At 46.3% G+C, this 72,089-nt stretch overlaps 1 protein-coding gene across 1 annotated transcript; it reads right to left on the bottom strand.

Annotated features, from left to right (window-relative positions):
* Positions 1-46,678: 46,678 nt before the first annotated feature.
* LOC140724175 (zinc-binding protein A33-like) lies at positions 46,679-68,891 on the bottom strand. Its single transcript, XM_073038659.1, has 7 exons — positions 68,864-68,891; positions 66,669-67,203; positions 65,917-66,012; positions 65,284-65,517; positions 64,279-64,301; positions 64,073-64,191; positions 46,679-47,331 (listed from the first exon to the last, which is right to left on the bottom strand). Exons 2-7 carry the CDS (start codon positions 67,077-67,079, stop codon positions 46,778-46,780), a joined length of 1,437 nt encoding a protein of 478 aa, XP_072894760.1. The 5' UTR covers positions 67,080-67,203; positions 68,864-68,891; the 3' UTR covers positions 46,679-46,777.
* Positions 68,892-72,089: the final 3,198 nt, after the last annotated feature.

Here is a 72,089-nt window from a genome sequence, read left to right as displayed (position 1 = left end):
GAACGGCCTCTGCCCAGCATGAACACGCTGGTGTGTCTGTAGTGTGGATGACCGAGTGAATCTTCTCACATTCAGATCAGGTGAACGGCCTCTGCCCAGCATGAACACGCTGGTGTGTCTGTAGTGTGGATGACTGAGTGAATCTTCTCAAAATCAGATCAGGTGAACGGCCTCTGCCCAGCATGAACACGCTGGAGTGTCTGCAGTGTGGAGTACTGAGTGAATCTTCTCACAGTCAGATCAGGTGAACGGCCTCTGCCCAGCATGAACACGCTGGTGTGTCCGTAGTGTGGATGACCGAGTGAATCTTCTCACATTCAGATCAGGTGAACGGCCTCTGCCCAGCATGAACACGCTGGTGTGTCCGTAGTGTGGATGACTGAGTGAATCTTCGCACATTCAGATCAGGTGAACGGCCTCTGCCCAGCATGAACACGCTGGTGTGTCTGTAGTGTGGATGACTGAGTGAATCTTCTCACATTCAGATCAGGTGAACGGCCTCTGCCCTGCATGAACACGCTGGTGTGTCTGTAGTGTGGATGACTGAGTGAATCTTCTCACATTCAGATCAGGTGAACGGCCTCTGCCCAGCATGAACACGCTGGTGTGTCTGTAGTGTGGATGACTGAGTGAATCTTCTCACATTCAGATCAGGTGAACGGCCTCTGCTCAGCATGAACACGCTGGTGTGTCTGTACTGAGGATGACGGAGTGAATCTTCTCACATTCAGATCAGGTGAGCGGCCTCTGCCCAGCATGAACACGCTGGTGTGTCTGTAGTGTGGATTACCGAGTGAATCTTCTCACCCTCAGATCAGGTGAATCGCCTCTTCCCAGCATGAACACGCTTGTGTGTCTGTACTGTGGATGACGGAGTGAATCTTCTCACATTCAGATCAGGTGAACGGCCTCTGCCCAGCATGAACACGCCGGTGTGTCTGTAGTGTGGATGACCGAGTGGTTCTTCACACATTCAGAACAGGTGAACGGCCTCTGCCCAGCATGAACACGCTGGTGTGTCTGTAGTGTGGATGACCGAGTGAATCTTCTCACATTCAGATCAGGTGAACGGCCTCTGCCCAGCATGAACACGCTTGTGTGTCTGTAGTGTGGATGACCGAGTGAATCTTCTCACATTCAGATCAGGTGAACGGCCTCTCCCCAGCATGAACACGCCGGTGTGTCTATAGTGTGGATGACCGAGTGAATCTTCTCACATTCAGATCAGGTGAACGGCCTCTGCCCAGCATGAACACGCTGGTGTGTCTGTAGTGTGGATGACTGAGTGAATCTTCTCACATTCAGATCAGGTGAACGGCCTCTGCCCAGCATGAACACGCTGGTGTGTCTGTAGTGTGGATGACCGAGTGAATCTTCTCAAAATCAGATCAGGTGAACGGCCTCTGCCCAGGATGAACACGCTGGTGTGTCTGCAGTGTGGATGACTGAGTGAATCTTCTCACAATCAGATCAGGTGAACGGCCTCTGCCCAGCATGAACACGCTGGTATGTCTGTAGTGTGGATGGCTGAGTGAATCTTCTCACATTCAGATCAGGTGAACGGCCTCTACCCAGCATAAACACACTGGTGTGTCTGTAGTGTGGATGACCGAGTGAATCTTCTCACATTCAGATCAAGTGAACGGCGTCTTCCCAGCATGAACACGCTGGTGTGTCTGTAGTGTGGATGACCGAGTGAATCTTCTCACATTCAGATCAGGTGAACGGCCTCTGCCCAGCATGAACACGCAGGTGTGTCTGTAGTGTGGATGACCGAGTGAATCTTCTCACATTCAGATCAGGTGAACGGCCTCTACCCAGCATAAACACACTGGTGTGTCTGTAGTGTGGATGACCGAGTGAATCTTCTCACATTCAGATCAAGTGAACGGCCTCTTCCCAGCATGAACACGCTGGTGTGTCTGTAGTGTGGATGACTGAGTGAATCTTCTCACATTCAGATCAGGTGTACGGCCGCTTCCCAGCATGAACACGCTGGTGTGTCTGTAGTGTGGATGACCGAGTGAATCTTCTCACATTCAGATAAGGTGAACGGCCTCTGCCCAGCATGAACACGCTGGTGTGTCTGTAGTGTGGATGACTGAGTGAATCTTCTCACATTCAGATCAGTTGAACGGCCTCTGTCCAAAATGAACACGCTGGTGTGACTGTAGTGTGGATGACTGAGTGAATCTTCTCACATTCAGATAAGGTGAACGGCCTCTGCCCAGCATGAACACGCTGGTGTGTCTGTAGTGTGGATGACTGAGTGAATCTTCTCACATTCAGATCAGTTTAACGGCCTCTGCCCAGCATGAACACGCTGGTGTGTCTGTAGTGTGGATGACCGAGTGAATATTCTCACATTCACATCAGGTGAACCGCCTCTGTCCAGCATGAACACGATGGTGTGTCTGTAGTGTGGATGACCGAGTGAATCTTCTCACATTCAGATAAGGTGAACGGCCTCTGCCCAGCATGAACACGCTGGTGTGTCTGTAGTGTGGATGACTGAGTGAATCTTCTCACATTCAGATCAGGTGAACGGCCTCTGCCCAGCATGAACACGCTGGTGTGTCTGTAGTGTGGATGACTGAGTGAATCTTCTCACATTCAGATCAGGTGTACGGCCGCTTCCCAGCATGAACACGCTGGTGTGTCTGTAGTGTGGATGACCGAGTGAATCTTCTCACATTCAGATAAGGTGAACGGCCTCTGCCCAGCATGAACACGCTGGTGTGTCTGTAGTGTGGATGACTGAGTGAATCTTCTCACATTCAGATCAGTTGAACGGCCTCTGTCCAAAATGAACACGCTGGTGTGACTGTAGTGTGGATGACTGAGTGAATCTTCTCACATTCAGATAAGGTGAACGGCCTCTGCCCAGCATGAACACGCTGGTGTGTCTGTAGTGTGGATGACTGAGTGAATCTTCTCACATTCAGATCAGTTTAACGGCCTCTGCCCAGCATGAACACGCTGGTGTGTCTGTAGTGTGGATGACCGAGTGAATATTCTCACATTCACATCAGGTGAACCGCCTCTGTCCAGCATGAACACGATGGTGTGTCTGTAGTGTGGATGACCGAGTGAATCTTCTCACATTCAGATAAGGTGAACGGCCTCTGCCCAGCATGAACACGCTGGTGTGTCTGTAGTGTGGATGACTGAGTGAATCTTCTCACATTCAGATCAGGTGAACGGCCTCTGCCCAGCATGAACACGCTGGTGTGTCTGTAGTGTGGATGACCGAGTGAATCTTCTCACAATCAGATCAGTTGAACGGCCTCTGCCCAGCATGAACACGCTGGTGTGTCTGTAGTGTGGATGACCGAGTGAATCTTCTCACATTCAGATCAGGTGAACGGCCTCTGCCCAGCATGAACACGCTGGTGTGTCTGTAGTGTGGATGACCGAGTGAATCTTCTCACATTCAGATCAGGTGAACGGCCTCTGCCCAGCATGAACACGCTGGTGTGTCTGTAGTGTGGATGACCGAGTGAATCTTCTCACATTCAGATCAGGTGAACGGCCTCTGCCCAGCATGAACACGCTGGTGTGACTGTAGTGTGGATGACCGAGTGAATCTTCTCACATTCAGATCAGGTGAACGGCCTCTGCCCAGCATGAGCACGCTGGTGTGTCTGTAGTGTGGATGACCGAGTGAATCTTCTCACATTCAGATCAGGTGAACGGCCTCTGCCCAGCATGAACACGCTGGTGTGTCTGTAGTGTGGATGACCGAGTGAATCTTCTCACATTCAGATCAGGTGAACGGCCTCTGCCCAGCATGAACACGCTGGTGTGTCTGTAGTGTGGATGACCGAGTGAATCTTCTCACATTCAGATCAGGTGAACGGCCTCTGCCCAGCATGAACACGCTGGTGTGTCTGTAGTGTGGATGACTGAGTGAATCTTCTCACATTCAGATCAGGTGAACGGCCTCTGCCCAGCATGAACACGCTGGTGTGTCTGTAGTGTGGATGACTGAGTGAATCTTCTCACATTCAGTTCAGGTGAACGGCCTCTGCCCAGCATGAACACGCTGGTGAGTCTGTAGTGTGGATGACCGAGTGAATCTTCTCACAGTCAGATCAGGTGAACGGCCTCTGCCCAGCATGAACACGCTGGTGTGTCTGTAGTGTGGATGACCGAGTGAATCTTCTCACATTCAGATCAGGTGAACGGCCTCTGCCCAGCATGAACACGCTGGTGTGTCTGTAGTGTGGATGACCGAGTGAATCTTCTCAAAATCAGATCAGGTGAACGGCCTCTGCCCAGCATGAACACGCTGGAGTGTCTGCAGTGTGGAGTACTGAGTGAATCTTCTCACAGTCAGATCAGGTGAACGGCCTCTGCCCAGCATGAACACGCTGGTGTGTCCGTAGTGTGGATGACCGAGTGAATCTTCTCACATTCAGATCAGGTGAACGGCCTCTGCCCAGCAAGAACACGCTGGTGTGTCCGTAGTGTGGATGACTGAGTGAATCTTCTCACATTCAGATCAGGTGAACGGCCTCTGCCCAGCATGAACACGCTGGTGTGTCTGTAGTGTGGATGACTGAGTGAATCTTCTCACATTCAGATCAGGTGAACGGCCTCTGCCCTGCATGAACACGCTGGTGTGTCTGTAGTGTGGATGACTGAGTGAATCTTCTCACATTCAGATCAGGTGAACGGCCTCTGCCCAGCATGAACACGCTGGTGTGTCTGTAGTGTGGATGACTGAGTGAATCTTCTCACATTCAGATCAGGTGAACGGCCTCTGCCCACCATGAACACGCTGGTGTGTCTGTAGTGTGGATGACCGAGTGAATTTTCTCACATTCAGTTCAGGTGAACGGCCTCTGCCCAGCATGAACACGCTGGTGTGTCTGTACTGAGGATGACGGAGTGAATCTTCTCACATTCAGATCAGGTGAGCGGCCTCTGCCCAGCATGAACACGCTGGTGTGTCTGTAGTATGGATTACCGAGTGAATCTTCTCACCCTCAGATCAGGTGAATCGCCTCTTCCCAGCATGAACACGCTTGTGTGTCTGTACTGTGGATGACGGAGTGAATCTTCTCACATTCAGATCAGGTGAACGGCCTCTGCCCAGCATGAACACGCCGGTGTGTCTGTAGTGTGGATGACCGAGTGGTTCTTCACACATTCAGAACAGGTGAACGGCCTCTGCCCAGCATGAACACGCTGGTGTGTCTGTAGTGTGGATGACCGAGTGGTTCTTCACACATTCAGAACAGGTGAACGGCCTCTGCCCAGCATGAACACGCTGGTGTGTCTGTAGTGTGGATGACTGAGTGAATCTTCTCACATTCAGATCAGGTGAACGGCCTCTCCCCAGCATGAACACGCTGGTGTGTCTGTAGTGTGGATGACTGAGTGAATCTTCTCACATTCAGTTCAGGTGAACGGCCTCTGCCCAGCATGAACACGCTGGTGTGTCTGTAGTGTGGATACCGAGTCAATCTTCTCACATTCAGATCAGGTGAACGGCCTCTGCTCAGCATGAACACACTGGTGTGTCTGTAGTGTGGATGACGGAGTGAATCTTCTCACATTCAGATCAGGTGAACGGCCTCTGCCCAGCATGAACACGCTTGTGTGTCTGTAGTGTGGATGACCGAGTGAATCTTCTCACATTCAGATCAGGTGAACGGCCTCTCCCCAGCATGAACACGCCGGTGAGTCTATAGTGTGGATGACCGAGTGAATCTTCTCACATTCAGATCAGGTGAACGGCCTCTGCCCAGCATGAACACGCTGGTGTGTCTGTAGTGTGGATGACTGAGTGAATCTTCTCACATTCAGATCAGGTGAACGGCCTCTGCCCAGCATGAACACGCTGGTGTGTCTGTAGTGTGGATGACCGAGTGAATCTTCTCAAAATCAGATCAGGTGAACGGCCTCTGCCCAGGATGAACACGCTGGTGTGTCTGCAGTGTGGATGACTGAGTGAATCTTCTCACAATCAGATCAGGTGAACGGCCTCTGCCCAGCATGAACACGCTGGTATGTCTGTAGTGTGGATGGCTGAGTGAATCTTCTCACATTCAGATCAGGTGAACGGCCTCTACCCAGCATAAACACACTGGTGTGTCTGTAGTGTGGATGACCGAGTGAATCTTCTCACATTCAGATCAAGTGAACGGCGTCTTCCCAGCATGAACACGCTGGTGTGTCTGTAGTGTGGATGACCGAGTGAATCTTCTCACATTCAGATCAGGTGAACGGCCTCTGCCCAGCATGAACACGCAGGTGTGTCTGTAGTGTGGATGACCGAGTGAATCTTCTCACATTCAGATCAGGTGAACGGCCTCTACCCAGCATAAACACACTGGTGTGTCTGTAGTGTGGATGACCGAGTGAATCTTCTCACATTCAGATCAAGTGAACGGCCTCTTCCCAGCATGAACACGCTGGTGTGTCTGTAGTGTGGATGACTGAGTGAATCTTCTCACATTCAGATCAGGTGTACGGCCGCTTCCCAGCATGAACACGCTGGTGTGTCTGTAGTGTGGATGACCGAGTGAATCTTCTCACATTCAGATAAGGTGAACGGCCTCTGCCCAGCATGAACACGCTGGTGTGTCTGTAGTGTGGATGACTGAGTGAATCTTCTCACATTCAGATCAGTTGAACGGCCTCTGTCCAAAATGAACACGCTGGTGTGACTGTAGTGTGGATGACTGAGTGAATCTTCTCACATTCAGATAAGGTGAACGGCCTCTGCCCAGCATGAACACGCTGGTGTGTCTGTAGTGTGGATGACTGAGTGAATCTTCTCACATTCAGATCAGTTTAACGGCCTCTGCCCAGCATGAACACGCTGGTGTGTCTGTAGTGTGGATGACCGAGTGAATATTCTCACATTCACATCAGGTGAACCGCCTCTGTCCAGCATGAACACGATGGTGTGTCTGTAGTGTGGATGACCGAGTGAATCTTCTCACATTCAGATAAGGTGAACGGCCTCTGCCCAGCATGAACACGCTGGTGTGTCTGTAGTGTGGATGACTGAGTGAATCTTCTCACATTCAGATCAGGTGAACGGCCTCTGCCCAGCATGAACACGCTGGTGTGTCTGTAGTGTGGATGACCGAGTGAATCTTCTCACATTCAGATCAGTTGAACGGCCTCTGCCCAGCATGAACACGCTGGTGTGTCTGTAGTGTGGATGACCGAGTGAATCTTCTCACATTCAGATCAGGTGAACGGCCTCTGCCCAGCATGAACACGCTGGTGTGTCTGTAGTGTGGATGACCGAGTGAATCTTCTCACATTCAGATCAGGTGAACGGCCTCTGCCCAGCATGAACACGCTGGTGTGTCAGTAGTGTGGATGACCGAGTGAATCTTCTCACATTCAGATCAGGTGAACGGCCTCTGCCCAGCATGAACACGCTGGTGTGACTGTAGTGTGGATGACCGAGTGAATCTTCTCACATTCAGATCAGGTGAACGGCCTCTGCCCAGCATGAACACGCTGGTGTGTCTGTAGTGTGGATGACTGAGTGAATCTTCTCACATTCAGATCAGGTGAACGGCCTCTGCCCAGCATGAACACGCTGGTGTGTCTGTAGTGTGGATGACTGAGTGAATCTTCTCACATTCAGATCAGGTGAACGGCCTCTGCCCAGCATGAACACGCTGGTGTTTCTGTATTGTGGATGACCGAGTGAATCTTCTCACATTCAAATGAGGTGAACGGCCTCTGCCCAGCATGAACACGCTGGTGTGTCTGTAGTGTGGATGACCGAGTGAATCTTCTCACATTCAGATCAGGTGAACGGCCTCTGCCCAGCATGAACACGCTGGTGTGTCTGTAGTGTGGATGACCGAGTGAATCTTCTCACATTCAGATCAGGTGAACGGCTTCTGCCCAGCATGAACACGCTGGTGTGTCTGTAGTGTGGATGACCGAGTGAATCTGCTCACATTCAGAACAAGTAAACGGCCTCTGCCCAGCATGAACACGCTGGTATGTCTGTAGTGTGGATGGCTGAGTGAATCTTCTCACATTCAGATCAGGTGAACGGCCTCTACCCAGCATAAACACACTGGTGTGTCTGTAGTGTGGATGACCGAGTGAATCTTCTCACATTCAGATCAAGTGAACGGCGTCTTCCCAGCATGAACACGCTGGTGTGTCTGTAGTGTGGATGACCGAGTGAATCTTCTCACATTCAGATCAGGTGAACGGCCTCTGCCCAGCATGAACACGCAGGTGTGTCTGTAGTGTGGATGACCGAGTGAATCTTCTCACATTCAGATCAGGTGAACGGCCTCTACCCAGCATAAACACACTGGTGTGTCTGTAGTGTGGATGACCGAGTGAATCTTCTCACATTCAGATCAAGTGAACGGCCTCTTCCCAGCATGAACACGCTGGTGTGTCTGTAGTGTGGATGACTGAGTGAATCTTCTCACATTCAGATCAGGTGTACGGCCGCTTCCCAGCATGAACACGCTGCTGTGTCTGTAGTGTGGATGACCGAGTGAATCTTCTCACATTCAGATAAGGTGAACGGCCTCTGCCCAGCATGAACACGCTGGTGTGTCTGTAGTGTGGATGACTGAGTGAATCTTCTGACATTCAGATCAGTTGAACGGCCTCTGTCCAAAATGAACACGCTGGTGTGACTGTAGTGTGGATGACTGAGTGAATCTTCTCACATTCAGATAAGGTGAACGGCCTCTGCCCAGCATGAACACGCTGGTGTGTCTGTAGTGTGGATGACTGAGTGAATCTTCTCACATTCAGATCAGTTTAACGGCCTCTGCCCAGCATGAACACGCTGGTGTGTCTGTAGTGTGGATGACCGAGTGAATATTCTCACATTCACATCAGGTGAACCGCCTCTGTCCAGCATGAACACGATGGTGTGTCTGTAGTGTGGATGACCGAGTGAATCTTCTCACATTCAGATAAGGTGAACGGCCTCTGCCCAGCATGAACACGCTGGTGTGTCTGTAGTGTGGATGACCGAGTGAATCTTCTCACAATCAGATCAGTTGAACGGCCTCTGCCCAGCATGAACACGCTGGTGTGTCTGTAGTGTGGATGACCGAGTGAATCTTCTCACATTCAGATCAGGTGAACGGCCTCTGCCCAGCATGAACACGCTGGTGTGTCTGTAGTGTGGATGACCGAGTGAATCTTCTCACATTCAGATCAGGTGAACGGCCTCTGCCCAGCATGAACACGCTGGTGTGTCTGTAGTGTGGATGACCGAGTGAATCTTCTCACATTCAGATCAGGTGAACGGCCTCTGCCCAGCATGAACACGCTGGTGTGACTGTAGTGTGGATGACCGAGTGAATCTTCTCACATTCAGATCAGGTGAACGGCCTCTGCCCAGCATGAACACGCTGGTGTGTCTGTAGTGTGGATGACCGAGTGAATCTTCTCACATTCAGATCAGGTGAACGGCCTCTGCTCAGCATGAACACACTGGTGTGTCTGTAGTGTGGATGACGGAGTGAATCTTCTCACATTCAGATCAGGTGAACGGCCTCTGCCCAGCATGAACACGCTTGTGTGTCTGTAGTGTGGATGACCGAGTGAATCTTCTCACATTCAGATCAGGTGAACGGCCTCTCCCCAGCATGAACACGCCGGTGTGTCTATAGTGTGGATGACCGAGTGAATCTTCTCACATTCAGATCAGGTGAACGGCCTCTGCCCAGCATGAACACGCTGGTGTGTCTGTAGTGTGGATGACTGAGTGAATCTTCTCACATTCAGATCAGGTGAACGGCCTCTGCCCAGCATGAACACGCTGGTGTGTCTGTAGTGTGGATGACCGAGTGAATCTTCTCAAAATCAGATCAGGTGAACGGCCTCTGCCCAGGATGAACACGCTGGTGTGTCTGCAGTGTGGATGACTGAGTGAATCTTCTCACAATCAGATCAGGTGAACGGCCTCTGCCCAGCATGAACACGCTGGTATGTCTGTAGTGTGGATGGCTGAGTGAATCTTCTCACATTCAGATCAGGTGAACGGCCTCTACCCAGCATAAACACACTGGTGTGTTTGTAGTGTGGATGACCGAGTGAATCTTCTCACATTCAGATCAAGTGAACGGCGTCTTCCCAGCATGAACACGCTGGTGTGTCTGTAGTGTGGATGACCGAGTGAATCTTCTCACATTCAGATCAGGTGAACGGCCTCTGCCCAGCATGAACACGCAGGTGTGTCTGTAGTGTGGATGACCGAGTGAATCTTCTCACATTCAGATCAGGTGAACGGCCTCTACCCAGCATAAACACACTGGTGTGTCTGTAGTGTGGATGACCGAGTGAATCTTCTCACATTCAGATCAAGTGAACGGCCTCTTCCCAGCATGAACACGCTGGTGTGTCTGTAGTGTGGATGACTGAGTGAATCTTCTCACATTCAGATCAGGTGTACGGCCGCTTCCCAGCATGAACACGCTGGTGTGTCTGTAGTGTGGATGACCGAGTGAATCTTCTCACATTCAGATAAGGTGAACGGCCTCTGCCCAGCATGAACACGCTGGTGTGTCTGTAGTGTGGATGACTGAGTGAATCTTCTCACATTCAGATCAGTTGAACGGCCTCTGTCCAAAATGAACACGCTGGTGTGACTGTAGTGTGGATGACTGAGTGAATCTTCTCACATTCAGATAAGGTGAACGGCCTCTGCCCAGCATGAACACGCTGGTGTGTCTGTAGTGTGGATGACTGAGTGAATCTTCTCACATTCAGATCAGTTTAACGGCCTCTGCCCAGCATGAACACGCTGGTGTGTCTGTAGTGTGGATGACCGAGTGAATATTCTCACATTCACATCAGGTGAACCGCCTCTGTCCAGCATGAACACGATGGTGTGTCTGTAGTGTGGATGACCGAGTGAATCTTCTCACATTCAGATAAGGTGAACGGCCTCTGCCCAGCATGAACACGCTGGTGTGTCTGTAGTGTGGATGACTGAGTGAATCTTCTCACATTCAGATCAGGTGAACGGCCTCTGCCCAGCATGAACACGCTGGTGTGTCTGTAGTGTGGATGACCGAGTGAATCTTCTCACAATCAGATCAGTTGAACGGCCTCTGCCCAGCATGAACACGCTGGTGTGTCTGTAGTGTGGATGACCGAGTGAATCTTCTCACATTCAGATCAGGTGAACGGCCTCTGCCCAGCATGAACACGCTGGTGTGTCTGTAGTGTGGATGACCGAGTGAATCTTCTCACATTCAGATCAGGTGAACGGCCTCTGCCCAGCATGAACACGCTGGTGTGTCTGTAGTGTGGATGACCGAGTGAATCTTCTCACATTCAGATCAGGTGAACGGCCTCTGCCCAGCATGAACACGCTGGTGTGACTGTAGTGTGGATGACCGAGTGAATCTTCTCACATTCAGATCAGGTGAACGGCCTCTGCCCAGCATGAACACGCTGGTGTGTCTGTAGTGTGGATGACTGAGTGAATCTTCTCACATTCAGATCAGGTGAACGGCCTCTGCCCAGCATGAACACGCTGGTGTGTCTGTAGTGTGGATGACTGAGTGAATCTTCTCACATTCAGATCAGGTGAACGGCCTCTGCCCAGCATGAACACGCTGGTGTTTCTGTATTGTGGATGACCGAGTGAATCTTCTCACATTCAAATGAGGTGAACGGCCTCTGCCCAGCATGAACACGCTGGTGTGACTGTAGTGTGGATGACCGAGTGAATCTTCTCACAATCAGATCAGTTGAACGGCCTCTGCCCAGCATGAACACGCTGGTGTGTCTGTAGTGTGGATGACCGAGTGAATCTTCTCACATTCAGATCAGGTGAACGGCCTCTGCCCAGCATGAACACGCTGGTGTGTCTGTAGTGTGGATGACCGAGTGAATCTTCTCACATTCAGATCAGGTGAACGGCCTCTGCCCAGCATGAACACGCTGGTGTGTCTGTAGTGTGGATGACCGAGTGAATCTTCTCACATTCAGATCAGGTGAACGGCCTCTGCCCAGCATGAACACGCTGGTGTGACTGTAGTGTGGATGACCGAGTGAATCTTCTCACATTCAGATCAGGTGAACGGCCTCTGCCCAGCATGAACACGCTGGTGTGTCTGTAGTGTGGATGACTGAGTGAATCTTCTCACATTCAGATCAGGTGAACGGCCTCTGCCCAGCATGAACACGCTGGTGTTTCTGTATTGTGGATGACTGAGTGAATCTTCTCACATTCAGATCAGGTGAACGGCCTCTGCCCAGCATGAACACGCTGGTGTGTCTGTAGTGTGGATGACCGAGTGAATCTTCTCACAATCAGATCAGTTGAACGGCCTCTGCCCAGCATGAACACGCTGGTGTGTCTGTAGTGTGGATGACTGAGTGAATCTTCTCACATTCAGATCAGTTGAACGGCCTCTGCCCAGCATGAACACGCTGGTGTGTCTGTAGTGTGGATGACCGAGTGAATCTTCTCACATTCAGATCAGGTGAACGGCCTCTGCCCAGCATGAACACGCTGGTGTGTCTGTAGTGTGGATGACCGAGTGAATCTTCTCACATTCAGATCAGGTGAACGGCCTCTGCCCAGCATGAACACGCTGGTGTGTCTGTAGTGTGGATGACCGAGTGAATCTTCTCACATTCAGATCAGGTGAACGGCCTCTGCCCAGCATGAACACGCTGGTGTGTCTGTAGTGTGGATGACTGAGTGAATCTTCTCACATTCAGATCAGGTGAACGGCCTCTGCCCAGCATGAACACGCTGGTATGTCTGTAGTGTGGATGGCTGAGTGAATCTTCTCACATTCAGATCAGGTGAACGGCCTCTACCCAGCATAAACACACTGGTGTGTCTGTAGTGTGGATGACCGAGTGAATCTTCTCACATTCAGATCAAGTGAACGGCGTCTTCCCAGCATGAACACGCTGGTGTGTCTGTAGTGTGGATGACCGAGTGAATCTTCTCACATTCAGATCAGGTGAACGGCCTCTGCCCAGCATGAACACGCAGGTGTGTCTGTAGTGTGGATGACCGAGTGAATCTTCTCACATTCAGATCAGGTGAAAGGCCTCTACCCAGCATAAACACACTGGTGTGTCTGTAGTGTGGATGACCGAGTGAATCTTCTCACATTCAGATCAAGTGAACGGCCTCTTCCCAGCATGAACACGCTGGTGTGTCTGTAGTGTGGATGACTGAGTGAATCTTCTCACATTCAGATCAGGTGTACGGCCGCTTCCCAGCATGAACACGCTGGTGTGTCTGTAGTGTGGATGACCGAGTGAATCTTCTCACATTCAGATAAGGTGAACGGCCTCTGCCCAGCATGAACACGCTGGTGTGTCTGTAGTGTGGATGACTGAGTGAATCTTCTCACATTCAGATCAGTTGAACGGCCTCTGTCCAAAATGAACACGCTGGTGTGACTGTAGTGTGGATGACTGAGTGAATCTTCTCACATTCAGATAAGGTGAACGGCCTCTGCCCAGCATGAACACGCTGGTGTGTCTGTAGTGTGGATGACTGAGTGAATCTTCTCACATTCAGATCAGTTTAACGGCCTCTGCCCAGCATGAACACGCTGGTGTGTCTGTAGTGTGGATGACCGAGTGAATATTCTCACATTCACATCAGGTGAACCGCCTCTGTCCAGCATGAACACGATGGTGTGTCTGTAGTGTGGATGACCGAGTGAATCTTCTCACATTCAGATCAGGTGAACGGCCTCTGCCCAGCATGAACACGATGGTGTGTCTGTAGTGTGGATGACCGAGTGAATCTTCTCACATTCAGATAAGGTGAACGGCCTCTGCCCAGCATGAACACGCTGGTGTGTCTGTAGTGTGGATGGCTGAGTGAATCTTCTCACATTCAGATCAGGTGAACGGCCTCTGCCCAGCATGATCACGCTGGTGTGTCTGTAGTGTGGATGACCGAGTGAATCTTCTCACAATCAGATCAGTTGAACGGCCTCTGCCCAGCATGAACACGCTGGTGTGTCTGTAGTGTGGATGACCGAGTGAATCTTCTCACATTCAGATCAGGTGAACGGCCTCTGCCCAGCATGAACACGCTGGTGTGTCTGTAGTGTGGATGACCGAGTGAATCTTCTCACATTCAGATCAGGTGAACGGCCTCTGCCCAGCATGAACACGCTGGTGTGTCTGTAGTGTGGATGACCGAGTGAATCTTCTTACATTCAGATCAGGTGAACGGCCTCTGCCCAGCATGAACACGCTGGTGTGACTGTAGTGTGGATGACCGAGTGAATCTTCTCACATTCAGATCAGGTGAACGGCCTCTGCCCAGCATGAACACGCTGGTGTGTCTGTAGTGTGGATGACCGAGTGAATCTTCTCACATTCAGATCAGGTGAACGGCCTCTGCCCAGCATGAACACGCTGGTGTGTCTGTAGTGTGGATGACCGAGTGAATCTTCTCACATTCAGATCAGGTGAACGGCCTCTGCCCAGCATGAACACGCTGGTGTGTCTGTAGTGTGGATGACCGAGTGAATCTTCTCACATTCAGATCAGGTGAACGGCCTCTGCCCAGCATGAACACGCTGGTGTGTCTGTAGTGTGGATGACTGAGTGAATCTTCTCACATTCAGATCAGGTGAACGGCCTCTGCCCAGCATGAACACGCTGGTGTGTCTGTAGTGTGGATGACTGAGTGAATCTTCTCACATTCAGTTCAGGTGAACGGCCTCTGCCCAGCATGAACACGCTGGTGTGTCTGTAGTGTGGATGACCGAGTGAATCTTCTCACAGTCAGATCAGGTGAACGGCCTCTGCCCAGCATGAACACGCTGGTGTGTCTGTAGTGTGGATGACCGAGTGAATCTTCTCACATTCAGATCAGGTGAACGGCCTCTGCCCAGCATGAACACGCTGGTGTGTCTGTAGTGTGGATGACCGAGTGAATCTTCTCAAAATCAGATCAGGTGAACGGCCTCTGCCCAGCATGAACACGCTGGAGTGTCTGCAGTGTGGAGTACTGAGTGAATCTTCTCACAGTCAGATCAGGTGAACGGCCTCTGCCCAGCATGAACACGCTGGTGTGTCCGTAGTGTGGATGACCGAGTGAATCTTCTCACATTCAGATCAGGTGAACGGCCTCTGCCCAGCATGAACACGCTGGTGTGTCCGTAGTGTGGATGACTGAGTGAATCTTCTCACATTCAGATCAGGTGAACGGCCTCTGCCCAGCATGAACACGCTGGTGTGTCTGTAGTGTGGATGACTGAGTGAATCTTCTCACATTCAGATCAGGTGAACGGCCGGTGCCCTGCATGAACACGCTGGTGTGTCTGTAGTGTGGATGACTGAGTGAATCTTCTCACATTCAGATCAGGTGAACGGCCTCTGCCCAGCATGAACACGCTGGTGTGTCTGTAGTGTGGATGACTGAGTGAATCTTCTCACATTCAGATCAGGTGAACGGCCTCTGCCCACCATGAACACGCTGGTGTGTCTGTAGTGTGGATGACCGAGTGAATTTTCTCACATTCAGTTCAGGTGAACGGCCTCTGCCCAGCATGAACACGCTGGTGTGTCTGTACTGAGGATGACGGAGTGAATCTTCTCACATTCAGATCAGGTGAGCGGCCTCTGCCCAGCATGAACACGCTGGTGTGTCTGTAGTGTGGATTACCGAGTGAATCTTCTCACCCTCAGATCAGGTGAATCGCCTCTTCCCAGCATGAACACGCTTGTGTGTCTGTACTGTGGATGACGGAGTGAATCTTCTCACATTCAGATCAGGTGAACGGCCTCTGCCCAGCATGAACAAGCCGGTGTGTCTGTAGTGTGGATGACCGAGTGGTTCTTCACACATTCAGAACAGGTGAACGGCCTCTGCACAGCATGAACACGCTGGTGTGTCTGTAGTGTGGATGACCGAGTGGTTCTTCACACATTCAGAACAGGTGAACGGCCTCTGCCCAGCATGAACACGCTGGTGTGTCTGTAGTGTGGATGACTGAGTGAATCTTCTCACATTCAGATCAGGTGAACGGCCTCTCCCCAGCATGAACACGCTGGTGTGTCTGTAGTGTGGATGACTGAGTGAATCTTCTCACATTCAGTTCAGGTGAACGGCCTCTGCCCAGCATGAACACGCTGGTGTGTCTGTAGTGTGGATACCGAGTCAATCTTCTCACATTCAGATCAGGTGAACGGCCTCTGCTCAGCATGAACACACTGGTGTGTCTGTAGTGTGGATGACGGAGTGAATCTTCTCACATTCAGATCAGGTGAACGGCCTCTGCCCAGCATGAACACGCTTGTGTGTCTGTAGTGTGGATGACCGAGTGAATCTTCTCACATTCAGATCAGGTGAACGGCCTCTCACCAGCATGAACACGCCGGTGTGTCTATAGTGTGGATGACCGAGTGAATCTTCTCACATTCAGATCAGGTGAACGGCCTCTGCCCAGCATGAACACGCTGGTGTGTCTGTAGTGTGGATGACTGAGTGAATCTTCTCACATTCAGATCAGGTGAACGGCCTCTGCCCAGCATGAACACGCTGGTGTGTCTGTAGTGTGGATGACCGATTGAATCTTCTCAAAATCAGATCAGGTGAACGGCCTCTGCCCAGGATGAACACGCTGGTGTGTCCGTAGTGTGGATGACTGAGTGAATCTTCTCACATTCAGATCAGGTGAACGGCCTCTGCCCAGCATGAACACGCTGGTGTGTCTGTAGTGTGGATGACTGAGTGAATCTTCTCACATTCAGATCAGGTGAACGGCCGGTGCCCTGCATGAACACGCTGGTGTGTCTGTAGTGTGGATGACTGAGTGAATCTTCTCACATTCAGATCAGGTGAACGGCCTCTGCCCAGCATGAACACGCTGGTGTGTCTGTAGTGTGGATGACTGAGTGAATCTTCTCACATTCAGATCAGGTGAACGGCCTCTGCCCACCATGAACACGCTGGTGTGTCTGTAGTGTGGATGACCGAGTGAATTTTCTCACATTCAGTTCAGGTGAACGGCCTCTGCCCAGCATGAACACGCTGGTGTGTCTGTACTGAGGATGACGGAGTGAATCTTCTCACATTCAGATCAGGTGAGCGGCCTCTGCCCAGCATGAACACGCTGGTGTGTCTGTAGTGTGGATTACCGAGTGAATCTTCTCACCCTCAGATCAGGTGAATCGCCTCTTCCCAGCATGAACACGCTTGTGTGTCTGTACTGTGGATGACGGAGTGAATCTTCTCACATTCAGATCAGGTGAACGGCCTCTGCCCAGCATGAACAAGCCGGTGTGTCTGTAGTGTGGATGACCGAGTGGTTCTTCACACATTCAGAACAGGTGAACGGCCTCTGCACAGCATGAACACGCTGGTGTGTCTGTAGTGTGGATGACCGAGTGGTTCTTCACACATTCAGAACAGGTGAACGGCCTCTGCCCAGCATGAACACGCTGGTGTGTCTGTAGTGTGGATGACTGAGTGAATCTTCTCACATTCAGATCAGGTGAACGGCCTCTCCCCAGCATGAACACGCTGGTGTGTCTGTAGTGTGGATGACTGAGTGAATCTTCTCACATTCAGTTCAGGTGAACGGCCTCTGCCCAGCATGAACACGCTGGTGTGTCTGTAGTGTGGATACCGAGTCAATCTTCTCACATTCAGATCAGGTGAACGGCCTCTGCTCAGCATGAACACACTGGTGTGTCTGTAGTGTGGATGACGGAGTGAATCTTCTCACATTCAGATCAGGTGAACGGCCTCTGCCCAGCATGAACACGCTTGTGTGTCTGTAGTGTGGATGACCGAGTGAATCTTCTCACATTCAGATCAGGTGAACGGCCTCTCACCAGCATGAACACGCCGGTGTGTCTATAGTGTGGATGACCGAGTGAATCTTCTCACATTCAGATCAGGTGAACGGCCTCTGCCCAGCATGAACACGCTGGTGTGTCTGTAGTGTGGATGACTGAGTGAATCTTCTCACATTCAGATCAGGTGAACGGCCTCTGCCCAGCATGAACACGCTGGTGTGTCTGTAGTGTGGATGACCGATTGAATCTTCTCAAAATCAGATCAGGTGAACGGCCTCTGCCCAGGATGAACACGCTGGTGTGTCTGCAGTGTGGATGACTGAGTGAATCTTCTCACAATCAGATCAGGTGAACGGCCTCTGCCCAGCATGAACACGCTGGTATGTCTGTAGTGTGGATGGCTGAGTGAATCTTCTCACATTCAGATCAGGTGAACGGCCTCTACCCAGCATAAACACACTGGTGTGTCTGTAGTGTGGATGACCGAGTGAATCTTCTCACATTCAGATCAAGTGAACGGCGTCTTCCCAGCATGAACACGCTGGTGTGTCTGTAGTGTGGATGACCGAGTGAATCTTCTCACATTCAGATCAGGTGAACGGCCTCTGCCCAGCATGAACACGCAGGTGTGTCTGTAGTGTGGATGACCGAGTGAATCTTCTCACATTCAGATCAGGTGAACGGCCTCTACCCAGCATAAACACACTGGTGTGTCTGTAGTGTGGATGACCGAGTGAATCTTCTCACATTCAGATCAAGTGAACGGCCTCTTCCCAGCATGAACACGCTGGTGTGTCTGTAGTGTGGATGACTGAGTGAATCTTCTCACATTCAGATCAGGTGTACGGCCGCTTCCCAGCATGAACACGCTGGTGTGTCTGTAGTGTGGATGACCGAGTGAATCTTCTCACATTCAGATAAGGTGAACGGCCTCTGCCCAGCATGAACACGCTGGTGTGTCTGTAGTGTGGATGACTGAGTGAATCTTCTCACATTCAGATCAGTTGAACGGCCTCTGTCCAAAATGAACACGCTGGTGTGACTGTAGTGTGGATGACTGAGTGAATCTTCTCACATTCAGATAAGGTGAACGGCCTCTGCCCAGCATGAACACGCTGGTGTGTCTGTAGTGTGGATGACTGAGTGAATCTTCTCACATTCAGATCAGTTTAACGGCCTCTGCCCAGCATGAACACGCTGGTGTGTCTGTAGTGTGGATGACTGAGTGAATCTTCTCACATTCAGATCAGGTGAACGGCCTCTGCCCAGCATGAACACGCTGGTGTGTCTGTTGTGTGGATGACCGAGTGAATCTTCTCACAATCAGATCAGTTGAACGGCCTCTGCCCAGCATGAACACGCTGGTGTGTCTGTAGTGTGGATGACCGAGTGAATCTTCTCACATTCAGATCAGGTGAACGGCCTCTGCCCAGCATGAACACGCTGGTGTGTCTGTAGTGTGGATGACCGAGTGAATCTTCTCACATTCAGATCAGGTGAACGGCCTCTGCCCAGCATGAACACGCTGGTGTGTCTGTAGTGTGGATGACTGAGTGAATCTTCTCACATTCAGATCAGGTGAACGGCCTCTGCCCAGCATGAACACGCTGGTGTGTCTGTACTGTGGATGACCGAGTGAATCTTCTCACAGTCAGATCAGGTGAACGGCCTCTGCCCAGCATGAACACGCTGGTGTGTCTGTAGTGTGGATGACCGAGTGAATCTTCTCACATTCAGATCAGGGAACGGCCTCTGCCCAGCATGAACACGCTGGTGTGTCTGTAGTGTGGATGACCGAGTGAATCTTCTCAAAATCAGATCAGGTGAACGGCCTCTGCCCAGCATGAACACGCTGGAGTGTCTGCAGTGTGGAGTACTGAGTGAATCTTCTCACAGTCAGATCAGGTGAACGGCCTCTGCCCAGCATGAACACGCTGGTGTGTCCGTAGTGTGGATGACCGAGTGAATCTTCTCACATTCAGATCAGGTGAACGGCCTCTGCCCAGCATGAACACGCTGGTGTGTCCGTAGTGTGGATGACTGAGTGAATCTTCTCACATTCAGATCAGGTGAACGGCCTCTGCCCAGCATGAACACGCTGGTGTGTCTGTAGTGTGGATGACTGAGTGAATCTTCTCACATTCAGATCAGGTGAACGGCCTCTGCCCAGCATGAACACGCTGGTGTGTCTGTAGTGTGGAAGACTGAGTGAATCTTCTCACAATCAGATCAGGTGAACGGCCTCTGCCCAGCATGAACACGCTGGTGTGTCTGTAGTGTGGATGACTGAGTGAATCTTCTCACATTCAGATCAGGTGAACGGCCTCTGCCCACCATGAACACGCTGGTGTGTCTGTAGTGTGGATGACCGAGTGAATTTTCTCACATTCAGTTCAGGTGAACGGCCTCTGCCCAGCATGAACACGCTGGTGTGTCTGTACTGTGGATGACGGAGTGAATCTTCTCACATTCAGATCAGGTGAGCGGCCTCTGCCCAGCATGAACACGCTGGTGTGTCTGTAGTGTGGATTACCGAGTGAATCTTCTCACCCTCAGATCAGGTGAATCGCCTCTTCCCAGCATGAACACGCTTGTGTGTCTGTACTGTGGATGACGGAGTGAATCTTCTCACATTCAGATCAGGTGAACGGCCTCTGCCCAGCATGAACACGCCGGTGTGTCTGTAGTGTGGATGACCGAGTGGTTCTTCACACATTCAGAACAGGTGAACGGCCTCTGCCCAGCATGAACACGCTGGTGTGTCTGTAGTGTGGATGACCGAGTGGTTCTTCACACATTCAGAACAGGTGAACGGCCTCTGCCCAGCATGAACACGCTGGTGTGTCTGTAGTGTGGATGACTGAGTGAATCTTCTCACATTCAGATCAGGTGAACGGCCTCTGCTCAGCATGAACACACTGGTGTGTCTGTATTGTGGATGACGGAGTGAATCTTCTCACATTCAGATCAGGTGAACGGCCTCTGCCCAGCATGAACACGCTGGTGTGTCTGTAGTGTGAATCACCGAGTGAATCTTCTCACATTCAAATGATGTGAACGGCCTCTGCCCAGCATGAACACGCTTGTGTGTCTGTACTGTGGATGACGGAGTGAATCTTCTCACATTCAGATCAGGTGAACGGCCTCTGCCCAGCATGAACACGCCGGTGTGTCTATAGTGTGGATGACCGAGTGAATCTTCTCACATTCAGATCAGTTGAACGGCCTCTGCCCAGCATGAACACGCTGGTGTGTCTGTAGTGTGGATGACTGAGTGAATCTTCTCACATTCAGATCAGGTGAACGGCCTCTCCCCAGCATGAACACGCCGGTGTGTCTATAGTGTGGATGACCGAGTGAATCTTCTCACATTCATATCAGGTGAACGGCCTCTGCCCAGCATGAACACGCTGGTGTGTCTGTAGTGTGGATGACTGAGTGAATCTTCTCACATTCAGATCAGGTGAACGGCCTCTGCCCAGCATGAACACGCTGGTGTGTCTGTAGTGTGGATGACCGAGTGAATCTTCTCAAAATCAGATCAGGTGAACGGCCTCTGCCCAGGATGAACACGCTGGTGTGTCTGCAGTGTGGAGTACTGAGTGAATCTTCTCACATTCAAAAGAGGTGAGCGGCCTCTGCCCAGCATGAACACGCTGGTGTGTCTGTAGTGTGGATGACGGAGTGAATCTTCTCACATTCAGATCAGGTGAACGGCCTCTGCCCAGCATGAACACGCTGGTGTGTCTGTAGTGTGGATGACCGAGTGAATCTTCTCACATTCAGATCAGGTGAACTGCCTCTGTCCAGCATGAACACGCTGGTGTGTCTGTAGTGTGGATGACCGAGTGAATCTTCTCACATTCAGATCAGGTGAACGGCCTCTGCCCAGCATGAACACGCTGGTGTGTCTGTAGTGTGGATGACGGAGTGAATCTTCTCACATTCAGATCAGGTGAACGGCCTCTGCCCAGCATGAACACGCTGCTGTGTCTGTAGTGTGGATGACGGAGTGAATCTTCTCACATTCAGATCAGGTGAACGGCCTCTGCCCAGCATGAACACGCTGGTGTGTCTGTAGTGTGGATGACTGAGTGAATCTTCTCACATTCAGATCAGGTGAACGGCCTGTGCCCAGCATGAACACGCTGGTGTGTCTGTAGTGTGGATGACCGAGTGGTTCTTCACACATTCAGAACAGGTGAACGACCTCTGCCCAGCATGAACAGGCTGGTGTGTCTGTATTGTGGATGAGTGAGTGAATCTTCTCACATTCAGATCAGGTGAACGGCCTGTGCCCAGCATGAACACGCTGGTGTGACTGTAGTGTGGATGACTGAGTGAATCTTCTCACATTCAGATCAGGTGAACTGCCTCTGCCCTGCATGAACACGCTGGTGTGTCTGTAGTGTGGATACCGAGTCAATCTTCTCACATTCAGATCAGGTGAACGGCCTCTGCTCAGCATGAACACGCTGGTGTGTCTGTAGTGTGGATGACAGATTGAATCTTCTCACATTCAGCTCAGGTGAACGGCCTCTGCCCAGCATGAACACGCTGGTGTGTCTGTAGTGTGGTTGAGTGCGTGAATCCTGAGAAGGAGAATAGCTTCTCCCCCGTGTGAACTTGCTTGTGCATCTGTAGGTTTGATGACCGAGTGAATCCGTCCCCGCACTCTGAGCAGGTGAATGGTTTCTTCCCAGTGTGAACAGACTGGTGTGCCAGGAGAGCAGTTGTCTGAGTGAATCCCTTCCTACAATCTGAGCAGGTGAAAGGCCTCTCGCCAGTGTGAATTTGCTTGTGTACCTTCTGTTGCGATGACTGTTTAAAACCTTTCCCACAGTCTGAGCAAGTAATTGGCCTCTCCCCAGTGTGAATTCGCTGGTGTATCAATAGGTCAGACGACCGAGTGAATCCCTTCCCACAAACGGAACAGGTGAATGGCATCGTCCCAGGGTAAATTCGCTGATGAACCTTCAGTTTGGATGACTGATGAATCCCTCCGTGTTACAGTGACGTTCAACCCAAGCCGGTGGAAGAAGTCATTTTCCTCCCATTCATGGCTTCGGAAACTGGACAGTGTTCCTGTCTGTGTAAGAATGGGACACTTTCGTGTGGCTCGGTTTGAGTCTCTGGGTTTGTATTATTCTCTATTCCCTCACAGCTCCGCAGGTGAGTTGCTGCCCACGAAAGGGAAATGCTCTGCACCGATTGCCTTTCTTGCCGTACAGATGGAAAGTCAATTTAAAGTGCTTTGCGGTTTTTCGTTTGTGCAGTAATTTCCTGTTCAGACCGATGGTCAGTCCACACACCTATTTAAAAAACATTAAAAACATTAGTAACATTTCAACTTCTGGTCCTTTCTCACAGCACTGTAAAAAGCCTGTGATATTACATGGGTAATGATGGATACTTTCCAATTACTCTGATGACCTGTTCCCCACAGGTGACTGATGGTGGTGAACTCATCGATGCACTTCTGTGATGTGAAAGCAGCAGGTCACCTGTTACTCAGGGAAAGGTATTTGCTATCGTTCTGTACCCAGAGAGAGAAACATGCTATCATGGGTAGAAAGGTCCGGAAAAAGAGGAGGCAGAGCAAAAGTGAATTTCTGAAGACCTAAAGCTGATGGAAGGACGTTGTTGTTTTTTTATTCAACATTAGTTGACATCTTCACGGACTTGAAGGCAAACACTTCATCTGTAACTAACTCAGTACTACTTTTGCTCCAAGTTCCTAATACAGTATTTGGATTTAAATATGTGGAGCTCAGCAGCGTTTGTGAGATCCATCCGCTCTCCTTCCCTTCCCTCTGTTCTTCCAAACACGCCATACTAACTGATGGGGAAATCGCTGATATCAGCCATGCCTGCCCCTTTACCCAGTAAACCCCACGAACCAGAAACCTGTCTCTCTGCTTCGGTCGCAGTGATGCTCATGCGTCACAAAAAGGCACCAGCGCTTTCGCTCATCAAGGTTACCCGCGGCCTGTTTACGGATCGTGCGACTGAGAGAGAGGGAAAGGACCGGGACTGTCCTGGGGTGCGGAGCCACAGTGTGTCCGGAGACCATAGTAACTGTATCTCAGTCACAGTTCGGTCGTGGGTACCGATAAAATTTTTGCCCGGAGTCCCGCTCCAACCTGCTGCCAATTCTCAGAAACCTTTGGCCATAATGCGCAGGCGCTGCTTTCCGGAACTGTCAGCCCGTTCTGCGCATGCGCACTTTTCGTCTGGTCACGCACAGGGAATTCTGGATCGAACAAGAGAAAGCCTGCAGATGCTGGAAATCCAAAGCAATTGACACGAAACGCTGCAGGAACTCACATCACAGTCAGCATCTAATTACAGAAGCAAAAACTCACCAGAGTGGGGATAGAGGGGGACGGGTCTCTGATTACCAGAAGGAGAAAACGATATTCATGCCACCAGGTTGGAGGGTACCCAGATGGAATATAAAGTGTTCATCCTTCACTCTGTCATCTTGACACAAGTGGAGGCCTTCGATCAACAAGAGGAGAATGGGAAGCGGATTTAAAACGTTCGGCCACCAGGAAATGCCCCTTGTGGTGGATAGTGACCGTAAGACACATAGCAGCAGAATTCCGTAGTTTTGAATTTAATCCTCACTAACGCCCTGTGCAACTTCAACATAAAATCTCAATTCCGGGTTTTAATAATGTGATTAAATGAGAAGCGAGAGTGTATATTGAACCTCTGGAAATTAATGCTGGAGAGGTAGCAATTGTGAAGAAGGAAATGGCAGACGAACTGAACAGGTGTTTGGGACCGAGCTTCACTGTGGGAGACACCAGCATTATGCCAGAGGATCGATTGTGTCAGGAGGCAGAAGCGTGAGAAGTTGCTATTACTAAGGGAAAGGTTCCTGGGATCTGAAAGTCCAAAAGGTGAATAAGTCGCCTGGACCTTAATGTGAAGACCCCAGAGTGCTGAAAGAGGTGGCTGACGAGATTGTGGAGGCATTAGAAATGATATTTCAGGAACACTAGATTCTGGAATGGCTCCGGAAGTTGGGAAAATTATAACTGTCACTTCAGTCTTCAAGGAGAGGAGAGTGGTGGAAGAAAGGAAATTAAAGGCCAGTTAGTCTGACCTCAGTGGTTGGGGTGATGTTCTGGTTGATTGCTCAGGATGTGGTTTCACGGTACCTGGAGGCAAATGATAATATAGGCCTCAGGCTGCATGGCTTACTGAAGGAACACCCTTGCCTGATAAATCTATTGGAATTCTTAGAAGAAATAATAAGCATGATCGACAAGAGAGAATCGCTGGATGTTGTGCACGGATTTTGAAAAGACAATTGACATGAGGCCGCTTAAGAAGTTAAGAGCAGATGGTATTACAGCATGGATAATGCATTGGTCGTTTGGCAGGAGGCAAAGAGTGGACATAAAGGTTTGGTTGGTTTGTTGGTTGGCTGCCGGTAACTAGTGGTGTACAACATGGGTGTGTGTTGGGACAGCTTATTTATTACATCATATGTCAATGACATGAGGGATGGAATAGTTGGCTTTGTGTCCAAGGTTGTGGATGATGTAAATGTATGGGGAGGGGCAGGTAGTTTTGAGAACGTAGAGTGGTTAAAGAACGTTTTAGACGGATTAGGAGAATGGAGATATAAGAGAAAGATGGAATATATTGTCGGGAAATGTACGGCCATGAAATTTGGAATAAAAGTTTCGACTATTTTGTGGATGGAGAGGAAATTCAAAGTTTGAGGTGCAAAGGGACTTGAGAGCTCCCGTGCAGGATTCACTAAATTCTAATTTCCAGGGCGAGTCTGTGGTGAGGAAGGCAAATGTGAAGTCAGCATTCATTTCGCTGGAACTGCTATACAAATGCAAGGATACAATGTTGAGGCTTTATAGAGAACTGCTTAGACCGCACATGGAGTATTGTGAGCAGTTGTGGGACCCTCAACTAAGAAAGGATGTGCTGACATTTGACAGGTTTCAAACGAGGTTCAAGTAAATGAATCCAGGACTGCAGGTCTTGACATACTAAGCGCCATTGTGTCTCTTCACATGGTCTTATGAAGGCCAATGTGCCAACATCCCACATTATGATTCTCTCTAGGAATTATGGAACTTCCCGGATCCCTCTGTTCTCCGGCACACCTCAATTCCATGTCATTCACTCAAGTTCTACCTTGCCTGGTTTTCGCAAAATGTAACATCTCACCCGTGCCTGAATTGAATTCCATCCGCCATTCTGCAGCCCATTTTCCATCTGTTTTCCTGATGCTGCAAAAATTGATCACATACTTCGCCATCCACTGCCGCTGTGAATCAAGGTGTCATTTGCAAAGGCAGTTTACCACATTGCTATTGAAATACGTGTATTTACACCCAGTATGCTGTCCCTTAGAATGTCTTCCAATGAGATACCCACGACTGATGTCAGATTTACCTCCCCTAATTTCCCGGGTTATTCTCAGAGCCCTTCTTGACTAATGAGAGTTAACCCCCAGCTTTCCGTCCGTGGCTGAGGCATTTTGAATACCTCTGCCAGTGCCCATGCAATTGCTACACTAGCCACCCACAAGAAGCGAGGGGAAACCCAATCTGGGCCTAGACATTCTTCACCCCTAATTTGCGTCAGGTTGGTAAAAACCTCTTCCTTTGTAATCTGTATATTGCCCATGACCTCTGGGCTGTTTTTGGCCCATTTCCTTCGTTCATGTGTCTATCAGCCAAGCAAAAACAGATGGAAAGTATCGTTTACGATCTTCCCCATCTCTTTCGGCTCCATTATTGCATGATTATTCTGATCGTTAAGGGCACCATTTTTGTCCCTTGCAATCATTTTGCTCTTTATATATCTACAGAGGTCCTTGGGATTCTTCTTTACCATGACCACTCGATACAACTCATGCCCTCATTGAGCCCGACCCAATTATCTCTTAAATATTACATGCATTTCTTATACTTCACAAGACAGTCATTTAATCCCAGGTGTCGATGCCTGATATGCCTCTTTCTTGTTCTTCAAGAGACCCTCAACATCCTTCTAAATCAAGATTCCCAAAAGTCCGACAGGAACCGACACGCTCTGTACTCTCAGTACTTCACATCTGAAAGTGCCGCACTTACAAAGGATCCTAACCGAGTCCACACCAGCCTGAACTCTTTCGATGACATCGAAATTAGTCTTCCTCCAATCTAGAATTTCAATTATATTGTCATCATTATGTTAAAGGTATGCAGAACTGAGTTCAGTGGAACTTGACACTGTCTTATACCCCCTTATTCAATCTCTTCCCACCGATGTTCTTGACACTTCTTATGCTTTGAATTTTTTCAATGATATTAAGTTCCCTGGCCCCCACCGCCTTATTTTCACCATGGACGTCCAGTCCCTATATACCTCCATCCCCCACCGAGATGGTCTCGAAGCTCTTCGCTTTTTTTTTTGGATTCCAGACCTAACCAATTCCACTCTATCACCACTCTCCTCCGTCTGGCGGAATTAGTTCTTACTCTCAATAATTTCTCCTTTGGGTCCTCCCACTTCCTCCAAACCAAGGGTGTAGCTATGGCCACCCGCATGGGTCCCAGTTATACCTGTCTTTTTGTTGGCTTTGTGGAACAGTCCATGTTCCAAGTCTATACAGGTATCCGTCTCCCTCTTTTCCTTCGCTACATCGACGACTGTTTTGGCGCTGCCTCTTGCACGCAGGCTGAGCTCGTCGCCTTCATTAACTTTGCCTCTAACTTTCACCCTGCCCTCAAATTTACGTGGTCCATTTCCGACACCTCCCTCCCCTTTCTTGATTTTTCTGTCTCCATCTCTGGAGACGGCCTATCTACTGATATCTACTATAAGCCTACAGACTCTCACAGCTACCTGGACTATTCCTCTTCCCACCGTGTCTCTTGCAAAAATGCTATCCACTTCTCACAATTCTTCCGTCTCCGCCGCATCTGCTCTCAGGATGAGGCTTTTCATTCCAGAACGAAGGAGATGTCTTCCTTTTTTAAACACAGGGGCTTCCCTTCGTCCACCATCAACTCTGCTCTCAAACGCATCTCTCCCATTTCCCGCACATCTGCCCTTACCCCATCCACCCGCCACCCCACTCGGGATAGGGTTCCCCTGGTCCTTACCTGCCACCCCACCAGCCTCCAGGTCCAACGTATAATTCTCCGTAACTTCCGCCACCTCCAACGGGATCCCACTACCAAACACATTTTTCCCTCGCCCCCATTCTGCTTTTCGCAGGGATCGCTCCCTACGCGACTCCCTTATCCACTCGTCCCCCCCCCCGCCCCCATCCCTTCCCACCGTTCTCCCTCCTGGCATTTATCCTTGTAAACGGAACAAGTGCTAGACCTGCCCTCACACTTACTCCCTCACCACCATTCAGGGCCCCAGACAATCCTTCCAGGTGAGGCGACACTTCAACTGTGAGTCGGCTGGTGTGGCATACCGCGTCCGGTGCTCCCGGTGTGGCCTTTTATATATTGGTGAGACCCGACGCAAACTGGGAGACCGTTCTGATATGTCTATCCATAGCCTCCTCTATTGTCAAAATGAATGCAAACTCAAGTTGGAGGAACAACATCTTATATACCGGCTGGGTAGCCTCCAACCTGATGGCATGAACAGTGACTTCTCTAACTTCCGTTACTGCTCCTCCTCCCCTTCTTACCCCATCCCTGATATACTTATTTGTTTGCCCGTTCTCCATCTGCCTCTAGTACTCCCCCCTCCTTTCTTTCTCCTGAGGCCTCCCGTCCCATGATTCTTTCCCTTCTCCAGCTCTGTATCACTTTCGCCAATCACCTTTCCAGCTCTTAGCTTCATCCTAGCCCCTCCGGTCTTCTCCTATCATTTCACATTTCCCCCTCCCCCCACTACTTTCAAATCTCTTACTATCTTTCCTTTCGGTTAGTCCTGACGAAGGGTCTCGGCCCGAAACCTCAACAGAGCTTCTCTCTACAGATGCTGCCTGGCCTGCTGTGTTCCACCAGCATTTTGTGAGTGTTGTTTGAATTTCCAGCATCTGCAGATTTCCTCGTGTTTAATCAATCTGATGACCTGGTGGAGCCGCTGTCCCGGAGCCTTATAGTCCTGGCTTTTTTTGCTGCGGTACCATTTCCCAGATGGTAGAAATCTATCAATCCCCAAAGATTGTAATACAGCCTCATCTTGATTAATCTCTACCTGATCTGCTTCACCCTCAAAAAAGTATGTGTTGAACTGCTTCATAATGACACAACCCAGAATGATGTTTTCCAACAACATAATGAATAATTAAGCATAGTACTCTATGCCCAATGCTGTGTTGTCTCAATATAATTTCTTCCCTTCTTGTTTTACCCCCTTCACCCCTGAACCTAATGTTTTTATGTATTCTGTAAAACTGTCTCCCCTTGTGACCATTATCCCGCAACTCTTGCCTGAGTTACCCTAGAAAACTCCCTAGTGTCTGATTTGCTAACTGGAAGGTCTTCATTTAGAGTTGAATTTTAATAGCTTTTTTAACGAAACAGTCACTCGTTCATTTCCCTCAACACCACTGTGTGCTGGGACATAGAAGGAGAAAACATATCAACCAATACTTTGACTCTGACGTAATGTTTTTTAAGTTACCAAGGCAAGCTGACCGACTGGTAGAACTTGTTTTAGGCTCATGGAAAACTAACAGTAATCTGAAAAAATTACATTTACATGGACAAATTTCCTTCATCCACTATAAACCTAAAATGACGTCAACAAATTCTGTCTATATACTGATAAATGGTGAACATTTCATCAAAATCTCCCTTGAGAAACTGAAGAACAAACAGAAACTTGGGCTAAGATAATCTAAGAGAATCATCTGACTTTATTAAACTGTGTTATTAAGCTAGTCATAGACAAAACAAGATGCAGTTTCAGAAAATGCGACAATGGTGAATATTGCGTCATTAAACAATCCCATCTTCCCAGTGTGATAACGTCACAGCCGACTAAAACTAAAAACACTCTTCGTGTGATGTTCCCAAGAGCCCTCTAACACAACTTCAACAGGATGATCATTTCTTTGCGCCCTCAAATTAATCCAGTGTGTTGACATAAACTGCACTCTCCGCAATTCTAACGGTAGTTGTCCCATTTCAACCAGTAACGTCAAAACAGGTGATCACAACAGAATCTTTGAGCCTGTGCTTGTATCACAACCAAGCATTTTAAAGTTGAAGATGTAGCTGATCCATAAACCACACAGCCATAATCAAAAACGAATTTAATTAAACAGATAAAATTGGTCAACAGATATTTCCGTGCAGAACCTCAGAATACCCACAAATTGACATTTGGGAATATTTATTGCTCCTTTATATTTATCATTTATTTTACTGATATGGTGCTTCCATGTAAGCTTATTATCATCCACATGCCTGGAAATCTTACCACTGACACGATTTCAAAAGTTTGATCGTATAATTTCAAATCAATTGCAGGTCCATTAACCCTAATTGTAAAACACATAACTTGTGTATTAGCTGCTGATAACTTAATTCCTAAATATTTAACTATTGTTCCAAATTATTAATTGTTACTTGTATCCAATATACAGTATAATTGAAATTTCTACCTTTAATTCATAAACCTCCATCATCTGCATGCTCATCCCATTGCCTATCTCGGAAAAATATCATTAAACATAATATTAAATAATAAAGGGTTACTGGTACGGCTTTGTTATTTCCTAACCTCTATCTCATAGAAACCTGTATATAACCTGCCCACCCGTACCAGCACAGATCACCCAAACAGAAAATTCAGAAAAACATATGCAACATCCCTCTCCGTCCTAATTTCCATAATGTAGTCGACAGTCCTTCCATTCATAAACACCATATGACTATTCAATATCAAACATACTGCTCCCAAAACGTCTTTATTTAACTGTCTTTTCCTTGTATCTTCCAAACCTAAAACTGAATCCAATGTCATTCCACTCTTCCAAAATCAACTCTGATAAAGCGATACATCACCTCTTTTATTCAAAATATATTTCAAACGCTGAATTTACAAACAAAAAATATGTAACGATATAGCCTACAACCAGAAGGTTCAAGCACAGAGCTCCTGGGATTTAGAATAGGCACTGCTACTGCCATTTTGAATGAGGAAGGAAGATGGCCTAGCCGACAAATACGATTCTAAAATGTTGTTACATCAAGAGGATTGTCAGCTAGGTGTCTAATCATACAATACCAGACATCACCCTTTCCAGGAGACATTTTACCTTCATCAACAACAATCCAACCACAAACGGGAGGAAATCTGCATACGCTGGAAATCCAAGCAAGCCACACAAAATACTGCAAGATCTCAGCAGGCCAGTCTTTCTGTCCTCCAGTCCTGCTTACGGGTCTCGGTACAACAGCCCGACTGTAATCTGTTCCACAGACGCTCCCTGGCTCGCTGAGTTCCTCCAGTACTTTGGGGGCGTAGTCTTCGTTAACAATAGCCTTCTTAAATTCACTGAAAGAAAACTCCACAGCAGTGATACTACCATTGCTACAGCTGACTTTCAACGCATCAGGGTATGCAATTAGAACCACGTCCCTGCATTCTTTAACCTCATCATTTAAATGGTTTTGATTACGAATCGCAGCAAATGACCCAACCATCTCTATTTCAGTGACAGTCATTTTACCCTCATCAATCAATCCTGGAATATTATGATCCCTACGAATCCCCCATTTTATCAACCATTTTCCAAATATCTCCGCTTAATATTCCTTCCGATATTGTCTCAATATGATCTCCAGTGAACATAATTCACAACATTCACCACATTCAACACCTCGGCCAGTGCCCTTTTATACTTATCAGATACTTCCTAACTTTCCTAAACGTCGACTTCTCTCCCTAAATGCTACTACACTCTCCCCAATCCACCATTGTACAGCGTCTCTGCAATTAATGCCTTTTTTAAATGGAAACACTTCCAGCTGAGTTTGATGAATAAGGTAAGATAATCTTTCATTATAGAAATCTACATCATCCTCAACATTCAGCCCTGATAACATTCATCACTCAAAATCCTAATAAACCTCGTAATTTGTTTTACCTTGACTGGCTTCCTGTCCCCGATGTAAATCCAAACTTAAGCTTATAAAGACAGGAAAATGATCACTCCCCAATGTTTCATCGCCCTTAACATCCCACATACAATACTCATACTGGCCAGTCTATTCCAAACTAGAGTTAAATCCAATACAGTTTCATAATTAATATGGACATTATATCTCCTGTTAACAAACCAGGTTTCCTGCATATACTGTATATAACATCGGGAGGACTTGGAAAATCAGAATCAAAGTTTTTCCAGTCTTTATCACGAGAAATCAAGCTTCTCGCATTCCACTGCAATATTTTAATCCCATTAGGCAGCTTCACAAGTAGAGTAGGATACAGATACCCCGGCCATCAGAGCTTCATTTACAACTTCCCACACAACACCAGTTACACAAGTTACCTTCCTGCAGCTTTCACAAACATTTTAATTACCTGATTAGGACATGATGTCTGATCAGTACAATTCATCTCATCACAAACTTCATTCTATCGAGATGCAAAGAATCTTTGGTGAGAGAACTGTGATGACGGCATAAATCCACTGACGATACAGTCTGTTTTCTGACTAGGAATACGTTATCAACATTCACTTAAACTATTTCCAAGGCTGACAGTCGTTCATGTTAAGTAATCATCGTGTGAGCTCTTATTTGACCGACAGGCACGTCAGCCAGTGTCAGCACGGTACAGGGGAGGGTCTGAGCTGCGGTAGATCGGGTGGAAATCTGCCCCATATTTAGACCCCACTCTTCCCGTCCATCGCCATGGCGGTGTTCAGCGTGTTGCTGCTTCGGTGGTCGCCGGTCTCGTCCTCCACAAGGATGGGCTTGGTTCTCTTTCGACGCGTCGGTGGGTCCGTTCCGGCGATGTTTGTGGTGGCTGAGGAAACGTGTTTTTTTGCAGGGACCGAGCGAGGAGGCGACGCTAATTGACTACAGCTTCTAGAACGAGCCGCGGCCTCGCCAGTTCGGGAATAAACGCTGATTGATCGCGGCGCCCGACTGGAGTTGCAGCTCCAACGGAAAGCAAGGGTTTGTTAATTATGTGCAACAGTCTCTATTATGACCAATTTGTGCAATTCGTATGCTGTTAGATAGGAACGTGGGAGCAAAAATCTGGAGCAGAACATTTGCATGGCGTTCTGCATAGGTATATTCCATTGAGGCAGCGTAAGGATGGTCGGTTTAAAGAACCATGGTGAACAAAGATTGTGGAATATTTAGTTAAGAAGAAAAGAAAAGCTAACGAAAGGTTGAAGAAACTAAGTACCTCTGGAGCCCTAGAAAATTGCAAGTGTGCCAGAAAGGCGCTTAAGAATGAAAATTAGGACGTTGTTTCGTTTTTACTGTGCACTGTACCAGCAGTTATGGTCGAAACGATAATAACTTGACTTGACTTGCTGCACATAGTCACCTACGTCCGCTTTGATGCGGCACTACAACCCCAGTCGGGCAACGCCCTCAATCGGCGGCAACGGCCCTAACAAGCTAATTAAGGTCTGAGACCTTGTTGTAGTTCGGGGTTGTAGTTAAAAGTTTTTCACTCTGCAATTGTACAGAACAAAAAATAATACACTACTTTTGCTTAAAATGTTGAAAAGAATGTTTCATCTTTAATTTTTTGACTTTTGGAGATCAGTTTATCTTCGACTCACTTATCTATTCTCAGTAGCAGAAATTTTGAACCGGGGTGCCGAAACCTTTGCATGCCACTGTAGGTAGAACTTTAAACTTTTTGAAGGTGGAGGCAGCTATTTGTGAACTGTTTGAAATGAGTCTTGCTTTGAACTGATCTTATGTGCACATGAGTCTCTCAGAGGGTTTGGGGTGCACATAGATTTTGGGCTGCGCTCTTACTTGTTGATGTGCATATATTTGGGGGTGCACACGATTTGGCGATGTACGCAGGTCTAGGAGCGATTTAGGGGTGGATTGTCAAATGTGGTGCTTACTGAGGGTTGCGTTCCCGAAAGTACTTGAAATATGTTACACGCAGATTTGGGTGAGTCGGCGGATCAAGATTTGCACACAAATTTTGGGCTGCGTTTGGGATTTTTATTGTTGAATTAGCCATGTTCTGAATTGTTTGACCCAGTTCTTGCTGTGAGATAACCCGTGTCAGCGGGTTTGCAGTGGGCTCTGATTTAGGGATTGTGCAGATTTAGCAGTTTGTTAGTAAATATGGTTTTGTCACTGGGTTTAGGGTGCACATGTACTTTGCTGTGCGCTCTGATTTGGGCATCTAAAAGTGAAGCATTGTTGACAGTCCTCACAACTCCAAAACAATCTACATACTGCTTCCCATGTGCACCACACCCACCCAAATCCTCGTGCAGCCCCAAGTCCGTGGGTACCCCAAATATATGCCCACCCCTAAACATTGAAAAACATTCTTAGGAACAGTATATAAGCATTCTGATTTCAACGGTAAACGCTACCCCATTCTACCCGCGGTGCCGTGGAGGGGCCGCCGCAGTCTACCCCGACACCCATCTGAAACTGGTAACACCGCCCCTTCAGGTTCGTCTCACCACAAAATCCACCGACACCCCCAGATAAGAGCGCTCCCACAAATCGATTACGCACACTAATCCCGCTGACACCGCCGTATGCACAGTAGTGTATCCCAGAGCAATAATCAGAATGAGAGCGCAGAGCAACCTAAATGTGCGCACAACCAGGTTCTCCGAATGCAAATCTGAGGCTTCACTGCTAATGTAATGTTCACTGCTAAGTAATGGTATCTCTGCAGTTGCAATGACGAGCTGGGTTATGACTAGAGATGACGAGAATGTAAGCCAATGTTCTTTCTAGTGTATCTCGCGGTCTTTTGTCGACGAGAGATGAAGAGGCAAGACGCTTGGGGAGAGATCTGGTAGACCACCGGACGGGGTGGGCTGGGATCTGAGAGTCTCAAGGACAGCGAAGTTCAGAAGAGGTCGATGGGGACGAATGGCCGAATCAGTGAGCTCCAACCTGCACTTTTGACTTTTCCTTAAAATGGGCCCCTTTTCTGCTTATTTTTAATTTCTAATCCTACATTCAGATTAAACTTCATGAAGTTCAATCATTTAATTGAATATGTTGTACCGTCTGATATTTTGCGGTCGGACCTGTAACTGGGCAACACATCTTACAGCATCCACACAAACGAGATTTCTCAGTTTGGCGGAGGCCCCTAGACGACATCGGGCTGGCCAAACCTGAGGACCTGAGTGTTACACATACAACATCGGGAGGATTTGACAAACCAGAAATAAACTTCAGCGGACGGGCGTGGTGCTCTTTCGACACCTCGGTGAGTGCGCCCAGCGGATGTTTGAGGTGGATGAGGAAGAGTGCGCCCCAATATTCGTGCCGAACCCAAACTCCACATGCACATCAGTTGTTCTCAGAGCAAGAATCATATCAAACAGCTTACTAAAGGTAAGCCTCAAGCCCGCTCAGCTCGCATTCGTCTAGGGGGAGCAGTCTTCGGCCCCGCAAAAAGATGTAACCAAGTTTGTGCAGATGCTGTGTGATGTAGCCCACAACGTCAAATAACAGACAGTGCACCATATGCGATTAAATGATAACACTTTATAACACTTACTTTGACTATGTGATTATAATAGAGAAACAAAATAAGAACTGTAAAACTGTTCAAAAAGAAAAAGGCGACACTATTATTAACCATTTCGTGTACACAAATCGTTGGAGCTCTCATGGGACTGGGTCTCCCTTCCGCTGGACGATCTCCTCCAAAATCCGCGACCCTCGAATGGGACCACCCTCGGTGGTCGACCAACGCGCTCCACACGAGTCTGTCCTCTTCTCCTCTTCTCGCCGAAGAACCTGGGCCTCGGACTCCCGCTCGGGATTCGCTCTGTCGCCCAGGCTTCAGCATCTCTCTGTCCGCGTCAGCTCTCTCTGTCCCCACGGCGCCTTCTACACAAAGCCTGCGAAAACAACAGCTTTCCCACAGAAGAAAGTATAACATCTCTGCCATTGCTTAGCAACGGCATTCCAAAGTCTCGTTATCTATAGTTATAACCCATTACCTCAGCAGTTAATATTACAGAGCAACCATTTTATGATAACATTACTAAAAAGCTATTTTATTATTCCAGCAGTTAACAATCCTAGCTAATGGGTTACATAAAGAAGGAAACAACCTTCAGATTCGTCACACCACAGCATCCACCGACACCCCCATGTAAACGCCGAGACCGGGGAGAAACTCAGGCAAGGCGAGGGCACACCGTAGGTAAATTTGAGGGTGTGCACTGCTTTAGGGTGGGGGAGGTGGAGTGCCCGTTCGGAAGGTGCACATGGATTTGGGACTGTGCACAGTTTTGGGTGTGTCGGCCGATTTGGGAATGCACAAGGATGTGGGCCGTTCGTGGACTTGGGGGTGTGAAAAATCTCATTTATAGATACTTTAATAACGAAAGCACTTTGACCTTTGCTCTTGTTAATGGATTTAAGGTGGAAACAGCTATTCTGTGAACTGTTTGAAATGAGTCTTGATCTGGGATAATGTAATGTACATGTGGGGGTGTCAGCGGATTTGGGGTGCACACAGATCTGGGTATGTCGGTGGATATGGGGGTGTCGGTAGGTTTGGGGCTTCATATGGATTTGGGGATACAGACTGATTTGGGTGTGCACACTACATGCGGGTTTGCGGACGTGCACAGATTTGGGAATACCAGTAGATTTTGATGTGTGTCGAATCTCAAGGTCGCTTTAGATAAATAGATAGATAGGTACTTTATTCATCCCCATGGGGAAATTCAACATTTTTTTCCAATGTCCCATACACTTATTGTAGCAAAACTAATTACATACAATACTTAACTCAGGATAATATGATATGCATCTAAAATCACCCTCTCAAAAAGCATTAATAAATAGCTTTTAAACAGTTCTTAATAGTTTACTAAAATACATTGAATGGTAACTTAAGCTCAGTCCTAACCCCGGCACTCTAACATATCTTACCCCTGGCGGTTGAATTGTAAAGCCGAATGGCATTGGGAAGTAATGATCTCTTCATCCTGTCTGAGGAGCATTGCATCGATAGCAACCTGCCGCTGAAGCTGCTTCTCTGTCTCTGGATGGTGCTATGCAGAGGATGTTCAGGGTTTTCCATGATTGACCGTAGCCTACTCAGCGCCCTTCGCTCTGCTACCGATGTCATACTCTCCAGTTCTGTGCCCACGACAGAGCCCGCCTTCCTTACCAGCTTATTAAGACGTGAGGCGTCCCTCTTCTTAATGCTGCCTCCCCTACACGCCACCACAAAGAAGAGGGCGCTCTCCACAACTGACCTATAGAACATCTTCAGCATCTCACTACAAACATTGAATGACGCCAACCTTCTTAGGAAGTACAGTCGACTCTGTGCCTTCCTGCACAAGGCATCTATGTTGGCAGTCCAGTCTAGCTTGTCTAACTGCACTCCCAGATACTTGTTTATACAGAATTCATTAATAAATGCAAGTTGACCCTTGATCTCTGTTCTTGCGTTTTTTTAATTGAAGACAGGTATGTTGTGCACTGCTGGAAATGATTCTTGCTCTGAGATAATCTAATATGCATTTTGCGGGGTCGGCATGTTTGAGGTGATGCAGGGATTTGTGAGTGTGAACAGATTTGAGGATTGGGGATCTTTTGTTGAATACGAGGATGCACAGAGGATGTGCTCAGAAACAGGAGTTGGTCAGCAAATCTGGAGATGCAGGCTGATTTGGGGGCACCCATCGACTCGGCGGAGAAGATGGGTTTGTGAAGATGCAGAGAGTTGGGAATGACAGCGGATTTGGAAATGCTCATGGATTTGAGGTGCGCGCTAAACTCACGGTTCTCAGGATGCGGAGGTGTGGGGAATCTGAAAGTTGCTACATTTACAGATACTTTAATAACAAATGCGGTTTGAACTTTGAAGTTTGCTCTTGCTGCCTTCTGCTTACGGATTTGGTGGCACATGCAGCTTTGCGGTATGTCAGCGAATGTGTTAGTGCACAGGGAGCCGGCGGTGTATGTTGCTTTGTGCGCACACTGATTTGAGGGTTGAGTGCAGGTTTGTCGTTTCTTCCTCTGAGATAATCAGATGTGCATGTGGGGGTATCGGCTGGTTTAGGGTGCGCACGGAATTGGGATTGTGCACTGATGTGCGGGAGCACTCGGATTTGGCGGTGCGTACGGATTCGGTGATGTGCGCAGATCTAAGGGAATGTCAACGAATATGGATGTGAATACGCATGTGGACGTGTGTTGAGACATTGAACTTTGTTATTTTTTAAGGTGAAGGTAACTATTTTGTGAAGAGTTTGAAACGATTCCTGCTCTGGGAAAGTTTAATGTGTAGGTGTGTGCACGGATTTGGAGATGTGCGCAGACTTCGGGGTTTGTCGGTGAATGTTGAGGTGCATATCGATTTGGCCGAGCATGCAGTTTTGCGGATGTGCGCAGATTTAGGGGTAGATCAGCGAATGTGTTTGTGTACGGGGATTTTGCCGTGTCTCTGGCTTTGGGGCTACAAACTGATTTGAAGGTTGAGTGCGGGTTTGCCAGTGAGCATAGCTTTGTGTGTGCACACTGATATTCAGATATGCGCAGAGCTGGGTGTGTTGGCGGATTCGGGGGTGAAAACTGACTTGGGGGCTCGGCTGATTTGGAATGGGTCAAATCTCACGGCTTTTCCGTTTATACAGACTTTAATAATAAATGTAATGTGAACTTTGAGCCCTGATCTTGTTTTTTTTTTAAAGGACAGACATTGTGTGAACTGTTTGAAATGATTCCTGCTGAGGGATAATGTAATATGCATATTGGAGTGTTGGCAGTTTCAGGGGTGAGAACGGATTTGTGGGTGTAGACGGATTTGAGAATCTGCGCTGAATTTCCTGTTGTTTTCGAGAATAAGCTGTTTGTCATGCAATATTCGGTTCCATCAGTATTTTGGAATCGGAGGATCTGAGGGCACACTGACTTGGTGTGCACACGGATTTGGGTGTGTGCAGTGGTTTGGGGATGTCGGCGGATTCGACGGTGCACGCGGATTTTGGGGAATCTGTTGGTTTGGAGCATGCTCACAGATCTGGGGGTACACTTGCACTTCAGGGTTTTCAGGATTTGGAGGTGCCACGTTTCTCAAAGCTGTTTTATGAAGAGCTACTTAAATAATAAATGCACTTTGAGCTGTTACATTTGTTCTTGCCATTTAATCAGGTGGAGCAGCCATGTTGTGAACTATTTGAAATGATTCTTGCTCTGGGGTAGTCCCATGTGCATGTGGGTTGCGTCTGCTGATTTGGAGCTGTGACGAATCTCAAGGTCGTTTCAATAATTGCAATTTGATTTTCAGCCTCTGCTCTTGATGTTTTGTTTTTCAGGCAGCCACTTTGTGAAGTGAATGAAATGAGAATTCGAGAGCATCTGTAGTTTGTGGAGACAGGTGGGAAGCAACTGAACACGGGAGATAAACTGAAATGGAGACGGACACGTGTATAGTCAGGCAGAGACAATGGGTCTACCCACACTGACCCACAGACACACACACACACACACACACACACACACACACACACCTACACTTCCTTTCCTTATCCGTCTCCACAACTCTCAGCCGTGTTCTTAAAACCCCAGGCATGTGCAGCCTTAAGATTTCATTCCGAGACATCACCTGCAGCACAGGGGGACGAATCAATTGATAGAGAAAATATCTACAATGTTGTCTAGGTACAGGAGTGTGGAGAAATTATTGTGTGTGTTCACTGCCCTCACTGGAGGCCCTGGGAAGTGAGCAGAGCCATTCATGTTTGCTATTTCTGTGCGCTAACCGGTGTGACCCTATTCATCATCATTTGACCGGATCCCAACTTGATGAATATTCTACAAATATCCGTCAGAGATGCGGATCCTGTCAATTTAACATTCTGAAATTTCATCTTTAACGACAAGCAGAACTCAACCGCTGACTCATCGAACTCACGGGATCGACTGGAACATTGTTCTTGCTTTTAATGACACCTTGTTCAAATTTGTCCCAGTGTTGGGCACAGACAGCTCTCGGGCGAGGTGTAATTGGGAGGGTTTCAATGGGACTTTGCCCAGATTAGACCCTGTGCTGGGCATAGTCAGCTCTCCGAGAAGATTTGCCTGAGAGGGTTTACATTTTGAAGTTCATTTTTTTCTGCGTTTTGACCAGAACGAAATCCTGGTCCTGTTTTTTTCACGTCTCCCTGTGGAGTCGCAGTCTCAGGTTACTAAGTTGTTCTTGCTTTCCCTCTGAGACCCGTCTTGAATTCGGGCACCGCTTCGTCCTGAAGGAGGGTCTTGGCCCGAAATGGGACTTTGTTTAATTCCATGGATGCTGCCTGAGCTGATGATTTCCTCCAGTATTTTCTGTCTGCTGCTCCGCTCTGTATCGCTTCTCGGCCCCATCAGATGCTGAGTTTTCAGGGGCCTGATCAGTGACGGCTAAATCAGTCAAACCGGCCCAGTCAGCGTCTGGAATTGGGATGAGCACCGATCGTTGTTCGTGCAGCTTGATTTTATCGCCAGTGATTTCCCACACATTGTCTGATCTCCACACTGAAGAAGTCAGAAATACTGTGTTCCGTGTCTGATATTAGATTAGCAGCTGGTCACACACTCCAGCACTCCCAATCTTCAGCGGAAACCCGTTCCCGTGTTAATTCCCAGAGAATGTATTTAGCAATATCCAGTGCCAATTCATTCTTTTTTCTTTCTTTCTCTCTCTCTCTTTCTCCCTTTCTCTCTCTCCTTCCCTCCCTCTCCCTCTCTCTCCCTTTCTCCCCCTCTACAGTGAATGTAATGGCGATTGTGATCCTGTCCCGGGGAAAGTGCGGCCTCTCTACCTGCACCACTCGCTACCTGGTGGCCATGGCAGCGGCGGATCTACTGACCATTGTCACCAGCGTCATTTTATATCAAATCAAATACTATTACTTCCGGTGGATTTTTCTGGGCATCACCCCTGTGTGCAGTGTTACCGATGTACTGAGCTTCACAGCCACACACTGTTCTGTCTGGTTCACCGTCACTTTCACCTTTGACCGGTTTGTCGCCATTTGCTGCCAGAAGCTGAAAACAAAATATTGCACCGGGAAAACTGCGGCTGTGATTCTGACAACAACCGGCGTACCGACCTGTCTGAGAAACGTTCCCCGATACTTCACATGGGAACCCAAGATGATCATCGACAATGTACCATGGTTCTGTGATCTCAGGGACAAAGTCTTCACTGACCCCGGGTGGGTAGGATATGACTGGCTCGATACGGTTTCAACTCCGTTCCTCCCTTTCGCTGGGATCCTGCTGCTCAACGCTCTGACATTCAGGCACATGTTAGTGGCCAGTCGGGTCCGTAAGGGGCTGAAGGGTCAGAGCAAGGGGGAGAACCGCAGTGACCCGGAGATGGAGAGCGGGAGGAGGTCTGTGGTTTTACTCTTCACCCTTTCCGGCAGCTTCATCCTCCTGTGGATGACATTCGTTGTAAATTTCATATATTATCAGGTCTCAGTGGAAGGATTCGAATTCAATGATTCTCAGTGGATCTTTCACTACGTCGGGGTTTTGATGAGGAATTTCAGCTGCTGCACGAATACATTTATTTCCGCGGTGACTCAGTCGAAATTCAGGGAGCAGGTGATCAGTGCGGTGAAATATCCCGTCACTTCGATGCTTCAGTTGATTATTAAAGCCGCGTCCTGAGCACAAGCCAGTGTCAGCTGCACTGTTTCTAGTCCGGAGTCCAGTTCCTCACATTCACCGCCTGATCTCCGAGGTGTTATACCCGGGCGTATTGTTCCATCGACTGGCAGCTGCAGACAATTCGGGGGGGGGGGGGGGTGGGGGGTGTGTGTGTGTGTGTGTTTGGGAGCGGGGGGGGGGGAGGTGTTGGCCTAAAGCACAGTCCAAGCCACTCATTGGTCTCTCCAGATGTCAGTCAGATGACGCACACACATTGGTCTGTGGATATGTGCATCTGTTCACATTCGCGCCGACAAACCTCACAGTCCGAACTGTCCAGAAGGACAGTCCAATGCTGTTTGGCTAATCGAAGTTCAATTATACCAGCCTCCGTCTTTCCCTTTATAGGATTGGCTAATTTGAAGAAATACGGCGTGCTTTGGATGAATGGTAGTTGAAAATCCAACTTAGAGGCGCATTCCCGCCACCATCTGGACTGGGGTGTGGGGTACAGAATTGATACATAAAACCCTATCTACTTGTTATTTTTCAAATGAATGCTAAATTACCCCAAAACCCGGTAGATTGTAAATCATGAAACAAAGTAAGGTGAATTAAATTGAAGTCACATCCGTAACTCAGGAACGAATTTGAGATGAAAACCATTAACCGCCAAGGATTGCCCTGAAACCTGCACATCATTTCTTTCAATCTTGAATGCTTCGCATTGAAATAGTCTGTGATCAACAGTTTCATACTCAGAAAACTTACACAACTCGGAATTACGGTACATCTTTATATGGACAAATTTCCGCCACCCACTGTAAGCCGAGAATGATGGCAACAAATTCTGCTGTGTGTTGGTAAGCTGTTTCTGTATCAGTACCTGTAATTCAGTTACTGAAACACCACATCTAAAATCTTAGAAACATAAAATATACAGTACAATACAGGCCGTTCGGCCGCAAAGCTGTGCCGAACATGTCCCGACCTTAGAACTACCCAGGCTTTACCCATAACCCTCTATTTTTCTAAGCTCCATGCAGCTATCGAGGAGTCTCTTAAAAGAATCTACCGCGTCCGCCACCACCACTGCAGCCGGCAGCCCATTCCACGGACTCACCACTCTCTGCGTAAAAAACTTACCCCGATATCTCCTCTGTACCCACTTCCATAGAACCATAGAACACAACAGCAAGAAGAAAATAAACGGCCATTCGGCCTTTCTAGTCTGTGCGGAAACTTTATTCCGCTAGTCACATTGATCTGCACTCAGTCCATTATCCGCCAGTCCTCTCCCATCCACGTATCCATCCAATTTATTCTTAAAATTTAAAAGTGAGCCCGCATTTACCACGTCAGATAGCAGCTCGTTCCACACTACAATCACTCTCTGAGTGAAGAAGTTCCTTCTAATATTCCCCCAAACCTTGCCCTTCACCCGAAAGCTATGTCCTCTCGTATTTATCTCTCCTAATTTAACACGAAAGAGCCTATTCCCACTTACTCTGTCTATACCACTCATAATTTTGTAAACCTCTATCAAATCTCCTCTCATTCTTCTACGCTCCAAGGTATAAAGTCCTAACCTGTTCAATCTTTCCCTGTAACTTAGCTCCTGAAGACCTGGTAACATCCTAGTAAATCTCTGCACTCTTTCAATCTTACTGATATCCTTCCTATAGTTAGGTGACCAGAACTGCAAATAGTACTGCTAATTTGTCCTCACCAATGGCTTATACAATCTCGCCATAACATCCCAAATCCGATACTCAATACTTTAATTTATGAATGCCAGGATACCAAACGCCTTCTTTACAACCCTGTCTACCTCTGACGCCACTTTCAGGGAATTATGTACCTGAACTCCCAGATCCCTTTGTTTCTCTGCACTCCTCAGTGCCCTACCATTTACTGTGTATGTCCTACCTTGATTCGCCCTTCCAAAATGCAACACCTCACGCTTGTCTGCATTAAATTCCATCTGCCATTCTTTGGCCCATTTTTCCAGTTGGTCCAGATCCCTCGGCAAGCTTTGAAAGCCTTCCTCGCTGTCCACAACGCCTCCAATCTTGGTGTCATCATCAAAATTGCTGACCCAGTTTACCACATCTATATCATTGATATAGACAACAAACAACAATAGTCCCAGCACAGATCCCTGAGGCACACCACTAGTCACAGGCCTCCAGTCTGAGAAGCAATCATCCACTACCACTCTCTGTCTTCTCCCACACAGCCAATTTCGTGTCTTTTTTTAAACAACGGAATAACAAGAGCTACCCTCCAATCCTCTGGCACTGCACCCGTGGCTGAGGACATTTTAAATATTTCTGTCAGGGCTCCTGCAATTTCTACACTAGTCTCTCTCAAGGTCCGAGGAAATATCAAGTCCGGCCCGGGGGATTTATCTACCTTTATTCGCTGTAAGGCAGCAAGCACCTCCTCCTCTTTAATCTCTAAACATTCCATGTCACTACTGCTTGTTTCTCTTCCTTCCACATACACTGTGCCAGTTTCCTGAGTAAATACTGTTACAAAAAACTGTTTAAGATCTCCACCATCTCGTGAGGCTCCACACATTGACGACCACTCTGATCTTCTAGCGGACCAATTTTGCCCCTTACTGTCCTTTTACTCTTAATATACTTGTAGAAACCCTTCAGGTTTTCCTTCACATTATCTGCCAAAGCCACCTCATGTCTTTTTTCCTTCCTGATTTCCTTCTTTAGTATTTTCTTACATTTTCTATTCTCTTCAAGCAACTCATTTGTTCTTTGCTGCCTATACAGGAAAACAGATTATCTGAACGGTGACCAATTAGGAAATGGGGAGGTGCAACAAGACCTGGGTGTCATTGTACACCAGTCATTGAAGGTGGGCATGCAGGTACAGCAGGCGGTGAAAAAGGCAAATGGTATTATGGCATTCATAGCAAAAGGATTTGAGTACAGGAGCAGGGAGGCTCTACTGCAGTGGTACAAAGCCTTGGTGAGACGGCACCTAGAATATTGTGTGCAGTTTTGGTCCCCTAATCTGAGGAAAGACATTCTTGCCATACAGGGACACAGAGAACGTTCACCAGATTGATTCTTGGGATGGCTGGACTTTCATATTCAGAAAGACTGGATCGACTAGGCTTATACTCACTGGAATTTAGAAGATTGAGGGGGGATCTTATTGAAATGTATAAAATTCTAAAGGGATTGGACAGGCTAGATGCAGGAAGATTGTTTCCGATGTTGGGGAAGTCCAGAATGAGGGGTCACAGTTTAAGGATAAAGGGGAAGCCTTTTAGGACCGAGATGAGGAAAAACTTCTTCACACATAGAGTGGTGAATCTGTGGAATTATCTGCCACAGGAAACAGTTGAGGCTGGTTCATTGGCTATATTTGAGAGGAAGTTAGATATGGCCCTTGTGGCTAAAGGAATCAGGGGGTATGGAGAGAAAGCAGGTACAGGGTTCTGAGTTGGATGATCAGCCACGATCATACTGAATGGTGGTGCAGGCTCGAAGGGCCAAATGGCCTACTCCTGCAATTATTTTTCTATGTTTCTATATCTGCTATACACTTCTCCCTTTTTCTTAACCAGATCACCAATATCCCCTGAAACCCAAGATTCCCTACGCCTGTTAAGTTTGCCTTTAATCCTGGCAGGAAAATGCAAACACTGCACTCTCAAGATTTAGCTTCTGAAGGCCTTCCACCTACTGAACACATTCTTGCCAGGAAAAAAAAGTCTTATCCCAATCCACTCTTCCTAGATCCTTTTTCATTTCCACAATATTGGCCTTTCTCCAATTTAGAAACTCAACTTGAGGACCAGACCTATCCTTATCCATAATTAATTTGAAACTAATGACATTATGGCCACTGGACCCAAAATGTTCGCCTACACATACTTCTGTCACCTGACTGTCTGGTTTCCCTAACAGGAGATCAAGTATTGCATCCTCTCTCGTAGTTACCTCCATATATTGATTTAGAAAACTTTCCTAAAAACATTTGACAAACTCCAAGTCATCCAGTCCTTTTACAGTTTGGGAGTCCCAGTCAATATGTGGAAAGTTAAAATCCCCTACTATTATAACTTCCTGTTTCTTACACCGGTCCACTATCTTTATACAGATTTGCTTCTCCAATTCTCTCTGACTATTGGGCGGTCTATAATACACCCCTATTAGTGTGGTCACACCTTTCCCGTCCCTCAGCACCACCAATATGGTCTCTCTAGACAAGCCCTCCGGTCTGTCCTGTCCTGCACAGCTGTGATATTTTCCCTGACTAGTAATGCCACTCCTCCCCCTTTCATCCCTCCCCCTCTATCACGTCTGAAATAAACCATAGGTGGGAGGTTATCTTGTTGTATTAATGTATTAAAAATAAATTATAAATTCTACCAATGGAACCTCTTACTGAAGGATTATTATTCAAAATAGTATCCAACAAATCAGATTCTTGCATATATGGAAACTTAATTATTTTTGTAAAAAATGTCTAACCTGAAGATATTGCAGAAAGTGTGTATGAGAGAGACTATTTGCTAATTAACCCTTCAGAAGTCATCAATCGACTGTCACAAAATAAATCTGCAAAAAGAAAGCAGATCCCCTTAATCACTAAAAATTAAACAAATTGGGAGAGAGAACTTAATATGACCTTTGTTAATGAAGATGGTCAATTCTTCTTCGATATGTGCCAATCACTGTTTAATTCAATTTAAAATTGTTCACTGTTACTATTTAACAAAGGAGAGACTATTCAAAATATTTCCTAACATAGACAATTAGGTATAAAACTGAAGTAGCCACTTTTTCACATATATTCTGGTCATGTTCTTCATTAAAATCTTTTTGGAAATCTTTATTTTCTACAATTTCTAAAGTTCTGAAAATTAATTTACAACCTAATGTTCCCCTTCCTCTGCAAATCGAGTTTAACGACTGCCACCCCAACCCCCCCCCCCCCCCCCCCCCCCCGGAGCAACACTGGCAAACCTTCCCGCACGATGTTAGTCCCCCTCCAGTTCAGGGGAAAACCGTCCCTTCGAAACAGGTCCCACCTTCCCGGGAACAAAGCCCAATTGTCCAGAAACATGAAGCCCTCCCTCCTGCACCATCTCCTTAGCCACGTATTTAGCTGCACTCTCTGCACATTTATATTTACAGGGACTTTACTCCTGACGCCGGTCCCGGGACCCGACCCGTTTACAGACCCGGAGCGGAACTGGAGCAGATTCTCAGCCACTGGTTTTCATCCCAGTTTGCAAAGAAAGGATAAAGTTTCCCCGTGAATTTATTCCCAGTGAAGGTGTGGAGATGGGACTTGGTCTCCGCGTTGTAAAATGAAACTGTCCCGGACTCGTAGCTGAGATAAACTCCCACCCTCCCGGGGATGGGACCGGCAGCGAGACGGGACTCGGGCCAGGGGGGACCACCAAACACGTCACAATCCCGATGTAACACGTCATAATACCGCCTGATGACCCAGAATCCGGTCTCCGGACTCAGACTGACCCCTCTCTTCCTCTCCACAGACTCTGTGGCGACTCCCAGAAACCAGTCCCGATTCCCCGTCACCTCCACCTCCCAGTAATGTCTTCCCGATGTGAATCCCTCTGCTCCCAGCACAGAAGCCCAGTGTGTGAATCTCTTCCCGGTGTCAGGGAGATTCCTCCAGGTCTCGGTCCATCTCATACTCTTCCGATCCTCAGACACCTCGAGATACGGACCCGCCGTTTCCACATCCAGGGTGACAGAGACTGGGGGCGAGAAGCAGAGAATTTGAGTGTCCCCGGGGATCGGGGGGAGACTCGGGCAGCACGGCCCCGGGGACCGGGGGAAGACTCGGGCAGCGCGGCCCTGGGGATCGGGGGGAGACTCGGGCAGCGCGGCCCCGGGGATCGGGGGGAGATTTGGGCAGTGCGGCCCCGGGGATCGGGGGGAGACTCGGGCAGCGCGGCCCCGGGGACCGAGGGAAAGGCCGCGGGGCCTCAGGTGTGGTCGAGTGGCCGACACGAACCTTTCCCGTGGTTTCCCGCGGTCGAGGTCGAGGTCCTTCTGCAGCTGTACAGGGCCCTGGTGAGACCACTCCAGATTTGAGGAAGGACATTCTTGCTATTGAGGGAGCGCAGCGTAGGTTCAGAAGGTTAATTCCCGGAATGGCGGGACTGTCATATGTTGAAATATTGGAGCGACTGTGCTTGTATTCACTGGAATTTAGAAGGATGAGAGGGGATCTGAATGGAACAGATAAGATTATTAAGGGATTGGACACGCTGGAGGCAGGAAGCATGTTCCCGCTGATGGGTGAGTCCAGAACTTGAGGCCACAGTTTAAGAATAAAGGGTAGGCCATTTAGAAAAGAGATGCGGAAAAACTTTTTCACCCAGAGAGTGGTGGATATGTGGAATGCTCTGCCACAGAAGGCAGTGGAGGCCAAGTCTCTGGATGCATTCAAGAGAGAGTTAGATAGAACTCTAATAGATAGCGAGGTCAAGGGATGTGGGGAGAGGGCAGGAACGGGGTACTGATTGTGTATGATCAGCGATGATCACAGTGAATGGCGGTGCTGGCTAGAAAGGCCGAACGGCCTACTCCTGCACCTATTGTCTATTGACGCGACGAAAGCGGATGGACAACTAATGTCTCCCCAATGGTTTTCCACTGGAAAGGGGAACCATCCTCCCTCACTCCTGCCTGTTGACCCCTGAAAGAATTTTGTGAAAGATCCATGAGATCTCCTCTCATTCTACGAAACTGGGAACAGAGAACATAGAGCAGTACAGCACAGGAACAGGCCCATCATTCAATGTTCACATTCATTTGTGAGTGTGAAGTCGGGGAGTGTGATGGTTTGAGACAGTAAAGGAGGTGATAATGGGAACCAGTAGGGGAGAGATGAATGGCAGATTGAACCAGGAGGGGGAGGGGTGGAAAGCCTGTGGGTGAACTGTGTGTGTAGACGTAATGAGAAGCTAGAGGGGGCAAAGATAGGTAGATAGATAGATACTTTATTCATCCCCATGGGGAAATTCAACTTTTTTTCCAATGTCCCATACACTTGTTGTAGCAAAACTAATTACCCCTGGCCCTTGACTCCTCAGACAGGGGAACCACCCTCCCTCACTCCTGCCTGTTGACCCCTGAAAGTATTTTGTGTTTCCATGAGATCTCCTCTCATTCTTCGAACAGGGAACAGAGAACATAGAGCAGTACAGCACAGGAACAGGCCCGTCATACAATGTTCACATTCATTTGTGAGTGTGAAGTGCGGGAGTGTGATGGTTTGAGACAGTAAAGGAGGTGATAATGGGAACCAGTAGGGGAGAGATGAATGGCAGATTGAACCAGGAGGGGGAGGGGTGGAAAGCCCGTGGGTGAACTGTGTGTGTAGACGTAATGAGAAGCGAGAGGGGGCAAAGATGGCAGATGAGGATGACTTTGTCCCCTTTCCCACAACCTCATCCCCCGCAGCCCCTCATTAGGACAGGGGATTAATTTGCAGGGACCCTTAAGCAACACAGGTCTTGATGAAGTGTTTCAGTCTGAACCGTCGACTGTTTACTCTTTTCCATAGAAACTTCCCGGCCTGCTGTTCCCCCAACAATTTGTGTGTGTTACTCTGCTTTAAATATACTCAATTATTTGGCCTCCACAGCTGCCTGTGGCAGATTCACTATCCTGTGGATAAAGGAATTCCTCCTCATCTCTGTCCTAAATGGACATCCCTATAGTCGGAGGCTGTGCTTACCGTTCTCGACCCACCCACATCCTCCCAACATCAACTCTCTCCAGACAGGTGTCATCAGGACCTGTGTAACTTGGATTACCAGCATCTGCAGATTTTCTCCTGTTTGATTTTTAAAGCAGAAGTTAATAAGTAAACTTCTTGATTAGTCAGAGTCTCAAAAGTTATGGGGAGGAAGTGGGAGAATAGGGTTGAGAGGGATAATAAATCAGCCATTCTTCTAAACTCCCATGAGTACAGGCCCAGAACCATCAAACACTCCTCATATGTTAACTCTTTCATTCCCGGAATCATTCTTGTGAATCTTCTGGACCCCCTCCAATGCCAGTACATGTTTTCCGATAGAAGGGACCCAAAACTGCTCACACTACTCCGTGTGGTCTGCCCGATGCCTTATAAAACCTCAGAATTACATCCTTGCTCTTGTATTCTAATCCTGTCGAAATGAAAGCAAACATTGAGTTTGCCAATCTGGGTCTCAAGATGGCACTTATGTAGTGAAGCGGTTTTAGGCTGTGCTCCAAACCTTTTACTTTTTTTTAACCTACAATCACCCCCTAATTGATCTTTTTATACCTATTCTAAAGGGGTTTAAACATATGAAATTTTTTTCAACTGTTTGAAACATCTTCAACTCGCTGAAATGTCTAAAGCAAAGGAATCGAAACAGACGAAAGAACCGTTAACTTTAGAAGCAATTGCGAATCTTATGGATGACAGACTTGGAAAACTGGAGAGTAAATTAACCGCAAAGCTTTCTACGTTTGATGAAATTTTAAAGACATTTGACGTACAACTTCAAGCACTTACACTGGAGTCACAAAAACAACAAGCAAGTATTTTAGTTCTAGAAGAAGCCGCTCGCCAGAGAGATCGTATAATTGAAACTTTGCAACAACAGCAAACTTCGACTTCTCTACAGATGGATCGTTATAAATTTAAAATTACTGATCTTGAAAACCGCTCTCGAAGACAAAATCTTCGGTTAATCGGGATTCCGGAAAAATTTGAAAATGGCGATCTCACTGTTTTTTTCTCCAAATTTTTAATGGATGTCTTTGGCTCAGAAGTACTGGATTCCCCTCTAATAATCGACCGTGCACATCGCATCTCTCGTTCTCATTCAGATTCAAGTTTGAAACCACGACAAGTAATTCTCCGGATCCATTACCCTCACACCAAAGAGCGTTTGATTCGGGCTGCACGGAAAAAGGGTATGATCAGCCTTCAAGATTTTAAATTCCGTATTCTGGAAGATTACAGTCCCGAAGTTTTAAGGGCAAGAATGGCTTTTAAATCGGTTATGAGGGAAATTCATCAGAAAGGCTACAAGCAAGCGCTGTTATTTCCAGCACATTTGAGAGTTACTCTCGAAGACGGAACTTATCGGTTGTTCAAATCTCCAGCGGATGCTCAAAAATTTCTGGAAGAATAACATTTTATTGGGTTGACTAATGTAATAATTAGTCTATAGATTTGGATCTTCTATAAAATGATGTTTTTTTAATGCATGGCTTACACGTATTTTTATACATGGTAAAAGTTCGTTTTTGGTTTATTTTGAATTTATTATTTTTTCATATTATTAATCTGTTAGTTTTGAAAGTAATTTATTAGGGTTTTCTTTTAAATTTGTATACACTTTTTTATATATTTTAACGTTTAAATATTAAGATTTTTTAAAAAAATAAAATGTCGTTTCTTCTTCCCGAAAAGCTTTAGTGCTTGGAACGTCATATCCGTTTTGATGTGTTTGAATAAGTTTTAAACTTTCTTTTAAAACACTAATTCAGTATTATTCATTTATGGGTTTTATCATTTTAATTCTTTTTTTAAAATCCTATTGTTTTATATATATAATACTAACTTTATATTTTAATTTTTGTTATACCCACCCTTTCTTAGAATATGGGTGGTTTGTATCTTTTATTCAACTTTTTTTTTGTTTGAGTTGCCATCTTGAGACATGGGGGTAATTTTAGTGTTTGATTGCTTGCTTGCCTCTTTTTGGCTTTTTTCCTGGGGTTTTGAGGGTGGAGGGAGGGGGATTTTTCTTTTTTCTTTTCTTTTTGCTTGCTTTGTGCTTAGTTTTACTTCATGGGCTTATATGAAACTACAAAAATGGTTGCAGTGTCGTGACTTCCGGTTCCACCTTGAACTTACTTTCCTCTTCCGGATTCATGAGTTCATCTTTTTTTTAACTTTATGTGTTAATTGTAATAAATATTGTCAATATGGATAAGGTTATTAATTTTGTTTCTTGGAATACTAATGGTTTAAATCATCTGATCAAACGGAAAAAAATATTCAAAGTATTCCATAGAATGAATGCTAATGTTATCTTTGTACAAGAGACTCATGTAAGGAAGGTGGATAGTCAATGCTTTTTTAGGTTTTGGAAAGCCCAACAATATCACTGAAATTCTCAAGCCAAAGTAAGAGGTGTTTCTATTTTTATAGATTCTTCAACCTCCTTTATACATCATGAAACAATTTCAGACCCACAAGGTAGATTTTTGCTCATTACTGGTCTACTTTTTAATCAAAAAGTAGTTTTAGTTAATGCTTATGTTCCAAATACTGATTGTCCTGAATTTTTTAAGTGTCTATTTACATCCTTTCCCAATTTGAATCAGTATAGACTGATAATGGGTGGGTTTTTAACTGTTGTTTAAACCCTTCGATGGACAGATCCAAGTCCACACAAGTTCTTCCGAATAAATTGGCCTCTCTTATCAACTCCTTTATGACTGATTCAGCAATTTGCGAAATTTGGCGTTTTTTACACCCCAATGACAAAGAGTTTTCTTACTTTTCTCATGTTTATCATAATTATTCAAGAATTGATTACTTTTTCTTTGATCACTGTTTACTTACAGATGTTATAGATTGTAAATATGACTCTATTACCATTTCTGATCATGCACCTTTGAAGTTATCTATTTTCTCAACAAATTCTACAACAGAGATCTCTAGTGGAATTTTATGGGACACTTTTAAGGCATTTATTCGTGGACAGATTATTTCATATTCTGCTGGAGTTAGGAAATGAACTAATTCTAAAATATTAACACTGGTTGACAAAATCAAAGCAATTGATAAGATTTATTCAGTGACTCCCAGCAAAAAACTTTATAAAGAAAGAGTGGAACTTCAAATGGAGCATAGCTTGTTATTATCCTCTTCGATTGAAAATGAGTTAACTAAATCTAGAACCCAATTTTATGTATATGGAGATAAGTCTGGTAAATTATTGGCTAATCAATTGAAAACTGCTTCGATTAAATGACAGATTACTAGGATTCGTAAACAAGATGGCACTCTGACGATCGACCATAAAGAGATAAATAAAGCCTTTCAAGATTTTTATAATCCCTTATATCAGTCAGAATTTGCTGAGGATTCTTCTATAATAGATGAATTTTTAATGAAATTGAATATTCCAAAATTAACAGTAGAGGATAGTGTATTCTTAGATACACCTATCACGGAAACTGAAATTAAAAAGGCTATTTTTTCAATGAATTCCGGTAAAGCTTCTGGTCCAGATGGTTATTCTGCAGAATTTTTAAAATCTTTTTCTTCTATACTTTCTCCTTGGCTTTGTAAAATTTTTAAAGATGCGTTAATTATAGGTAAATTGCCACAATCTTTTTATGAAGCTTCTATTTCTTTAATCCTTAAAAAAGGTAAAGACCCTATTGAATGTGCATCCTATCGGCCTACATCCTTGCTGAATACAGATTTTAAGATTTTTAGTAAAATTTTGGCTACTAGATTAGAAAATATACTACCTCGAATCATTTCTGAAGATCTGACTGGATTTATTAAAAATCGTTATTCATCTTTTAACATTAGAAAATTAACATTATTTATACCCCTTCATCCAAAATACCAGAATGTGTCATTTCTTTAGATGCTGAAAAATCATTTGATAGAGTTGAATGGCCATATTTATTTAATACGATGCAGCATTTTAATTTTAGTTCAAAATTTATATCATGGATTAAGTTAATATACTATAAACCCTTGGCTTCGGTTTTTACCAATAATCAAAGATCTTTTTTTCAGTTATTTCGAGGTACAAGGCAAGGCTGTCCTTTAAGTCCTTTATTATTTGACATCGCTTTGGAACCTTTGGCTATAGCCATTCGTGAATCACCTAATATTTTGGGTATTACTCGTGGGGAGGGGACGTATAAGTTATTATTATATGCTGATGATTTGTTACTATACATATCCGACCCTGAAAGATCTATTCCTGCTATTTCGTCTTTGCTTACTCAGTTTAGTAACCTGTCTGGTTATAAATTGAATTTTAATAAGAGTGAATTATTTCCATTAAATATGCAAGTTCCAATTTATAAACATTTACCATTTAAAATGGTTATAGATTATTTTACTTATTTAGGCATCAAAATTACTAAAAAACATAAAGATTTATTTAAAGTTAACTTTTTACCCTTAATTGACCAAGTTAAGCAACTTGCTATCAGGTGGTCTCCGTTATCTTTGTCATTGGTTGGTAGAATTAATGCTATTAAGATGATGGTATTACCCAAATTCCTATATCTATTTCAAGCATTGCCAATTTTTATTCCTAAATCTTTTGTTGATATTATTGACTCTAAAATATCTTCTTATCTATGGCAGAATAAAAATCTTAGACCAGGTAAAAAATATTTACAGAAGCCTAAGAAGGAGGGTGGTTTGGCCTTACCAAACTTGAGATTTTACTATTGGGCAGTTAATATACGATATTTAATATTTTGGACACAAGAATTGACTATAGCAGCTTGCCCACAATGGGTAAATTTGGAATGTAAATCTGTACAAGACTTTTCATTGTTTTCAATCTTAGGATCTTCGCTTCCTTTTTATTTATCTAAATTGAATAAACAAATAACAAATCCTATAGTCAAATATGCATTGCGAATTTGGTTTCAATTTCGTAAATATTTTGGTTTGAATAAGTTTATTTTATCATGCCCTATAATATCTAACTATTCTTTTCGGCCCTCTTTTATGGATCAAGCTTTTCTCTTATGGAAAACAAAAGGTATAACATGTTTTCATGATTTGTTTTTAGATGATAGTGTTATGTCCTTTGAACAGCTATCTAATAAATATAATTTACCTAAAACCCATTTTTTTAGATATTTGCAAGTTAGAAATTTTTTGTATAATGAGTTACAGTCTTTTCCGAAATTATGTCCATTGGACATTACCGAAAGAATTTTAGCTCTGAACCCTTGCCAAAAGGGTTTAGTAGCTATTATTTATAATATGATCATGAAAATACAGCCAGAAGCATCAGAAAAAATTAAGAAGGAATGGGAAGAAGAACTTCATTGTCTTACATCCGCTGAACAGTGGGAGAAAATTTTACTATTAGTCAATTTGTCCTCTATTTGTGCTAAACATGCCCTAATACAATTTAAGGTTGTACATAGAGCTCATATGTCTAAGAATAAACTTGCTAGATTTTACTCTTATGTCAATCCAACCTGTGACAGATATCATTCTGATGTTGCTTCATTGACCCATATGTTTTGGTCTTGCCCTTGTTTACAAAATTACTGGAAAGATATTTTCAGTATTATTTCAAGAGTTCTGAATATCAATTTCCAACCGCATCCTTTTACTGCAATTTTTGGTTTACCAATGGTGGATAATAGTCGTTTATCCTCTTCATCTTGACGATTGATTGCGTTTGTTACATTAATTGCTAGATCTATTTTATTGAACTGGAAAGAAATTAATCCTCCAACTATATTTCAGTGGTTCTCTCAAACTATCTCTTGTTTGAGTTTAGAAAAAATTAGAAGTGTTGTTTTTGATCCTTCAGTCAAATTTGAAGAAACTTGGAGGCCATTTATTCAACATTTTCATATGAGTTAAATGGTCTTTTCCTAAACCTCACTTTGATTATCCTTAATTATTTGGATGGAGGTTCAGAGTTATTGGCACTACTGTATGTACTTAACATTATGCAATGGCCCATGTTGGTTAGTTTTTTTTTCTTTCTCTTTTTTTGGGGTTGTTTTTTTTTCTTTTTGTCTCTTTTGTTCGTAAATTCTTTGAGTTTGGGAGGCTATATATACTGATTATTATATATTTGAATGTCTACTTAAACTATTAATTATGTGCTCTCAAACACTTTGTACTCATGGTTCATTTATGTTTGTTTAAAAAATTAATAAAAAGAATTAAAAAGAAAAGAGATTGCCAATCTTACCACTGACACAAACTGCAAGTTAACCTTCAGGCAATCCTGCACAAGGACACCCATGTCCCTTTGCACCTCTGATTTTTGAATTTCGCCCTGTTTACAGAATTGTCTGTGCCTTTATTCCTTCGACCAAAATCGTACCTGCCAAAGTTTCTACCTGTTAAACTCTACCTGTGCTACAAGATCCTTATTACGTATACTGCTGCATTCAAATAAGACCATAAGACAAAGCAGCAGAAGCCGGCCATTCGGCCCTTCGAATCTGCTCCACCATTTAATCATGAGCTGATCCATTCTCCCATTTATTCCCACTCCCCCACCTTCTCACCATGACCTTTGATGCCCTGGCTACTCACATACCTATCAATTTCTGTCTTAAATACACCCAATGACTTGGCTTCCACTGCCGCAAGAAATTCACAGATTCACCACCCTCTGGCTAAAAAAATTTCTTCGCATCGCCCTTCTGAATGGGCGCCCTTCAATCTTTAAGTCATGCCTCTTGTACTAGACTCCCCCACCATGGGAAACAACTTTGCCACATCCACTCTGTCCATGCCTTTTAACATTCAAAATGTTTCTGTGAGGTTCCCCCTCATTCTTCTAAACTCCAAGGAGTACAGTCCAAGAGCGGTCAAATGTTCCACATATCTTAATCCTCTCATTCCAGGAATCATTCTAGTGAATCTTCTCTGAACCCTCTCCAATGTCAGAACATCCTCACTGCCCAAAACTGCACACAGTATTCCAAGTGAAGTCTTACCAGTGCCTTATCGAGAATCAACATCACATCCCTGCTCCTATACTCTATTCCACCCACATCCTCCCAACATCAACTCTCTTCAGCCAGGTGTCAGAGAGATCTGGCGAGACCCTTCATCAGGACCTGTGTAGCTTGGATTACCAGCATCTACAGATTTTCTCACGTTTGATTTTTAAAGCAGAAGTTAATAAATTAACTTCTTGATTAGTCTGAGTCTCAAAAGTTATAGGGAGGAGGTGGGAGAATAGGGTTGAGTGGTATAATAAATCAGCCTTTCTTCTAAACTCCCATGAGTACAGGCCCAGAACCATCAACCAACACAGATGCCTTGTGCAGGAAGGCACAGAGTCGACTGTACTTCCTTAGAAGGTTGGCGTCATTCAATGTCTGTAGTGAGATGCTGAAGATGTTCTATAGGTCAGTTGTGGAGAGCGCCCTCTTCTTTGTGGTGGCGTGTTGGGGAGGAAGCATTAAGAAGAGGGACGCCTCACGTCTTAATAAGCTGGTAAGGAAGGCGGGCTCTGTCGTGGGCAAAGTACTGGAGAGTTTAACATCGGTAGCTGAGCGAAGGGCGCTGAGTAGGCTACGGTCAATTATGGAAAACCCTGAACATCCTCTACATAGCACCATCCAGAGACAGAGAAGCAGTTTCAGCGACAGGTTGCTATCGATGCAATGCTCCTCAGACAGGATGAAGAGATCAATACTCCCCAATCCCATTCGGCTTTACAATTCAACCGCCAGGAGTAAGATATGTTAAAGTGCCGGGGTTAGGACTCAATGTATTTAAATAAACTACTTAAGAACTTTTTAAAAGCTATTATTAATGCTTTTTGAGAGAGTGATTTTAGATGCATATCATATTTTTACTGAGTTAAGTATTGTATGTAATTAGTTTTGCTACAATAAGTGTATGGGACATTGGAAAAAATGTTGAATTTCCCCATGGGGATGAATAAAGTATCTATCTATCTATCTTAGATTTATTTCTGTTTTCCCCATCCTCCACTCTATCATTCCGGTTTACCATCCGGCTGCCGAATCAGTTTAACCCCTCCCTAACAGCTCTATTAAACATTCCCGCTATGGTTCAGGTGTAACCCGTCCTTTTTGAACAGGTAATACTTCCCCCTGAAGAGATCCCAATGATCCAAGAATCTGAAGCCCTGCCGCCTGCACCAGTCTCTCAGCCACACATTCATCTGCCTGATCCTACTATTCTTGCCCTCGCTAGCACGTGGCACGGGTAGCAATCCTGAGGTCCTGCTTCTCAGCTTCCTTCCTAACTCCCGGAAATCTCTCTTCAGGACCTCCTCCCTTTTCCTCTCTATGTCATTGGTACCAACATGTACCAAGACAGCTGGCTGCTCGCCCTCTCCCTTCAGAATATTCTGGACCCGATTCGAGACATCCTGTACCCTGGCACCTGGGAGGCAGCACACCATGTGGGTATCTCTACCAGGCTCACAGAATCTCCTGTCTGTTCCCCTGACTATGGAATCCCCTATGACTACCGCATTCCTCTTCTCCCTCCTTCCCTCCTGCACAACAGCGCCAGGCTCAGTGCCAGAGACCCGGTCACCGTGGCCGTCCCCTGTCAGGTCATCCCCCTCAACAGCATCCGAAACGATATACTTGTTGCTGAGGGGGGCAGCCACAGGGGTGCTCTCCACTATCCGGGCATTTCCCTTCCCTCTCCTGACAGACACCCAGTTTTCTGACCCCTGTAGCCTAGGGATGACTACCTCCCTGTAGCTCCTGTCTATCACCTCTTCATTTTCTCTAATAAGCAGTAGGTCATCAAGCTGCAGCTCCAGATCCCTAACACGGTCTCCGAGGAGCTGAATCTCGGTTCACCTGGTGCAGATGTGGCTATCAGGGAGGCTGGAGGTCTCCCAGGATTCCCACATCTGACACCCTGAACAAAGCACTAACCCTGCAGACATGCTACCTAATTCTACAGGAATGAAACAAAGAAAGATAGTCCTACTCAACCACTTACTTCGCCAAGCACAGAAACTTTTTAAACCGTTAGCTAATGTGCCCTGCTGTTCCCCCGTCCGTCCGGGCCGATTTGCCAAGGGGAAAAAAAGAGTCGGTGCCTCGCTCTCGCCTCTTCCCGTTACCGCCTAAGCCCGTTGAGCCAAAGCCCTACACTCTGCTGCCACCCACTCCGCTGCCCGCTGTATAGGGTGGTCATCTTTTTAAACTCTCTGCGCTGTCCTGCGCAGTCTCGCCGTTCTTGTACGCAAAGTCTTTTAAAAAACTGCCTTCCTTCAGAATTTAGCTCCCACGCCGCCCTTCTTGTCCCAATCTAAAAAAACACCTTCAGTCCTGTATTCATCAGCCTATTCCACACTGTCCACATGAAATTCAGCAAGGCCTTTGATGTCGATGATAGACCACACTTGGAGCATTGTCTGCATTTCCGGTTCCCGAATATGGGGAGGATGTCATTACACTGGACAGGAGGCTTCAGGAGGATGTTACCAGGACTGGGGGCTTGGGTTAAAAGCAGAGAGTGGATAAGCTTGGGCTATTCAGCTGTAGTGTAGGATGTTCAGGAATGACCCCTTATCGAGGGAAATAATTCATAAGGAGCTTAAATAAAGTTTCTTTTTCCAAGAAATGGGCGTACAGAACCAGAGGCCTCAGATTGAAAGTGAGACAGGAAATTTTTCTGAGTGGTCTATCGGGTAACATTCTCATAGAGAGGGAGGTTGGTAAATGGAATTTGCCCTCAAACGCTGAAGAAACAGGTAAAAATAAAATATTTTAAAATAAATTTGGGCAGGTACACAGATGGGAAATGGTTAGAGGGATGGGGGGGGGGGGGGCAAACACACACAAATGGGCCATGCTCATGAAGACATCTTAGTCTTGCAAATTGATGAAGTGGGCCATGGGTTCAACATCCGTCAAACCCTCCCAGATCATCCTCCTGAGGAATCTCACCCCGGAGTCTGTCTGTGAAGTGTTGATGTGATGTCACGTCAGAGGGCAGCTCAGTGCCACAGAACAGACAGACTGGGTAAGGACGGCAGATTTCAATCCTAAATGGGAGTTTGTGCCTATTTCTGTGGCCGTGTGTCACACTTGATTAAGTTGTTTAAATGAATAAATGACTGTCTCTGAAGAGATTGGTTTCCAGGTTACTGAGGGAAATAACAACGTACATTGCTGAGACTCTGACTACAATCTGCCAGTTCTTCCTGTATATGTGTGTGAGGGAGCTTTGCCAGGCCGGTTATGCTGTGTGTGCTTCTCCCGAGATGAAATCTTGACCCATGTCAATGCTTGTTGGTGTGTCCGAGCTCATTCTCACAATGCTTCAATGTAGTGGTCTGATCACCATAAGACATAGGAGCAGAATTAGGCCATTTGCCTATCGAGTCTGCTCCACCATTCAATCATGGCTGATCCTATCTTTCCCTCCTCAGCCCCACTCCCTGGTCTTCTCCCCATAACCTTTGATGCTGTGTCCAATCTAGAACCTGTCAAGCTCTGCCTTAAATACACCCAACAGGTTCCACAAATTCACCAGCCGCTGGTTCAAATTTCACCGCATCTGTTTTAAATAGACCCCCCTCTATCTTGAGGTGGGCCCTCTTGTCGTAAACTCCACCAGCATGGGAAACATCCTTTCCACATCTACTCTGTCTAGGACTTTGATCATTCAAAAGTTTTCAATGAGATCCCCCCTCATCTTTCCAAATTCCAGCGAGTATAGACACAGAGCTATCAAACGTTCCTCGTATGATAACCCTTCCATTCCTGGAATGATCCTTATGAAATGAACACTCTGCAATGCCAGCACATCTTATCTTAGATGAGGAGCCCAAAACTGTTCACAATACTCAAGGTGAAGCTTCACCACTGCCTTATAAAGCGTCAGCATCACATCCCTGCTCTTGAATTGAATGCTATCTAAACCCCTTGAATTGAATGCTGACGTTGAATTTGCCTTCCTCACCACTGACTCTACCTGCAAGTTAACCTTGTAAGTTAACACTACCGGCCCCTCCACCAACCTTCGTATTATCTGCAAACTTGGAAACAAAGCCATCTACTCTAGGACAAGAGGGTATGAGTTCATGATTGAAGGACGTCCTTTTAGAACTGAGATGTGGAGAAATTACTTTCGTTACTTGTGGAAAATCTGTGGAATTTTTTGCCACAAGTGGCTGTTAAGGCCAAGTCATATTTAAGGCAGAGATAGATAGGTTCTTGATTAGCCAGGGCATCAAAGGGTATGGGGTGAAAGCAGCGGAGTGGGGATGACTGGAAGAATTCGATCAGCCCATGACTGAATGGTGGAGCAGACTCGATGGGCCAAATGGCCTATTTCTGCTCCTATATCTTATGGTCTATTCCATCAGCGAGATCTTGATATACAGCATAAAATGAAGGTGTCCTAATGCTGACCCCTGTGGAACACGAGTCACTGGCAGCCAACCAGAAAAGGATCCCTTTACTCTCATTCGCTGTTTCCTGCCAATCAGCTAATGTTCTAACCATGCCTGTAACTTTTCTGTAATACCCTGGCCTCTTAACCTGGTTACCACCTTCATGTGTGGCACCTTGTCAAAGGCCCTCTGAGATTCCAAATATACAACATCCACTGCATCCCCTTTATCTATCCTGCTTGTAATCTCCTCAAAGAATCCCAACAGGTTTGTCAGGCAGGATATTCCCTTAACGAAGCCATGCTGACTTGCCCTGTCTTGTCCAGTGTCACCAAGTATTCCATAACCTCAGACTTAACAATTGACTCCAATTTCTTCCCAACCACAGAGGTGAGGCTAACTGGTCTATAATTTCCTTTCTGCTGCCTTCCTCCTTACTTAAAGAGCTAAGTGACATTTGCCATTTCCCAGTCCTCTGGCACCATGCCAGGGTCCAGTGATTTTTGAAAGATCATTTGAAATGCCTCCACAATGTCTACTGTGAGCACTTTCAGAACACTAGGGTGCAGTTCATCTGGTCCGCGTGACTTATGTACCTTTAAGTCTTTCAGCTTTTTGAGCACCTTCTCCCTTGTAACAGTAACTGCACTCACTTCTCTTCCCCCGCACTCTTCAACACCGGGCACAGTGCTAGTGTCTTCCACGGTGAAGACTGGTGCAAAATATTTGGTCTATCTGCCATCTCTTTATTCTGTGTTATTATATATCCAGCCTCATTTTCTAGCGGTCCTATATCCACTCTCATCTCTGTTTTATTTTTTTACAATACTTGAAAAACAATTTGGTATTGTTTGCTAACTTGTTTTACAAAGACAGGTGTATAAAAAGGGCCTGAAGGATTTTTCAAGACCAGAGTCACCCCAACCACAAACTGTACCAGTTGCTACCATCCGGGATATGGTACCGCAGATTAAAAGCCAGGAGCAACAGGCTCCGGGACAGCTTCTTCAACCAGGCCATCAGACTGATTAACTCATGTGGACATAACTGAATTTCTATGTTATATTAATCAGCCTGTTGGACATATTATTCATCATAAATTACTATAAATTGCACATTTAGACGGAGATGTACCGTAAAGATTTTTAATCCTCATGTATATGAAGGATGTAAGTAATAAACTCAATTCAATTTCTTGTTTATTTTTTTCATCCCAATTATTCTTTCAGTTCCTCTCTGTAGACATTTAAAAGCTTCCCAATCCTCGATCTTCCTACTAATTTTTGTTTTGTTGTATGCCCTCTCTTTTGCCTTTACATTAACTTGTCTTCCCTTGTCAGCCACGGTTTTACTATTTTGCCATTTGAGTATTTATTTATTTTTGGAATACATCTATCTTTCACCTTTCTCATTTTCCCAGAAACTGACACCATTTCTGCTCTGCTCTCATCCCTGCCAGCATCTCCTTCCAACTTGCTTTGGCCAACTCCTCTCTCAGACCACTGTCATTTCTTTCACTTCTCTGAAGTTCTACAATGGCAGACTTTAATTTCTCCTTATCAAATATCAAGTTGAACTCAGTCTTGTTGTGAGCACTGCTTCCTAAGGTTTCTTTTAACTACTCACCACTGGTTCAATGCATAACACCCAATCCAGTAGAGCTGTTCCCCGAGTAGGCTCAACGACAAACTGCTCTAGAAAGCCATCACATTGCATTCAACAAACTCACTCTCTTGAGATCCTTTACCAACATGATTTTCCCAATTGACCTGCATGTTGAAATCTCCCATGATTATCATAACATTGTCCTTTTCATCAGCCTTTTCTATTTCCAGTTGTAATCTGTGGGCCCCAACACACTGACTGTTGGGAGGCCTGTATATGACTGGTGTCAGTGTCATTTTTACTTTTGCAGTTCCTTACCTCAACCCACAAGATTCAACATCTTCCAATCCTATGTCACATCTAGCTGCTGATTTACCAGTAGAGCCACAGCACCCCCTCACCCGACCTTCCTATACCACCGATACATTCTGTAACCTTGGGCATTTAGATCCCAACTACAACCATCCTTCAGCCACGATTCCGTGATGGCCACAACATCATACCTGACAATCTGTAATAGTGCAACAAGATCATCCACCTTATTTCTCATACTCCATGCATTGAGATATAACACTTTGTGTACTGTATCTGCTACCCTTTTTAATTCTGCATCCCTAATGCACTGATACTCACCCTGCTGGCTGCAATTTTCTCCTCTCATCTGTCCGCTCTATCTGACAGTCTGACTGCACGCTATCTTTGCATTTTTATCATCAGTCCTATCCAGAGTCCCTTCACTCTCATTCCCACACCGCCCCCCCGCCAAATTAGTTCAGACCCTCCCCAACAGCTCTATCAAACTTCTCTGTGAGAATATTGTTCTCCCTCGGGTCGAGGTGCGACCCATCCCTTTTGAGCAGGTCATTCCTCCACCAGAACAGATCCCGATGATCCAAGAACCTGAATCCCTGTCCCCAGCACCATCTTCTCAGCCATGTTTATCTGTCAAATTATCCTGTTTCTACCCTCACCAGCACGTGGCACAGGCAGCAATCCAGAAATTACAACCCTGGGGGTGCTGCTTCTGAGCTTTCTACCAAGCTCTCCAAATTCTATTTTCAGGACCTCTTTGCTTTTACTTCCAATGTCATTGTCACAAATTTACCAAGATATCTGGCTCTTTTCCCTCCCTCTGTAAAATGCTGTGGACACAATTCGAGGCATCCCTGACCCTGGCACCCAGGAGGCAACATACCATTCAGGTGTCCCGTTCACATCAATAGATTCTCCTGCCTGTTCCCCTGACGATTCAGTCCCCGATCACGACCACTCCCCTCTTCTGCCTCTAACAACAGTGAGAGTTGTGGTTCCAGAAGGGGGAAGACCTGTGTCAGTCAGAGTCTGCACTCACAGGGCACGCAGGACTTGTGTATTTTCCTGACAATCCCTGTCACCACACTGACACCTGCTTTTATTCCCTACAATATCATCAAGTCAGTATTAAATTCCCAGTTCCTCTGGTAGATCCAAACTCATGTCCTGGTGTGTTAGTGCATTTGCCTGGGATCAGGACACAGTGGTTCATCTGCCAGTCCCGTGTATTGGTTGTATTGTGACCCTGTGCTGGTGTGTCCAGGGGTCTGACATCTCCCGCTGACTATGTGACAGTGATGCCTCCCAGTTGGTGGGGTTGATGTGCAATAAACTTTAGTTCCCCTTCAGCCCAGTATTACAGACAATCTTTGCGTCAAATTGGAACTAAATTGAGCTTCATAAACAAGGAGAAATGAATCTTTGTAAGTTTTACCTCGATTAATAGCATCAAGTGTTTCTCTCAGCACTGTGTTCAACAAATAGAGGTGATCGAATTTTTCAACCGGTAGGGTCTCATCTGTCACTGCCAATTCCTGGACATCGTCATTAATCCTGTAAATATTAAACTGCTGTTTATAAATTGCTATTCCGAACTATTTTACAAATCCATACAGGGTTTGAGTAAAGAGCCTGTCCTACCTCCTGTTCCGATGAGCTTCCTCCTGAAATAAATTAAAAACAAATCCGATTAGACTTGGACTTACTGTCCACGTCCTGAATTTCATCCAAATCATTACAAGGTGTTGAAAATTCCCACTCCCACAATCACTCACACACACGGACAATACAGAACCACGGGGTAACTTACAGGGAAAGTTTCTGAATGTCAGACCATTACTGAGAGGATGAAACTTACAGGGAAGACAGGACAGGCTGTGCATTTTCATCTGGATATGACGTCAGTGTGATAGGATGGAGGAATTTAAGATCAGTGATGTATGTGATTGTGTGCGGGTGGAGGAAGTATCTCTATTTATAGGGAGACTTGTGGGGAGATGTAATTCCAGATGGATTTTAACAAATTCCACAAGAAATGTAGTGAAGAGGATGTGGAACTCAGTGCCACAGGAGTGGCTGAAATGGAACAGCAGAGATTGAATGTAATGGGGAGGCTGGATAAACATGTGAGGGACCAGGGAGTTCGGGGCACTGTTTCTAGATACGGTGAGCAGGTGGCAGGAGGATTGTGACAGAGGGGAAATTGATAGAAGCTGGACCGAATGGCCTGCTTATGACGGAGAATGTTACACAATCCCATGTAAAACATATCCGAAAAAGCAGAGACAGTGAAAGTTTCTGTAATCTGATGGAAACCGGATATGGAGGATAAGTCTGAAGTGTGGGTCATATTCTTTGTTCTCACTGACTGAGAGAGAGATCCTCGCACCCACCGCACCAGACACACTCACAATCAGTACCACGTATCTGCCCTCTCCCCATATCCCTTGACCCGGCTATCTATAAGAGCTCTATCTAACTCTCTCTTGAAAGCATCCAGAGACTTGGCCTTCACTGCCTTCTGTGTGAGGTCACCAGAGCGACAATTGATTTGTTAGAATTGGCCGCTGTGCTGTGTTTATTTCAAATATACCACTGTTCATTTAGTGTCCTTTGACAGAAAAAAATTAAAATATAATTCCTCACCTTGAGAAACATCACACTGTCTTTTTGATCCATCTGTTCCTTTAACTTAGGGATTTCCTCCTGAATAATCCTTATATTCTCTTGAATCTCCCGAAGATTTTTCTCCATTAGATTGAGAATCCTCTTCTCTTCTTCCCTGAGATCCCTGAGTAAGCTCTGCTCTTTCTCAGTGATAATCCGGCGCAGTTCAGCAAACTGGGATGTGATGTGGGACTGAACGCTGTGTGACTGTTCCTGTCGAATGAAAGGTGAAGATTAATATTCTGCATTGCTGTGTTTTGTTTCCTTTTGTCATTAAGTTCAGTCTGTTAGAGTCCATTCTACTTCTGAGTGCATTCCCATCAACACCATTCCCTCACGTTTTCCTGAATCCTATTCTCACTTATTGACCCAGAAACTCCCATCTGATTCACACACCTTTACGGGGTTAACGGTAATTAGCCATTCATCCGGCATGTCCTTGAGATGTGTTGGAATCTCTTGTGGTCACAGGGGGAGCATGCAAACTCCACACAGACAGTAGCAGAGGTCAGGATCGAACCCAGGTCACTGGAGCTACGATATTCTGCTATTCTGCATTAAATGGAGCAAAACTCGACAGTAATATCAGAAATTCCGCTCAGGAAGCCTCACCCGAACACCGGAGATTTTCTCTTTCTGTTGCTGCTCCTTTTCCTGGAAGTCTGATTTCTTTTTTGTGAGAGAGTCTAAGGAAGATTTTAGCTGATCCTGGAAGTCAGAGAGTGAAGGAAATAGAAACAAAGATGCATCAAAAGAAACAGGTGATCAAACCCGATTATCACACAAAATGCCGGAGGAACTCAGTGAGTCAGGCAGCATCTATTCAGGGGAAATAAACAGTCGGTGTTTTGGGATGAGACCCTTCATTAGGACTGGGAAGGAATGGGACAGAAGCCAGAATAAAAAGGTTGGGGATGAGAACCAGCTGACAGGTGACGGGTGAGACAACGTGAGGGGGAACTTGGGGGAGGGTGATGAAGTGAGAAGCTGAGAGGAGACAGGTGGGAGAGGTAAAGGGCTGGAGAAGTAGGAATCTAATACGAGAGGACAATCGACCATGGAAGAAACGGGAGGAACTGGGCTGTTTGCAGCCCTGAATGGTGACGAGGGAGGAGGTTAGGAGTCAGGTGTACCACTTGTCCTGCTTGCAAGTGTCAATGCCAGGAGGGAGATCAGTGGGGAGGAGCGAGTGGATCAGGGCGATACAGTACGTAGAGCATGATCTGTATAGAGAGCGGAGAGTTCCGGGGTGTGGACGTGGGCTGTTGGATGGAGAGTTGCTAGAATCCCGTTGGAGATGGCAATGTGTGATGGTACGTAGGACAAAGGAAATGCGTTAAGTATTAAATTAATGTTAGTTTTACCGTGTAGATTTTAACAGCTTCTTTAATCGGCTTGAGGCGGTGCTCTCTGTGTTCCTCCGCCACTGCACAGATCACACAGATCAGTGTCTTGTCCGTTTCACAGAACAACTTCAGTTCTTCCTCATGTTCCTCGCAGTGACGTTTACTTTCCTTCCCTTTCGGATTCAGGTTTAGATTTCGAGCTTTTTCAGCCAGATTTGCTAAGGCCCGATTCACCCTGAGGGTGCGGTCAGCAAACACTTCTCTACATTCCGGGCAGGAGTTTCTCTCCTCCCTTTCCCAACACCGTGTGATACAAGAGCGACAGAAGTTGTGACCACACTCCAGTGTAACCGGATCGGTGAAGAAATCCAGGCAGATGGGACAAATTACCTCCTCGGTCCAACTCTTGACCGGTCCTTTCGAAGCCATGTTAACTCCCAGCACTTCCTGATTCAGAATGCTTTCACTTTCGGGGAGCTGCTGATCCCCTGCAGTACCGCGATTGTCCACTACGCGCGCTGCAGTCTCAGGAAGTGAACATTTATGTTGCTCTCTGTGGGAAGGAATTGTGGTAATTTCCAGATCAGTGAGGGATCAGAAACAGATTAAGCAGGTCAGAGCAGAATGAAAACTCAGCCATAGACTGCCTAAGCCCGGATACGAAAGGAGAAGGGTCAGGCATGAGACTAGCAACCCCATCCCGTAAAAACCCTGTGTGACAGAAACGTCAAATGAATCTCCAAAGGCCCCATCCCTGGGTTCAGAAGGACCATCCCCTGGAAGACGACTGAAGTCATGTGCTGAAAAAAGAAGCGACAGGGCCGATCAACCCGGGCCCTGGATTGGGGTCTCTGGCGAGCTGCTGTTGGCGACCCGTAGGCATGGTGGGCTAAAGCATAAGCAGAATCAGAAATGAAGCCGGAGAGAAGAGCCTGGTTCAGTCTGAGGCAGGACTGAAAGGGACAAATTCTGAAAGGAGAGGCAGAAGAGACTGCAGATGCTGGAACCTGCAGTAAGAAACGTGATGACATTGGAACTGAGTGGGTCGGGCAGCAACTGCAGAGAGAAATGTGCAATCAACTTTCCTGGTTGGGATCCTTCATCTGGACTGTCTCAACCCAAAATGTTGATTTTCCATTTCCCTCCATAGACACTGACTGACGAGCTGTGTAACTCCAGCATCTCGTTTTTACTTTTTTTGAGGTATAACGAGAGTCAGGCTGGGGTGTAATATGATGGTTCAGTAAATATTTAAAACAATTATTGAATTAGTTCATACCATGTAATGTAATGTGCTGTAGATTTCTATGTTTCTATATGAACTCCTCATCTTCTAACAAGGCAAGGATCAGGGATCCTGACTGACCATCAAATTCTCTGTTAGTATTCCTGTCTGCATGAGAATGGGCAATTTCTGTCTTTAATCAACCAGTGACTTGGCTCAATTTGTTCTTTGGTATTATTTCAAGTTCTGGTCATGTCCCACAACACTGCAAAGAGCACTTGTTACTACATGTCTGATCCTGGAGATTTTCTAATTCCTTGGATTCCCTCCCCCCAGCTGATTGACAGTGATGAACCCATTGATGGCAATGCCAATGACATGAAAGTAGTTATTCTCATTGGAGTGTGGCACTTTTGTGATGTGAAAGTCATAACTCAGTTGGCATCGAGGACAAAGCTGTTTTGAATCCTTCTTTACGGAGAGAGAACTAAATCTGACGGAAGGATTTTTTTTTGCCATACAGCACTAAATGACATTTTTACTGATTCGACTTTACTGGTAGACTTTTCATCCAAGATTAACTCGGAAATATATTTTTGTTCCGAGTTTCTAATCCTTGCATGTATACAGCTGGGCCTCGACAGTGTTTGAGAGATAAATTCGCTCACATTTCCTCCGACTGCACCGGGACAACGCTGGCAGAGTCACGCATGGCTGCCTCTTTACCCAGAAGGCCCCACGAACGAGAAAGCTGTCAGTCCGCCACCGAAAGATCTACGATGCGCATGCGCTGCAGAGATGGCGGCGGTTCCAGCGCTCATCAGCTGAAAACTCCCGGGGGCCCGGGTACGGATCGTGGGGCTGAGAAAGAGGGAACCGACCGGGGCTGTCCTGGGATGCAGGACCAGTGCGGCAGGAGCTCACAGTAATAGCCCTTCAATCGCGTTTCAGACGCCGGAGATTAATTCCCGCCCGGAGACCCTCCTACCTGCGGCCGGTCCTTGTGAGCCCCCTCGTCAACTGAGCGCATGCGCGATATTCGGGATGTCCTCCGACCTCCGCGCATGCGCATGTGAACAAACAGGAGAAAATCTGCAGATGCGGAAATCCAAAGCAACAGACGGGAAATGCTGGAGGAAAATCAGAGGGGCCGGCAGCAACTATGGAGAGGAGAGAACAGTCGGCTTTTCAGACCGAGACCCTTCTTCAGGACTGGAAAGGAAGGGAGGTAGTAAGAATGTGGGGGGAGGTGAGATAATAGTGTGAACAGAAACGTGGACAGGACAGTTCTTTGTGGGTCTCCAGTACCACTCATCACCACTTCCGGCAGAGAACCACCGGCAGTGCAAACTGGGGTCTGTCTGTCAGGAAGGCAGTAATCCAGGAGTCAGTGAGTTTGTCTACGCCCATCCTTTGCAGGTTGTTGCACTGAAGACGTGACTGGATTGTATTGAAGGCACTAGCGAAATTAAAAAAAACGATTCTCACAATGCCAATGGGAGTGAGCTCGCTGCAACAGATAGATTATGTATCCACACCCTCATGAGGTTGGTAGGCAATCTCCAGAGCGTCCAGGGTAAGTCAGGACCAGCCTCTCCATCACCTTCATCACAGGAGATGTGACGGCAATTAGTCTGTCGTCATTAAGTTCAGACGGAGTCGCCTTATTGAGCAAAGGAACCAAGCAGGAAGTCTTCCACAGCACCGGTATCTTTTCCCGACTCAGTCTCAGATTGTAAAGGTGAGACAAAATTCCAGAGAGCAGACTCACACAGGCTGTTCACCTGATCCTTGTTTGCAAAAAGACTCATCCAGACATCCGATTTGCAGAAACACCAGTGCGTTCAAACTGGGGAGAAGTCGTTCTCCTGCTCCTAGTGTGGGAAAAGATTCATTCAGTTACCTGAGCAACTGAAAGGTCAGACAGTTCACGCAACGGAAGCAGCTGTACACCTGTTCAGAGTGTGGGGAGAGTTTCATTCAGTTAACCCACCCTGAGAGGCTCCAGCGAGTTCACAATAAGTAGAGGCCACACTTCTGTCCTGAGAGAGCACAGCGATTTACTCAGTCATCCCACCTGCTGAAACTCCAGCAACTTCACTCCAGGGAGGGAGACATGAGGGAGCTGTGGAATTCATTGCCATGGACCACTCAGAGGCCGGATCACAGTGTTTACATAATCAGAGACTGACCCGTACTGGATTCCTAAAGGCGTCGAAGTTTATGGGGAGAAGGCAGGAGAATGGGGTTGAGAAGGAAAATAACAGACACTGGGACAAGGACAGAAATAGGAAACTTTAGAGTGAGACGTGTCAAGCACAGACAGATGGGACAGACTCCGATGGGGGATCTTGTCCGGCACAGAACAGTGGGGCTGAACACCGGTTCATTTTCCACTCTCGGACCGTCACTGAGACCATTTCACATCAGTACATGTTTTACAAACAGTACGTTTCAATGTTCAAGATCAACGTAAATTTATTAAAGAAGTGTGTTAACCAGGGGCATAAGAACGATTTATTTTCTCGTTGGCAAGGCAACTCAATGCTCACCCCCATCCAGGGGTAGGGAATGGGACCAATTCCAGAGGAGGATGGTTTTATGACTCTGGGGCTTTGTAATGGAACCCTAACTCCATCCTCCTCATTCCACTTTTCCCTCCTGACTCCCCTCCCTCACACTCCAATGCATGTGTTTGTGTGCTCTCTCACCCTCCATCAACGATGTCCTCTCTCCACCAACACACTCACACTCTGTGCACACTGCAATCCCTGTGGGCTCAACCGATCCAAATATTTAATGCCCTCCCTCTGGCACCAACTCCTTCGCCACGTGTTAAACAGTTTATCCTTCCTATTCCTGGCACAGATGGCAGTCCTGAGATCACAGCCCAGTATGAGCTGTCTCTTTACTTTGCACCTCACTTCCTGAACTTCCTTTGCAGAACCTTTTTACTCTACCCCGTTCCCATCTGAGCCGCAGAGCCATACCAAGCGCCAGAGACCCAACAGCTGTGACTTTCCTTTGTGAGGTCATTCCCCCAGCCCACCGGTGTGTAAAGTGATATACCTGTTGTTCAGGGGGATGGCCACAGAGATGCGCTGGTGTGACTTTCCTTTGCGAGGTCATTTCCCCAGCCCACCGGTGTGTAAAGTGATATACCTGTTGTTCAGGGGGATGGCCACGGGGGTGCGCTGCACTCTCCTTCCTGACCATCACTCAGTTTCCGGTGCCGTGACCTTGGGTGCAACTACTTCTCTCTATTTGACCTACCTATCACCACTCCAGCATCAATCCCTTCCCTCCCCTCAGTAGTCAAGTGTGCATTTCATTCGGTCCCGGCGACCTATCTAACTTTCAAAAGCTCCAGAACATGCTCTTTCTTAATGACTATACACTCAAGCCTTTCAGTCCAATCAGGTCCTATTCACTGGTGAATACTGAAGCAAAGTATTCATTAAATACCTCCGCTACCTCCTTCCGCTCCATGCACATGTTTCCACAATTGTACACGATTGGTCCTATTCTCACACGGCTCATCATCATTATTGTAGAAAGCCTTGTGGTTTTCCTTAATCCCGCTCGCCAAGGCCTTCTCATGGCTCCTGCTCGCTTTTGTCATTTTCTAGAGCTACAATAGTACCAATTTTCTTGAAACTTTTGTTAGCTTTTCTTCTTAACGGGATTTTCTACATCCTTTGTACAGCATGGTTCTTTTACCCTGCCACCCTTTCCTCACTTCAATGGAACATACCTATGCAGAATTCCATACAAATATTCCCAGAACAATTGCCATATTTCTGCAGTGCATTTACCTGAGAACATCTGCTCCCAATTTATGTTTCCACGTTCCTGCCCAATAGCATCGTATTTCCCCTTACCCCAGTGAAATGTTTTCCCAAATTGTTTGCTCCTATCCCTCTTCAGACGCCATGGTGAAGGAGATAGAGTTGTAGTCGCTACCTCCAAAATCCTCTCCCACCGAGAGGTCTGACGCCTGACCAGGTTCATTTCCCAAAACCGGAAATCTTGCCACAGACGTGGCTTCAAGAGTCTGAGCATAGAATCCAAATCAAGTGCAGGTCTATTCATCCGATGTGTGTATGAGCTACTGACGTCGTCAATCCGGAACGATTTACCTGATATTCCAACCGATTAACTGCTAATTACAACCTAAATGCAGCAAAATAGATTTTCCTACCGCTAATCTATAA

The sequence above is a fragment of the Hemitrygon akajei genome, unplaced genomic scaffold (assembly GCF_048418815.1).
Source record: "Hemitrygon akajei unplaced genomic scaffold, sHemAka1.3 Scf000170, whole genome shotgun sequence".
Taxonomy (NCBI): Eukaryota; Metazoa; Chordata; class Chondrichthyes; order Myliobatiformes; family Dasyatidae; genus Hemitrygon; species Hemitrygon akajei.
Note: the sequence above shows the minus strand (reverse complement) of the source record. Positions and strands in the feature narration are given on the sequence as shown.

What these genes read in the sequence shown, in the direction of transcription:
- LOC140724175 (XM_073038659.1), bottom strand. Translation starts at nt 67,079, where the DNA reads ATGGCTTCGAAAGGACCGGTCAAGAGTTGGACCGAGGAGGTAATTTGT. An exon ending in AAGCTGTTAAAATCTACACG is followed by an intron (nt 66,013 to 66,668) that starts GTAAAACTAACA and finishes TCTGACTTCCAG; the next exon opens with GATCAGCTAAAATCTTCCTT. An exon ending in ACTTGATGCTATTAATCGAG is followed by an intron (nt 47,332 to 64,072) that starts GTAAAACTTACA and finishes TCTCGCCCCCAG; the next exon opens with TCTCTGTCACCCTGGATGTG.